General features: G+C 39.0%; 5 protein-coding genes across 5 annotated transcripts in view; all 5 read right to left on the minus strand.

Moving 5' to 3' along the window:
* Positions 1 to 2,527: 2,527 nt before the first annotated feature.
* LOC131416719 (keratin, type I cytoskeletal 25) lies at positions 2,528 to 8,688 on the minus strand. Its single transcript, XM_058559379.1, has 8 exons — positions 8,260 to 8,688; positions 7,872 to 7,954; positions 7,319 to 7,475; positions 4,982 to 5,143; positions 4,771 to 4,896; positions 4,190 to 4,407; positions 3,453 to 3,520; positions 2,528 to 2,637 (listed from the first exon to the last, which is right to left on the minus strand). The coding sequence occupies exons 1-8, from the start codon at positions 8,686 to 8,688 to the stop codon at positions 2,528 to 2,530; spliced, it is 1,353 nt and encodes a 450-aa protein (XP_058415362.1).
* A 7,688-nt stretch (positions 8,689 to 16,376) lies between these two features.
* Positions 16,377 to 21,057, minus strand: LOC131417940 (keratin, type I cytoskeletal 26-like). The gene is made up of 8 exons (XM_058562039.1): positions 20,617 to 21,057; positions 20,080 to 20,162; positions 19,520 to 19,676; positions 19,228 to 19,389; positions 19,019 to 19,144; positions 18,440 to 18,657; positions 17,124 to 17,191; positions 16,377 to 16,528 (listed from the first exon to the last, which is right to left on the minus strand). Exons 1-8 carry the CDS (start codon positions 21,055 to 21,057, stop codon positions 16,377 to 16,379), a joined length of 1,407 nt encoding a protein of 468 aa, XP_058418022.1.
* Positions 21,058 to 30,508: 9,451 nt separating this feature from the next.
* Positions 30,509 to 37,993, minus strand: LOC131417456 (keratin, type I cytoskeletal 27). The gene is made up of 8 exons (XM_058560920.1): positions 35,488 to 37,993; positions 34,885 to 34,967; positions 34,356 to 34,512; positions 33,923 to 34,084; positions 33,717 to 33,842; positions 32,140 to 32,357; positions 31,873 to 31,922; positions 30,509 to 31,490 (listed from the first exon to the last, which is right to left on the minus strand). The coding sequence occupies exons 1-8, from the start codon at positions 35,929 to 35,931 to the stop codon at positions 31,348 to 31,350; spliced, it is 1,383 nt and encodes a 460-aa protein (XP_058416903.1). The 5' UTR covers positions 35,932 to 37,993; the 3' UTR covers positions 30,509 to 31,347.
* An 11,602-nt stretch (positions 37,994 to 49,595) lies between these two features.
* On the minus strand, positions 49,596 to 58,317 carry LOC131416720 (keratin, type I cytoskeletal 28). Its single transcript, XM_058559380.1, has 8 exons — positions 57,868 to 58,317; positions 57,170 to 57,252; positions 56,453 to 56,609; positions 54,257 to 54,418; positions 54,052 to 54,177; positions 50,746 to 50,963; positions 50,067 to 50,122; positions 49,596 to 49,785 (listed from the first exon to the last, which is right to left on the minus strand). The coding sequence occupies exons 1-8, from the start codon at positions 58,315 to 58,317 to the stop codon at positions 49,643 to 49,645; spliced, it is 1,395 nt and encodes a 464-aa protein (XP_058415363.1). The 3' UTR covers positions 49,596 to 49,642.
* Positions 58,318 to 66,855: 8,538 nt separating this feature from the next.
* Positions 66,856 to 70,905, minus strand: part of KRT10 (keratin 10) — a 4,372-nt gene continuing 322 nt past the window's right edge. The window contains exons 1-8 of the mRNA XM_058562040.1: positions 70,631 to 70,905; positions 69,745 to 69,827; positions 69,219 to 69,375; positions 68,965 to 69,126; positions 68,749 to 68,874; positions 68,201 to 68,418; positions 67,562 to 67,830; positions 66,856 to 67,225 (exon numbers count right to left, since the gene is read on the minus strand). The exon at positions 70,631 to 70,905 is cut by the window's right edge and continues 322 nt beyond it. Coding sequence (XP_058418023.1) covers positions 67,119 to 67,225; positions 67,562 to 67,830; positions 68,201 to 68,418; positions 68,749 to 68,874; positions 68,965 to 69,126; positions 69,219 to 69,375; positions 69,745 to 69,827; positions 70,631 to 70,905 — 1,397 coding nt within the window. The 3' untranslated portion in view covers positions 66,856 to 67,118. The remainder of the gene's footprint in view (positions 67,226 to 67,561; positions 67,831 to 68,200; positions 68,419 to 68,748; positions 68,875 to 68,964; positions 69,127 to 69,218; positions 69,376 to 69,744; positions 69,828 to 70,630) is intronic.

Raw genomic sequence — 70,905 nt, forward strand, 5'->3', positions numbered from 1 at the left:
GGAACAGCAAACACGACATAAAACATATAAATAAGATAATTTCCTATAGTGATGAGTGACCTGAAGGAAATAAGGTGGGGTGATGTATTAGTGACTTTTGCTAGAGCGGTCAGAAACAGCTCTTTTGATGGGAATGATAAAAAGGAACTAGCCATAGGAAGACCTGAGAGGAGAGCATTTCAGGCAGAGGGAACAGCTAGCACAAGGCTCTGAGGAAGGAATGAACTTGTGGTATTCAAGGAATAAAATGAAGGGAAAAGGTTAGGACCGAGGGTGAGGGTGAGAGTATAAGATGTGAGTTGAGAGATAGGAAGGGCCAGGTCATATAGGGCCCTGTAGGCCATAGGAAGACATTTAATTTTATTCCAGAGTGAAATAGGAAGCCATTGAAGGAGGGGCAGTGACATATATATGTTTTAAGAGATCAAACATTGTGTGTTTCTTTTTTTTTTTGTGAGGAGATCAGCCCTGTGCTAACATCTGCCAATCCTCCTCTTTTTTTTGCTGAGGAAGACTGGCCCTAGGCTAACAACCATGCCCATCTTCCTCCATTTTATATGGGATACCACCACAGCATGGCTTGCCAAGCAGTGCGTCGGTGCATGCCTGGGATCCGAACTGGCGAACCCCGGGCTGCCCCAGCGAAGCGTGCGCACTTAACCTCTTGCGCCACCACTGTGTGTTTCTTTTAAGAGTCATTTTTACTGAGGTGCAATCAGTGACGTGCTGGTAAATATTTAATAACCAGCTCTCGGGGGAGGAGGGAGTGCTGGTTTGCAGTGTTTGCCAATGTCTGTGTTGTAAATACCTTCTCCACGGCTGATTTCAAGCTACCAACGTGACGTCACTAAATGAGGAGTTGGGAAAAGATGTACAGAATAAATTCTCGTGAAGTGGTAGAAGCAGTTCCTGCACACCACTAGGTGTAATTTATATATATATATATAAAAATTCACCCTTTTTAGGTGTACAGGCCTATGAATTTTTTTTTTTTTTTTTGGTGAGGAAGATCAGCCCTGAGCTAACATCTGATGCCAATCCTCCTCTTTTTTGCTGAGGAAGACTGGCCCTGGGCTAACATCTGTGCCCATATTCCTCTACTTTATACGGGATGCCGCTGCAGCACAGGTCGATAAGCGGTGCGTTGGTGCGCTCCTGGAATCCGAACCTGTGAACCCTGGAGCCGCCAAGCAGAGCCGCGGGCACTTAACTGCTGTGCCACTGGGCTGGCCCAGGCCTATGAATTTTGACAAGTGGATACAGTCGTGTAAAGGTTTATGTTTGAAAGCATCACTCTGATGAGGTAAGATTTGACGATAGGTGGGAAGAGTGATGTAGATTCCGTCAGCATTTAGACAATTGCAAGGTATTTTTCCCAAGTGGAATTTTCTCTAAGATTATAATGTTTTTGTTTCACATAACCTGATGGAGGCATAATTAGGCATTTTGACTCTAGTGGCTTCTGGCTAAGATTCATTAGAAGAAGACAATAAAAGTAATTCAAGGGTAATTCTCATGCCCTTAAAGGACCCTAACATCTTTTCTCCATGTTTTCAGATGGAGCCTGATCAAATTTTCATGGATGGATTACGATATGAATAACCGCTCCATAGAGGATTGAGAGTCAACTAAGTATCTAGGGGTAATATTTGATCTGAGGAAATTATTATTTATTTCTCTTTATTAGATATAAATCCATTGATCAAGATTGAGTTATAAACATCAAGTGTACTTTGTAATACGAGTGAATGACTCCGTTACTAGAACTTGAATTCTAAATCAGAGCTGTTGCTTTAACCTCCCTTACATTTGGAATATTATTTAAATATACATTCAAAGAGGAAACGAAATTTGAAAATTGGTCATTATAAATATTGAGTACTAAAAAATAAAAGTTAGCATTTACTGAGTACTTACTCCATAAGTGCACTTTACAATAATTTGTTTAACTTTTACAATAACCACTTGAGAGAACTACTGTTACTATTTTACAAGTGAATCTGAAATATATACATTTTAGCTATCAAGTCATTATGTTATTATGTCGAAGTATGGCAAATTGGGGATTTAGGTGGAAGTATTTTTATTCCTTCCAAATTTGTCTCATTTTGAATTATTGGGAAAGCCTCAGGAAAATCTAGGGGGAAATATGTTAATTATTTTTTAAAAAGTTTTCATATAAATCAAATTTGTTAGGTGTTCATACATCTGTACCACAGACATGAACATTTTAAAGATAAGACACCACCACCAGTGATAACTTGCTCAAGGAAGAAAGTTTATTGAATACAAAGAATTGACCACATTTTCTGTAGGGTAATCAAATGAGTCATCATATTTGTATGTGACATTCTTTCAGATGAATGGGGAGATACTGCTATTGATTGCCCAGATAGAGACTATATTTCAGTAACAGAAAGACAACAGGACAGACACTTCTCTTAGACTTGCTCATTTTTCCCAACAGATATATAACACCTTCTCTTCTTGGAGAGTATTTGGCATATGTTCTCTCTTCTGTCTCAAATTAATTGCTTTGAGATTTCTCTTCCAAGGAGTGGAGCCTGGTGGTAAGTATTTTGCTGCGCTGGTCTACCTCCTCAAGAACTTTCTTAAGTACTATAGGTTTGGTTGGATCTAAAAATTAAAATTTAAAAGGAGATTTTAGAGAGTTGAAAAAAGATGAATGAAATCACAGTAGCTGAAATGTGGAAGCAACCCAAATGTCCATCAACAAATGAATAGATAAACAAAATATGGTATATACATACAATGGAATATTAGCCTTAAAAAGGAAGGGAATTCTGACATATGCTGCAACATGGATGAATCTTGAGGATATTATGCTAAGTGACATAAGTCAATCACAAAAAGACAAATATTGTATGATTCTACTTGTATGAGGTACCCAGAGTAGTCAAATTTATATAGAGAGAAAGTAGAATGGTGGTTGCCAGGGGCTAGAAGGAGGAGGAAATGAGGAGCTATTGTTTAATAGGTACAGAGTTTCAATTTTGCAAGATGAAAAGAGTTCTAGAGATGGATCATGTTGATGGTTGCAAAACAATGGAACGTACTTAATGCCACTGAACTGTACACTTAAAATGCTTAAGATAGTAAATTTTATGTTCTGTGTATTTTACCACAACAAAAAAGTTGAGAAAAATGAAAAAAAATTATATCAATTAAAAGAATAATGAGATTTTTATATAGGATGGACTATGCAGTAAGCACAAATACTTAAACATTTTTGGTGAGTTTTGATTTCTTGGTCTGCTAAAAACATGGTGACTTAATTAGCACACACATCACTAAAGTTAGACATCTAACACACATTAATATCCACTACAAATCTTTATTATATCTATTCTTACTAAGCCCTGGGAATATAAAAACAATTAAGCTGTGCATTGAAAATGAAGTAGTATAGCATCAAACAGAATTTCAATTACCTTTGACTTGATTTCCCACGTTTCCAGATCCATAATCTTTAGACTTGTAACCTCCAGACTTGCAAGCCCTGTGAACACATATTGTTGAAAATATCACAGAAGAGAGTGAGTTAGAGAGAACCCCTCCCATTCTAGATTACTCTGACATTTTCTTTAGCTGTTGGGTGAGAACAGCTTCAGTGGGTTACACCGTTGAAACCACTCTGCTTTAGCATCGAGGTGATATTTTTACTTTCCATAACATAAATACAAGGCTTGTTGCATTTTGGTTTTGTAAGATGTTGCTAATTTGTATCTTGGCAGTGCTGCATTATGTTTTTTTTTTTGTGAGGAAGATCAGCCCTGAGCTAACATCCATGCTAATCCTCCTCTTTTTGCTGAGGAAGACCGGCTCTGAGCTAACATCTATTGCCACTCCTCCTCCTTTTTTTCCCCCAAAGCCCCAGTAGATAGTTGTATGTCATAGTTGCACATCCTTCTAGTTGCTGTATGTGGGATGCGGCCTCAGCGTGGCCTGACAAGCGGTGTGTCGGTGCACGCCCGGGCCGTGAACCTGGGCTGCCAGTAGCGGAGCGTGGGCACTTAACCGCTAAGCCACGGGCCGGCCCTGCATTATGTTTATATTTAGCATTCACGATAATAAACGTGATCATTTCAATTTATGTTCACTTCCCAGGGATCTAAGTGTCAAGCAGGTTTCAGTATATTACATCTTCCCTGTAGATTATTTTACTTACGCATCATCTCCACCGATGAGGAGACAGTAGGTCTCAATTTCTTTTTCCAGGTGGACCTTGATGTCCAGGAGCTGCTCGTACTCCAGTTTCTGGCCCTCGGTCTCGGTTCTGACCTGGTGCAGCTGCTCCTCCAGGGCCCCGATCTGAGCCTGGATCTGGGCGAGCTGTGCACAGTAGTTGCCCTCCGTCTCCGTCAGGGAGCACTCCAGGGAGTGTTTCTGTCAGGAAACGGTCAAGAACCTGAGCCGGATATACAGACATGCAGGAATTTGCTTTGATATAGGACTTTCTCCTCTTGTTAACTTCGCCTGTACTGTAATCGTTTTAGATTTCACATTGACACATAGTTAAGAAGACTCTATGACACTCAAAAATGAGCAAATCTTTCTTTTTGGTAGAACAAGCCTAAAGACATTGATGTTACTGTTTTAGCTGCTCTCTATAAAGCCCTAGTCTTTCCTTAAGTTTTAATTACATAAAAAATATGGATATATTCTCAACATGGATAAGGGCTTTAAAACCAGCTGGCACATACTGAAAATGATGACCTAGGAGATGGTAAGAAAGTGTCCTTCTCATACCGTGGCTAAGAGAGACTGAAGTTCAATTTCCAGTGTTTGGAGATGGCGCTTCATTTCAGTCAGCTCACTGCGCGCTGAGGTCGTGGCTCCCACATCCTCGGAGATCTGCTGTTGCAGCGAAGCGCTCTGAAAAGGCATAAGTGAGGGAGCAATTCTTAGTTTTGTGAACATCACTAAAATGCAGAGGGATTGTTTTCTGGACAAGACTCACCTTCTCGTTGAACCAGGCCTCCGCGTCCCTGCGGTTCTGCTCTGCGAGGGCTTCGTACTCGGCCCGCATGTTGTTCAGCAGAACCGTGAGGTCCACTCCGGGTGCCGCGTTCATCTCCACGTTTACGTTGCCTCCCGCCGCGCACTGCAGAACTTGCATTTCCTAGAGGCAGGAAAGTGTTCAGTTTAGCTATGCCAGAAGCTCACGGGAAGTCCAGAAGCTTCGCATTGGAAGGGTTCTTAGAGTTCATCTGGTTCCACCTCCCAGCTGTGCAGTGATCGCCCTCTACATTTTCTATTTCCTGTCCAGCTGACATAACTTTCAACGACGGTGAACTCACTACCTCATTTCTTTCTTTCTGGAAGAGTTTTAATTGCTTCAGAGCCCTTCCTTATGGTGAACCAAACTCCTACTCTTATAACTCGAATTCATCAATTTTAGGTCTGCTGCACAGAAAAAAATCTTAATTCCTTTTCCAAATGAAAGTCCTTAAGATATTTAAAATGAGTTATCCATCATCTCTTAGTCTATTTATTTACGGCTGAAACGTCTCCACTTTGGCGGACTGGTCTTCGTTTCACTTAGAGATCAGCTTTGATGTGTTCTCAACTCAGCTGTATCCTGAACACAGCATGAACATGGGGGAGGGGCTGAGTCTGAATAATTCTGAATAATTGGAATAATTATAAACAAATAAATATTTATAACTATGAACATATTTATTTATTTATTTGTAATTAATTAATTAATAAAGAACATCATCCGCTAAAGAATCCTAGTTGTTCATTAAGCTATTAAGCTTACGCAGGGACATTATAATGTCATGATGGACTTTGGTGTCAGGCAAATCTCTATGTGAATTCTAGTTCTGCCCTGTAGTAGCTAGGTGAACTTGGGATAGTTACTTAACTTAAGTCTCAATTTTCTTGTCTGAAAATTGAGGATAAAAAAAAATCCTTCTCTGGGTTGTTGAAAGATGTGAAAGAGCTATTAATAATAAGACCAACAACACTACCTGGCATATAAATGCTAAATAAATGCTAGTTATTATGTTTACTATCATCATCATAGAAGTTGGAATCAGTTTTGCAGCCCAAGTGTACATCTTATTCCATCTGAGGTGTGTGCTGTTGGGACCCAGTGAGTCAGGTCTAAGACTGTGGACGGCAGACCTCACTGCTAAGACTGTGTACACTGAAATAACACAGATCAGCTTATGTCTCTGCTGCAGAAAGCCTCCTCCCCACCCACATCCCAGGCCCTGGATTGGCCCCAGTGACAGTACTGAGGCTTTCTTTCCTTCCTGCACCAAGCCCCTCAGGCAATTCCTGTATCCTTTCCTCCCTGGTGGTCCCTATACCTTCTCTATCTCCAGATCGAGTTTTCACATCTGAGGATTTAGTGGAAACTTCCCCAGTTCAAGCAGAAAAAGAAAAAGATAAAAAAGATGCATGTGGGTTTGCCTTTAAGTGAGTCATTAAAAAAATCAATTGCGCTAAATTCATGAAAAATTTGTTGAGTGACTAACGTGGGCTGTAACTACACTTGAACATGTATATTTATATAAATGTTGTTCTTCAACAGTTATATTTACAAGACAGCCTCACGACTAATCAAGTAACATTCTTAACTGGATCTCCTGCTTTAAGCATTTGGCTTGACTATAGAAGACTTTTGGCTGTTTAAAAAATACCAAATTCATTTTCAAAGAATAAAAGTTTTCTCAGAAAACAGTGGTCATGAAAGCAATCCCAAAGATGTGTTTGGAGTAGTGGCTGTGTGATACGATTTCAAATCCAGTTTTCAATGGTGACCACTTTGGAAGTATATTTATTTGGAGGTGTAAATTTTGATATAACAGTTTAGTTTCACTCTCATTATTTTTATAGCCATACCTATTAAGAATATGTATTAAGTATATATAGTTAACATATGTATGGAGTAAATGTTTAAGTGTTTCAAATCTGCCACTGTTATATAGAAATTTAAACCTAGTTTTCTTAGGATGTCCTTAAAGTATATTTATTTTATCTAATTAGGTGTAATCTCCTAAGCGGGCCATTTTAACTTAGCTATAATTACCTAGCCAAATACTGCTTCTGTCACGCTGATTGATCTGGAAAACGTGATTCTTTTTTTTTCTCATGGGAAACTTGATGAGAGAGCAAGGGTGAATCTGTACAAATACTTCATCACTTCTAAAGACAACTCAGGCCTCATGCCTGCCACGCAATGGGTCTTAAACCCATTTCTTATTTAAGAAGTCAAGTACATTATCTCCTGTCAGGTAGATAGTTTTGGCAGAGGGATAGCAAAATGCAGACAGTCAGCTCTTACCTCTTTATGGTTCTTTTTGAGGTAAGTCATTTCCTCACTCAGGGTTTCATACTGAATCTCCAGGTCTGTTCTGCACAGGGTTATTTCATCCAGAACTCTGCGTAACCCGTTGACATCTGTCTCTACACTCTGGTGAAGAGCCAGCTCATTTTCATACCTTAAAGAGTGTTAATGATTTTCCAATTTGTCACATGGTTGGAGAAATACTCACCAATCAATGATCAAATGCTAGAATTCCGGAATTTTGAAGTGGCAGATTTGGCCACGAGAGACATTTTCAAAGTTTATTGTATAACAATTATTTTCTTTATTTTAAGGTATTTCTTTGACAGAAAAAGAACGAGGGTATAGCACGCTATATTTTATAGCAGTTCATACTTTATATTTCATAGCCAAAGTATAATAAAGTAATAACATTGTTTATTTTAAATCCAAGTATTTCACAGTTTTGGAATAAGAGTTGGTAATATTTAATGGAGAGATCAAAAAATAAATTCAATTTAATGCTTTGCATTAATCTCCATGAATTCTTTTACTCTGTGAGTCTACTTACTTGAGTCTGAAATCATCAGCTGTCAGCCTGGCATTATCGATCTGTAGAACAGCATTAGCATTGCTGGTGGTGGAAGCGATGATCTAGAAATGGGGATTTCGACTTTTTAAAGGCAATTTATCAGAAACCAATAAAAAACAAAAAGTCTTTTTTTTAGATTAGGAAATGGAAATAATCAAAATTAGTATAGTTACTACTGTTCAGTGACATATTTATCATGAGGTTAACCAACTGAATCTACTTAGCGCTTATTTCCAATGCTAAATTTAAATTTCTTTTAAGACATTCCAAGTAGGGATGATACATGTTTTCAGAATTCAGTGAAGAAAGAAAAAAAATATTTAGAAATAAAAGTACATAAAAACAATTGCAAACTATAATTTCTTGCCTGATTTTTAAGATCATCGATTATCGGGAAGTATCTACTGTAGTCGTGATCGAGTCCCCGGCAAGAACCAGGCCCAAATTTCTCATACCAGCCCTTAATCTTCTGCTCCAGGTCGGCGTTGGCCTCCTCCAGAGCTCGTACATTCTCCAGGTAGGAGGCCAGGCGGTCGTTGAGGTTCTGCATGGTCACCTTCTCGTTGCCAGAAAGGAGGCCCCCCTCGTTCCCCGTAAAGCCAGCGCAGAGATTGCTTCCCGCTGCATTTCCTCCCGATGAGCTGCTCCCGAAGGCACACCAGAAACCACTTCCGATTCCAGGTATGCTGCAAGCATTTCCAGCCCCAAAGCTGGCTCCCCCACCAGCGAGCCTGAGGGATCCTGTGGTGGGCCGGGGACAGGCCCTCCTGGATGCACTGGAAAGTCGGAGAGACATGGTATCTGGGCAAGCGTGTCGCGGAGCTGTATTTGTGAAGTCAGAATGGAGCGCCTTCTCCTCTCGACTGTCTTGTTTGCCTTTTTATAGACAATTCCCAAGTGTGTTCTGGATGAAATTCTGCCTACATAGAGTAAAACATGGCTTGCCGGCCTCAGCAAGTTAGCATAATTGGATGATTTTTCCTAATTAGTAACTAACTTCATGGGGCTCCATTCTGTAGGAGGACAGTTGCCCTCAGGTTGGTGGTTATCTGAGCAATGGGTCTGGGTGGAGCGATTTCAGGTTCCTAACTACATTTTTAAATTGCAAGTGAGTCATTCTTCACTTCCCTCCTTAGAAGATAAAACTCATCAGTCCACCACACAATAAAAATCTGGCGTCATGGTTTTGGGCTAATATGCCAAGGCAGATTTTGATGTTTCTGAGATTTTTTCTACTTTTATTTTCACAATTCTTTCCACATAAATAGAGAACAGAACTGGAATCATCATTTCCCCAACCTGGTCCTTCAGTCACCAGTTTTTTTCCTCCTCTTGCCACTGTTTCCCATGGGAAGTTGACTTCCATTTTGGCTGACATGCATCATATTTTGTTGACACTTACTTATGTCTAGGGATAGTCTTCTCTTATCCATTTTGGTAATCAGGAACACACCCCTGATTGCTGTTATGTGTTGTGGGCGTTTGGAGGGACATTAACATATTTCCTGACCCTGCAAAATTTGAAGCAAATCTGGAAGGAAATATTTCATCTGTTTTTACTTCATTGTGGTTTAACTTAGGTGAAAGTCATCAGTAAACTACTGGGCGTGGATTCCCATATTTTTATTGAAAACCCTAAATATTATGGAAATTTTTGAAAAATCTGGAAATTGTCTTTTGGACACAATTTCCATGAATATTTATTATGTAAGGCTGTGGTGAACATGCAGATTCATTCAGTCATTTATTTAACAAATATTTATTAAACACTAACTGTGTGCCAGTCACTGTTCTGGGTACTTGGGGTAAGCAGAATCATGCCTTATTTGTCCTTTTGTGACTGGCTTATTTCACTTAGCATAATGTCTTCAAGGTTTATCCATGTGGTAGCATGTATCAGAATTTCCTTTCTTTTTAAGGCTGAATAATGTTCCGTTGTGTGTATATACCACATTTTGTTTATCCATTCGTCAGGTGATGGACACTTGGGTTGTGTCTTCCTTTTGGCTATTGGGAATAATGCTGCTATGAACATGGGTGTACAAGTATCTGTTTGAGTCCCTGCTTTCATTTCTCGTGGGAAGACGTCCAAAAGTGGAATTACTAGATCATATGGTAATTCTATTTTTAATTTTTTGAGGAAATGCCGTACTGTTTTCCATAGTGGCTGCACTATTTTCCATTCTCACAATAGTGCACAAGGTTCCAATTTTTCCACATCTTCACCAATATTTGTTATTTTCTTTTTTTGATAGCAGCCAAATGCTATCAAATGCATATGAGGTGGTATCTCATTGTAGTTTTTATTTGCCTTTCTCTAATGATTAGTGACATTGGTGATCTTTTCGTGTGCTTGTTAGCTGTTGGTATATCTTCTCTGGAGAAATGTCTAGTCAAGTCTTTTGCCCATTTTTTAAATCATATTGTTTGTGTTTTTGTTGTTGAGTTATAGGAGTTTGTTATATATTCTGAATATTAACCCATTATCATCTTAATTTTAAAGAGATGAAATTTATCACTCTTCTGATTTTTGGATTGTGATTATTTTATCTTATTTAAGAAATAATTAACTCTCCAAAATCATAAAAATATTTTCCTATATTGTTTTCTCAACATTTAGTCATTTTGCCTTTCATGTTTAAGGCTTTGGTAGTTCGGAATGATTTTTGAGTATTCTGTCAACAGAATCAAACTTCATTTTTTTCCAATAAGGATAACAATAATTTCAGCCCTATTTACTGAGTGGCACCGTCCTTTCCTTGCAGTGCCATATTGTCATAAAGAAAGTGTCCAATGCCTCTTCTGTCCTCAGTAAAATCTTCATATAGGTGAGGGTTCAGTTGGTACTCTTTTTCTCTCTGTTTCAGAACCTTATCATTTTAGTTACTGTTGCTCCATAATATAACCTGATATTTGGTAAGACAAGTATTCCACTTTGTTCTTATGTGCCATCAAGTCAAATATTCTTTCTCCATTGTTCTTTAGTATTAATTTTAAAATCAGCTTTTCACAAATACAATCAGATCCCAGGATTTGCCTTAAATCTATAAAGCTATTTGAGGAAAATTGACATGTCTATGATGTTGTGTATATCTATCCAAAATATGGAATCCTCTTTCCATTTATTTAGGTTTTCCTTAATGTCCTTCAGTAAAAAGTTACAGATTTTTCCATAATGTAGTTTCACATCTTTTAAAATAACTATTTCCACCTATTTTTCTAATATTGTTTTAAAGGTATCTTTTAGAAATCACTCTATCTAGATAAATTTTAATATGTAAAGAAATGCAATTGATATTTGTGTAGTGATTTTGATCAATCTTGCTGCATTGTATTGTTCTTTTTTCCCTCAGTTTTTATTTGTTCTTTCCAGCTTTATTGAGGTATAATTGACAAATAAAAATGTAACATATTTAAAGTATATAATGTGATAATTTGATATTTGTATACATTGTGAAACAATTCTCACAATGAAGTTAATTAACACATCCATCACCTCACATAGTTACCTTTTGTGTATATGTGAGAATGCATAAGATCTACTCTCAGCAAATTTCTAGTATGCAATACAGTATAATTAACTTTAGTCACCATGCTACACATTAGATCTTCAGAACTTATTCATTTTATAACTGAAATTTGTACCCTTTTACTAACTTATCCCCATTTCCCCACCCCCCAGTCCCTGGCAACCACCATTCTACTTTCTGCATGAAACCATTCTTGATGTAAACAAATCTAGCAATATCTAAGAGTATAGAGTAAAATGTTAAAGTTCCTCCTCACCTTCCCCTCTCTTCTGTCCTCCCTAATCTCTCAGGTAACTACAGTTTACCTTTCCAGATGTTTGCACCCTTCCAAATGGTTTTCTACTCATTTGCATACATAGGTAGCATGTAAACACGCATATGCCATATGTGAATCCTCTGTGTTATATGTGTTGTCCTGTAACTTGCTTTGTTCACCTTACATAATATGGCTTAGAGCATGAATAGGAGCCTAATGTGGCAGAAACTGTTGGCTGACCCCCAATTTTTAACTGAGCAATGGTTGCCTACAATAAAGACTATTTTCTCCAGCATTCTTTGCAGCTAACTGTGGCCATGTGATTAAGCTAGTCAGTGTGATGTTAGCAGAAGTATATGTGGCATGTTCTAGACACTTTATCTAAGAGGAAGCTGACACAGTCTTTGTCCCATCTTCTCCCTTTCCTCTACCCTGCTGAAATGGGTGTGATGACAGGATATGATGACTGGAGCTTCATCTTGGACCATGAGCCAGGGCTACATCCTGAGTATGGCAGAGTAGAAAGCTGAAAAAGACCTAGGTCCCTGATGATGCTCTGGCGCAAAGCTACCATCTTAGCTCTGAATAGCCTACCTCTGTATTTTTATGTGTGAAAGAAATAAACTTCTATCTGTGTAAAGTCCTGTTATTTTGTTACTATTACTCAGGGCCAAACTTAATATTAAGTAATTCGTTTAACCACTATCTTGTTAAGAGACCTTCAGATTGTTTCCAACTTTTTGCTGTTATTAATAATGCTGAACATGTGCATATTTTTCTTTGGGATAGATTCCTTAAAATTTTTTGTCAATTTTTTTTTAGTCAGGGTTATTGAGGTTTAATATACTTATAGTAAAATTCATCCTTTTTCAGTACACAATTCTATGGATTTTAACAAACATAGTGATGTAACCCCCACCACCATCAAGATACAGAACAGTTGTTACCCCCCAAAATTTCCTTGTACCCCTTTGTAGTCAACCTCTCCCCACAGTCCCAGCTCCAGGCAAACACTGACCAGTTATCTATGTCTATAGTTTTGCCTATTCCAGGATGTCATATAAGTGGAATCATACAGTATGTACCCCTCGAGTCTAACTTGTTTCACTTAGCACACCGCTGTTGAGATGCATTCACGTATGAGTGAGCACAGTGGGCAGTGGGAATATTCCTAGAAGCCTCCCATGGAAATGATGAGAGACTCATAAATATATCCCGCTATGCTCAATTCAGCTTCCTCTTGATTTAGGGTGACCCTATGTCCATATGCCTACAACAGATCACTTCATGTCTGCTAATATGTCTGCTTAATAGCGTCCTTTTCTCCCTCTCAGTTGTTGCATTTGGATAATAAAGTATATGGTCATCCTATCTTAGAAGGGCCATCAAAATGCTCGTGGATATTTCATGCCACCAGACATGAAGGAAACTGATGATGGAGGGGAAACGGGAGTGGAAAGAGATAGCAGACTTAAACGATTGTGGTGAAGTTATCTTAGCTTTGCAAATTTTACAAAAACGGCTATACAAACATAATGCCAGGGCCTTTCCTGCGCTAAGGAGGAGCCCTGAAGCTTATGCGCCATTAGTGTCATAGTAAATTCACCTGTTAGTCACCCTGCCTTCAGCTTTGTCCTTCAGCCTGGCCCTCCATCACACTTGCTTATTCTAAGTCCTGAATCTCCCCTGCATTCTATGGGGTCAATTATTTCCCTGAGCATGCATTTTTTTTGTTGAGGCTTCTTCCACCATTCTGAACCAGATAGGCTTTCTCTACTTACTTACTTCCTTCCAAAAATTGTCAGATTTCTTTTATCCACCTATGTCCCTTCTCTTATTCTTTTTATCTTTGTGGTTTTATACCTTTCTCATTCCTTAAATTATGTTTTAGTGAGGTGTGGGGAGGGAGAAGAACCCGCATGTTCAGTACAACGACGTTTTTAGAAAGAAGGTGGATGTTCTCTGTCTTCGCCGTGATTGGACGTAGCCTCAAATTGGTCACTTTCAAGAATGTGACTCTTGCATCAGTCCCAGGGGCTCAGGGCACATGTAAAATATCTGGATCAGAGACGAAATATGGCCTGCCAGATGTCCTCAGGCAGTTCTAATGTAGCACAATACTGTTTGTGTCCTTCCTGCACAGACATTTTGCTGTCTTTGTCAGGAGGGAGATCCTGCCTGTTCCTCAGTCCGTGTTTCACCATGAACTCCAATGATGATTCCTATTGGTCCTAACTTTACAGGGTAGTACTTTCTCAGCCTATTCTGTAAAATATTGGTTTCCAAGGGCCTGAAAGTGAATTGTCTAGGACGTTCTGTCTAGCCATGGTGTCTGAATGATGGATACTGGACAAGGTTTGGTAGTTAACAATTTAAGATGCCCAATAATAGTTTTTGGGATTTGTCCACTGTTGGTGACAGGCATTCACTTGTTAATTTTTTGCTAATACTGACTTCTTAGAAATGAAGATGAGTACTTAAGCTTTCCAACCCTCATTTCAAGAAGCATAGTTGTTAGCTAAAAACGTGTATTTTGGAATCATAGTTTATGCTTGCATCAAATATAAATCTGTCTTATGTAGATGATGTAGATAGGTAAGTCTATTTATCTGTTTAAGTAGGAAGAGTGGATACAGAAAAATGGAAGTTAGTCAGATTGTTCTTAGAAAGAGTAAGAACTCTATTGAGAACAAGGAATAACTAGTACTGGTGGTCACAAGAGAAACATTGTGGTGTAAGATGGTAGATTAGCCGAGTGTCTTAAGAGATGAGGTTGTGGCTCTAGTCCTCCAGTTCCTGGGAGACAGAGCCTCTGGATGACTCTACTAGTAAGAATGAGGTGGTAACAAAGCATAGTGAGGTAAACTGTAGCTTCAGAGAGAGGGGCATGTGGTGACCAGGACTTAATCAATATGGCAACAGAGAAGGTTGGTGCTGGAGAGAAGCTGGAGATGGGTAATAAACAGAGAGGAAAAGACTATGTTTTCACACCAACTAGAAGCCAGACTTCTTATTGTGTCGTTGCTGATAATGCACACAAGGATCTGCCTGATTATGGTGCCTCTTGGGTGGCAATGGAATCTTAGTGTGAAAACAGAATGTGCTTGGGTGAAATTCTTATGCTGATTTTTTTCTGGTCAATGGGACTCCAGTCACCATGATGGAGAGGGAGATCTAGATTTGAATCTAGACCCCGTCACATATCAGCTGTGTAACTCTGGAGAAATTACTTAATCTCTTTGAATGTCTGTATCATATGTAAAGTAAAGATAATAAAAACACCTACTTTTATAAGCCTTTATGAAGATTAAATTTGTTAATTCATGTAAAGTGAGATAAAACACACTCAGTAAATGTAAGATATTGTCATTATGGTCCTGCAGTTGAAAGTACTTCTAATCTAACTAAAGCCAACTCCACACCATTGAAATTATGGCCTCAGGTACTACATTCAAGTCTTTAATCCATTTTGAGTTAATTTTTGTGTATGGTGTGAGATAATGGTCTAGTTTCATTCTTCTGCATGTGGCTGTCCAGTTTTCCCAACACCATTTATTGAAGAGACTTTTCTTTCTCCGTTGTATTCTATCATCATGGAGCCATTCATAGCAAGAAGACTCTGGGAAAGGTAACCTTCAGCTGTACCCACATCTCAAGAAACTGTCTCTGGGCTGAGGTCAACTACTTTATGTGGGAGGAGGAAACAATGGCAATCGAGACCATCTTTGAGACTTGGAGATGAAACCTCAGGGTCCCCTGCTCCTCGAGGTGGTGCAGTTCAGTGTTTATGGGCCACTTTGAATTCCACCTTGCCTATATACCAGTCGGTGAAAAACTTTTAGTGATGCCCTGTCATGCAAGTAGGAAATCTAGGTAACTGCAGAGCTCCCTGCCTCACTCCACCCCAAATGAAAGAAACCTCTTTAGCCTAGAACTTTGCTGCTGTCCAGCCCTGGCTGCACTTTCCAAAATAGTTTGGTAAGGATGTCAGGCAGCATCTTGTATGGAGGAGGATATGAGCAAGATTGAGAACCACCCCAGGCTTGAGTAGCGCAGTTCTAAATTTACTTAGTAACATCCATGGTAGGGGCAGAGTGATGCATGTACTGCAAAGTGGAAAAACAGCTCTCCAGATTCAGATTCAACAGACTAACATTAGTTGATCACGCATACAGGCTAGCCATTATAAGGGTGAACAAATCCTAATGATCAACAGGTATAATCTTCTTTTACATCCACAGAAGCCCAAAACCTAAGAGATCTAGTCACTTACATTGTTAATCAGGGACAGAATTGAGACCAGAGATTAGGGCTAGTAATCTTTCTGCTTGATCCTGTCATGAATTGAAGTAAATTGACTGCGAAGTGAAGTATTTTATTTAATTAGCATATCCTTAGTACTGTCATGTTGAGATCAACTGCGGAAATTCAAAAGCACCAGATTTATCACAAATAACTTGTAATAGAAAATTTCTTAATGAAATGGCAAAAAACCCCTAAAGTAAAAAACTAGGGACAGATCAAGATTTTTCCGACTCCTGAGAAGGATTACATGCAAAGACCAGGAGAAAAAGAAGAGAAGGAGAACAAATTCTAGCCATTTTCTTTTTAAGAACAGAAATAAATGATTTCCTTGGGTTTTCTGGCCAACAGGATTTTGCAAAGGGCGGCTTTTAACAAAAAATAACTTTCTTCTCCTTATGAGGCTTTGGAAGGTACTCGTTGCTCTACTGTAATGTTGCTTATTTTAGAGGATTTTTCTTCCACCGAGTGGACTCTCAGTGAAAGGACATTGCTGAGTTGATCCAGTTTCTCAACCACTGTTTTGACAACAATTTCTTCTTTGGAGTCTAAAATAAAATAAATGAAAGTGTAGTACACATTCTTAACAGGTTGAAAGGTATTTAAAAAATGGTGTTTGCAAGTTTGCCGTAAATTGAGATATAATACCGTGTTCGAAGTCTATGCTTAGCAAGGCCAGGGACTATCTTATATTTACCACTGTTTTCAGAACACTGGGTGTTTGAAAGCGTAAATGAAACATGGATTAAAACAACATAAGGGATCAGGCAAGTACAGGCTGGGAGCGAGTAATCTTGTCTTCTTTTAAACACCAACTTGCCCTACTTTTGTGGTTTAAAATAAAGTAGCTTTTTTATCAAAGCATTGGAACTGGGAAAATAAGTGAGTTCTAAGTAAATAAGTAGGTTCCAGGGAAGACAGATGTTGCAGGATTGATTCTTCATTTCAATAATTTCATAGTTTGACCACATCTAATTTACAAGAATATAAAATACAAATATTAAGAACTGTCATAATGACCGATTATCCCTTCATTCACTAGAACTAAACTTAGAAACAATTTTATTTAGTTTACAAATAAGTGACTTATTTAATACAATTGCTGGAGTTGAAAAGAGTTACACCAAGTAAAACCTGCTATACCTTTGATGTGACTTTTGGAATTTACAGGCCCGCGTCCTTTCGATTTGTTGCATGTAGATTTGCTTTTTCTGTGAAGAGAAGAGTAAATTATTGAATTTTTTTCTTTCATTAGGGAGCTCATAAATAACTGTGAATTGAGAATAAAAGTTTTGGAGTTCTAGTTTCAATAAGATTCAAATTCCTCTTATGTTTCAGAGACATTAGTAAGCTTTTCATGACTTCAGTATAGTGAAAGAAGAGGTTAAATGGATATTTATGATAAAAAATTCCCTTGTGACCCGATATCTCTTTCATTTAGCAATTTGGGGACTCCAAGTTCTCATTCTGACTTTTCAGTCAATCTCCTGGCCAACGAACATGTTTGGAGAGCCTACCATGCAGAAGGTGCTAGGCTAGGTCCTGTAGAAAATATAGAGTGAAGATACAAGCAGTTTACAGTGTTGAAAATAAAATAAAGTATATGCAAGTAAAAACTTATCTACAACATGGCATAAAGGTGTTGTAAGAGAAGTGAAAAATGAATGGTGTAATAAGCAGTTTGTTCGAAGGAGGGAGCAATCACTGTTGAGTTCTCATGAGAATAAACTGTAGAGGGCTGACGCTGGCCTTGGAGGATGAGTAAGATGTTACTGACTCATGGTGGGACCATGGGCAGCATTTAGTAATAGCCACTGATCGCCAAGTACCTTTTGTGTGCAAGCCACTGTCATGAGCATTTTGCCTACATAGCGAGGCTCAATGGTTAAAAGTGTTCAGAGTGTGGTTTTGCTGTTATGGCAATTTTACCAGTAAGGAAACTGGAGTTGATAGAGGTTAAGCAATGTGCGCAAGTTCATGCAGTGGTGTGATTCGCACCCAGGGCTGTTGCTTTTGGCTAACAAGCTATGGTGATTTCTCCAACTAAATCTTCCTGTATCTTCATTGCTCATCTTTCAAATGAAAATGTAATAACCCACTTAATACAGGGTGCATGTGTGGTAACTAGTGAAGTAACAGTAAAATCGAGTGTATTGTTATTAGAAACGTGCCTCAACACTAAATCAGAGAACAATTTTCCCCCTGGATTGGAGTCCTGGAATTGTTCAACATTGGATATTTAAATGTTCTACCTATTACTCTAGATACAGATACTTTGCATACTTACAAATTTGATTTTGCTGCCTGTTTTCATTTCACTTGGGTGCAATAATAAATTCCTGAGGCCATATAGGTACAATCTTTAGAACAGGAAATTCTAGGATACAATATTGATATTCATGTGTTTTGAGAAGACCTAGTTGATGTGAGATTATTTTTTTTCCCAAGTTAACATTTACCTTTCTTCTCCACCTATTAATTTGCAATAAGTTTCAATTTCTTTTTCTAAAAATATTTTGATATCTAGAAGCTGTTCGTACTCCAGCTTCTGGCCTTCTGTCTCTGTTCGAATCTGTTGTAGTTGTTCCTCCCTTGTCCCAATCTGATCCTGGATTTGCTGGAGCTGAAGGCAGTAATTGCCCTCCGTCTCGGCCAAGGAGCATTCATAGGAATGTTTCTGAAAGAACAAAGCAAGGCTTGCATGTGTCAAAGATAAATGATACGTTCATATTTTAAACATGCTCCAGGTGGAAAGAAATATTTGCAGGAGGTCTAAATCTTTTCAGTTGAAAACCAGCATTAGCAAGGCTTAAAGAAACCATTTTCTCTCCATTGAAAAAAACTTTTTCTTTAAGTTCCGGTATTGGTGAGTCAGAAGTGATGTTTATGGACAAAATTCTTGATACATATTTAATATATTTATATATATTTAATATGGCTTATTTTTTAGTTATATATGCTTAGTTATGTATATTTAGCCATATATATGTATTTACTTATACACACATACATTCAAATCAATGGTGACTCCTACGAACCATGGCCATGAGGGACTGAAGTTCTATTTCCAAGGTTTGCAGACTGCGTTTCAGTTCCATCAGCTCATTTCTGTCTGCTGTGGCTGCTCCTGCATCATCAGAAATCTGCTGTTGCAGCGAAGCTCTCTGAAGCATAATTGTCAGAAGGTTAGCCACCAGCTCGTGGATCTACCGAACAAGCCCCTGGTGTGTGATTTCCACAGACGTACCTTCTGGTTAAACCAGGCCTCAGCGTCTTTATGGTTCTGCTGAGCCAAATCCTCGTACTCAGCCCTCATGTTGTTCAACAGAACGGTTAGATCCACTCCTGGGGCTGCGTTCATCTCCACGTTCACATTCCCCCCACCTGCACACTGCAGGATTTTCTTTTCCTGGAAAAGGGATCAGTCTTAACACTCAAGGTAGAAATTTGATGGATAGTCACCCTCTGGTATGAAATGAACAGTGGACTTGAGGAAGGGCGTCAGATCCTACACGAAGCCACTCTGTAGCGTTCCTTACCTCCTCGTGACTTTTTTTGAGGTAGGTCAGTTCATCACTGAGTGTCTCACACTGTATCTCCAGGTCGGTTGTACAAAGGGTCAGCTCATCCATGACTCTGTGAAGACCGTTGATGTTGGCCTCAATGCTCTGGTGCAGGGCAAGCTCATTTTCATATCTGAAAGGTGATTAAGATGCTTGAGAATTGTGATCAGAGGCAGGTGCAAAGCATAACTTTTTCATACATTTCATATCTGAAAGACATGACGTTCTGTACACACTTCTGAAGCTTCTTGTGACAGCAAAGTGATGAAACACTTTGGAATACCTGCTGGTTTATGAATAGTATTTTGGAGGAGTTGTTTCTTCAGAATTGATTTTTGTCATCCAAGGTGCTTAACAGTTGAATGAAAGCATTGTTTAAAATTTATGATAGCTCTTTTTATAAGGGCATATTTAACTTAATTTCCTCAGTAATCAAGTCTGACAATAAAAACATGTTGGTTTTTAAAGCAAAAGATATGTTGTTGACTCCAACTGTAGTAGTTTTACCTTAAATATAATTAATTATTTTCACCTACTTCAGCCTGAAGTCATCAGCGGTCAGTCTGGCATTGTCATTTTGTAGAAGAACGCTGGCGTTACAGGCGGTCACAGAAATAATCTAAAGAGAGTAGATTGTGCAAAATGTTAAGTACCGAAAGTCAAGGGAGCCTCCAGATTTAAGTTTGAGTCTTATCTTCTTAACCTGTCAAACATCTATTTTAGTATCATTTTTTTCCTACAGTAAATGAATCTGGATTTTCTTCAGATATAAATGTCCAGAGCTTAAGAGCTGAGGTAAAAGCTGTTGCTATCGTGGATACTTTCACTACTCTTGATCAAAAAGTAGAGCTAAATATAAGGTTAACAAAGTGATTACATCTATTTTGAAACTAGTTCTCTTTCATTAATTAATTCTACAAATTTTTATTGCCAGGCACTGTCTTAAGCACTGGAAAATGGAGTGAGCCAATTCCATACCACGTAAATTTATTAAGCACGTTTTATATCTTGTCTTTTTTAGGTTATGCACACCCAAAGTCTGTAGTAAAAGTATACAAATCCATATTTCTTACCTGCCTTTTAAGATCTTCAATGACTGACAAGTATCTACCATAGTCATGATTGAGTTCCCAGCAAGAACCGGGCCCATATTCCTCATACCAGCCATTGATTTTCTGCTCCAGTTCTGTGTTTACTTCCTCCAGAGCTTGCACGTGGTCGAGGTAGGATGCCAGGCGGTCATTGAGGTTCTGCATGGTCACCTTTTCATTCCCAGAGAGGAGGCCCTGTTCATTTCCAAGAAACCCAGTGCTGACACCGCTTCCCAACCCTCCACCACTATTACAGAAACCTCCTCCAGAAGAAACACTCCCAAGAGTACAAGAAAAGCTGCTTCCTGCTCCTGACCCACCGCACATATTCCCAGCCCTGAAGTCTGTTCCTCCACCAGGCAGTCGACCAGAGCCAGCTTGTGAGCAGACCCGCCTGGATCCACTAGAGAGTCGGAAAGACATGGCGACAGCAGAGCTGAGCGACCCTTTCTCAGAGAAGAGCAAAGCCAAAGTACACCACCCATAGAAGTTAGCTTCATTGGCCTTTTATAGGATTCAGTAGGTCATTGCACTCTTAACTATGCCAATCAGCCATAAAATATTACTTGCACCCTAATTGTTGTTTTCATTATTGGGTGATTTTTAATAGTGTCCAGACTGTAGGTGGAAAGCTGTCCCAAGGATATCTTTGTATATGAAAAATGTTCCAGGTGGATTAATACTAAATCATACTTTCAAAGGTCAAAATTAAATCTGAGTAAATGTACATCTTTTTAACCTTTGGAATAGATTCTGGTTTTTCCCCCCTATATGACAAACGGTTAATGATTCAAATGAGAAATGTCTACTGCTTTTGTCCTGCATGTACTTATGGAGTATCTCTTTATTCATGCTTTATTGAGTATTTTCTTTCTTACTAAAATCATGTACTCTCAATATATAGTGATCCTTTGGTGGTGGGAGTTCTTCAATGGATTTTTTAAATTGAAAACTGAAATAATAGAATTTCTATAATACTTTCCCTGTCAGTTTAACTCAAATTAATGAATATATTGCATTGACAGAAAATTATTTGTATTGAGATTTCTTGATTTAGTCCAGGAGCAGAACGTCCATTTAAAGAACTTCTGAGTATCCAAATTGGTCATATCCCTACCTCAAAAATATTGTTTACTGCCTTTTAGTTTAAATTTATGTATTTAAGATATTATGAATTATTTTGAGAAGTGAGCTTCATATTGGTGAGTGGAGAGTAAAATATATGAAGGAGAGGGATGTTTTCATCACTACCTAGAAAACTAATAATTATCGTACTCTAGATAGAAGATTAGTTGTCATAGGTGAGCAGACTCTTCATTCTCTTGCCTTGATGCTCACAGGAAATTTTCCCATCTGGTTGTGCTTCATTTCCCTGCTGGGCAAATGAAAATAATAATGTTGAACTGTCTCAAATGAATGTTGAGAAGTTCCAATAATTAATGACTATAAAACAGTCTGAAGGGCACAAACATTTTGTAAATGTTAATTATTTAAATTATTATAATAAAATGAACATGCCAGACAGAGTCAGGTCTCTACCACTCATAATGGTACAAATTGATCGGTTAACTAATTATAGTTTTGAAACAGTAATTTTTTCTGAATGAGAATTTTCCAATGTTGTGAATTTTGAATACTTAGAAAAACATCCAACATTATTACCCCTAAATATATGGAATATTTAATGGACCAGAATGCATGGATTTTTTTGACCAAAAATATTTTAAGATAATTAATCTAAACCTGTCATTCAGACCACGTTAGCGCATGTTTGGAACAATGTGTGATAAGTTAAGAGATGCAACTCATATTCAGAGATTTGTTACCGATTTTGTTGTGACCTGGTCAAAATTTTAATCTTTTGCCCATGTTTCCCATGAATAAAACAAGAAAAATAGAGTATATATTGTCAGTGTAGTAGTTTATAAGTCTTGAGTTTCTTGGGTAACAGGTATTATGAGACTGCAAAGTATTATTAACATATCTCTAGATATTTTATAAATACTAATTAACTTATAATCTTTTGTGAAATAAGTTAAGCATATATTATTAGAACCATTTTGGAGATGAGCTGGCTCTGAAGTTAAGTGGCAACACAGATCACAAAGCATTTCTGTATCAAAGCAGGACTGGAATGCGTGATGCTTAACTCTTCGAAATGTTGCCTATTTACTCAGAAGGGCACATCTCTTGAATTTTCTTAATCATAGATTTCCTCTAAACTAATGCTACAAACGTTTAAGTATGCTTTAGTCCTTTCTGGAAGTGGGCAATAGACTTAGCAAATTCTTTAGGCCATTTCTACCTATATATTTCTTCCCCAAGAGTGGTTATTTTATTCATGGTAAGAAACTTGGATTCAGCCACGTATCATTATCATTTCTTGAGAATCTATTAGGTATTAGAACATTCATTACATAATGTGTATATTGTAGGTACTCAAAAATAATTGAATTGAATTAAACTTTAAGATTATGCAGTGCTAATGTCTGCTTATCTCAGGATACAGTTTTTCATTACATTATTTTATTCTAATGATCGTATACTAATTTTTCTCCTGATAAATTTAGTATTTCGTTGCAAACGTGCTTCAATATCTTTTGCTGTTGCTTGAAATTCACCTACATTTCTGCTAGCCAAGTTTAGAAAAGTATTTTTCTTGAACATGAGTGAGGTTTGTTTTGTCACTAGAGTCTTAGTTTTTTCTAAGAATCAGATTCTGGTGTGCTAATTCGTCCCACAAAATGGCTTGTTTGAGGAGACTCTGATGACTGCTTAATCTCAGCCTGATTGGAGTTAGAATGCACTTAGTTTTTTAAATCTCTTCTCTTGTTAGAAGGAAGGTGGAATCATGAGGGTCCTACTGGCATGGTATTATGTTGTTAAGCACACAGACTGCCTGGATTAGCATTCCAGCAACTCCAATTGTTAGCTGTGTGACCCTGGACAAATTACTCAACCACTCTCTGCCTCAGTTTCCTTTATCAGTAAAAAAAGAGTGATAATACTTACCTCATAAAGTTGTTGGGAGGATTAAATGATGCTTAGAATAGAGCTTAGCACATAGTAAGTGCTGGGTATCACTATTGTTGATTCTTTCCTGGAAGTTATGTTAAAAAGTCCTAAATATATTTTTGGTTTTGTTGCTTGTTGCTTTTGGTGTCAAATCTAAGAAATCATTGCCAAGACCAATGTCAAGAAGCTTTCCGCTATGTTTTCTTTGAGGAGTTTTACAGTTTCAGGTGTTATGTTTAAGTCTTTAATCCATTTTGAGTTGATTTTGTGTATAGTGTATAATAGAGGTCCAATTTCATTCTTTTTACATGTGGATATCCAGTTTTCCCAACACTATTTGTTGAAGAGATTCTCCTTTCCCCATTGTGTATCCTTGGTGCCCTTGTTGAAGATCAGTTGACCGTATATACGTGGGTTTATTTCTGAGCTCTCTATGCTGTGCCATTGCTCGATGTCTGTCTTTATGCCAGTACCATACCATTGTTTGCCAATTTTTTTATTGTGGTAAAATACACAGAACATAAAATTGCCATCTTATCCATTTTTTTTTTTTTTTTGTGAGGAGATCAGCCCTGAGCTAACATCCGCCAATCCTCCTGTTTTTTTTGCTGAGGAAGACGGCCCTGGGCTAACATCGGTGCCCATCTTCCTCCACTTTATATGGGACGCCACCACAGCATGGCTTACCAAGCAGTGCGTCGGTGCGCGCCCGGGATCCGAACCAGCGAACCCCGGGCCGCTGCAACGGAGCGCGCGCACTTAACCGCTTGCGCCACCGGGCCGGCCCCGTCATCTTATCCATTTTTAAGAGTGCAATTCAGTAGTATTAAATATATTTGTAATGTGCAACCCCCCATCTATCTCCATAACTGTTTTCATCTTGTAAAATTGAAACTCTATACCCATTAAATAATAATTCCCCATTTCCTCCACCCCCAGCCCCCGGCAACTGTCATTCTACTTTCTCTTTCTATGAATTTGACTACTCTAGGTACCTCATATAAGTGGAATCATACAGTATTTGTCTTTTTGTGACTGGCTTATTTTACTTAACACAATGAGCTCAAGGTTCATCCGTGTTGCAGCATATGTCAGAATTTCCTTCCTTTTAAAGGCTGAATAATATTCCATTATTTGTATATACCACATTTTGCTTATGCATTCATCCATTGATGGTCACTTGGATTGTTTCCACATTTTAGTTATTGTGAGTAATGCTGCTGTGAACATGGGTGTATGAATATCTCTTCAAGACCTTGCTTTCAATTCTTCTGGGTATTTACCCACAAGTGGAATTGCCAGATCATATGGTAATTCTATTTTTAATATTTTGAGGAACTGCCATTCTGTTTTCCACAGCAGCTATGCCATTTTACATTCCCACGGACAGTGCACAAGGGTTCTAATTCCTCCACTTCTCTGCCAACACTTGTTATTTTCTATTTTTTTTTCATAGTACCCATCCTAATGGGTGTGAGGTGGTATGTGATTGCAGTTTTGATTTACATCTCCCTAATGATTAGTGATGTTGAATATCTTTTCATGTGCTTATTGACCATTTATATATCTTCTATACTGTTTTAATTACTGTAGCTTTATAGTATATTTGAAATCAGGAATTGTGATTTGTTCTTTCCCAATATTGCTTTGGCTATTCAGGGTCTTTTGTGGTTCCACATGAATTTTAGGATTGTTTTTCTAATTCTGTAAAAAATGCCATTGGGATTTTGATAGAGATTGCATTGAATCTGTAGATCACTTCAGCAGTATGGATATTTTAACAATATTAATTCTTTCAATTCATGAAGATGGAATGTCTTTCCATTTATTTGGGTCTGCTTTAATTTCTTTCATCAACATTTTATAGTTTTCAGTGTACAAGTCTTTCATCTCCTTGGTTAAGTTTATTCCTAAGTGTTTTATTCTCTGCGATGCTGTTGTAAATAGGATTGTTTTCTTAGTTTCCTTTTTTGGATAACTCATTGTAAGTGTATAGAAATGCAACTGATTTTTTTTAATGTTGATTTTGTATCCTGTAACTTTGCTGAATTCATTTATTAGTTCTAATACTTCTTTTGTGAAGTCTTTAGGGTTTTCTACATAAAAGATTAAGTCATCTGTAAACAGAGACAATTTTACTTCTTCCTTTCTGATTTGGGTACATTTTATTTCTTTTTCTTGCCTAATTGCTCTTGCTACAACTTCCAGTACTGTATTGGATAAAAGTGGCAAGACGAATACAACAATACATTAAAAAGATCATACACCATGATCAAGTGAGATTTATACCAGGGATGCAGGGATGGTTCAACATCCACAAATCAATCAACATGATACATCACATCAATAAAAAAAAGAATAAAAACCACATGATCATCTCAATAGATGCAGAGAAGGCATTTGACAAGATACAACATCCATTTATGATAAAAACTCTCAACAAAATGGGAATAGAAGGAAAGTACCTCAACATAATAAAGGCTATTTATGACAAACCCACAGCCAACATCATACTCAACAGGGAAAGACTGAAAGCCATTCCTCTGAGAACAGGAACGAGGCAGGGCTGCCGACTCTCACCACTCCTGTTCAATATAGTACTGGAGGTTTTGGCCAGAGCAATTAGGCAAGAAAAAGGAATAAAATGAATCCAAATAGGTAACAAAGAAGTGAAACTCTCACTATTTGCAGATGACATGATTGTATATATAGAAAACCCTAAAGAATCTGTTGGAAAACTATTAGAAACAATCAACAACTACAGCAAAGTTGCAGGGTACAAAATCAATCTACAAAAATCAGTTGCATTTCTGTATGCTAATAATGAACTAACAGAAAGAGAGCTCAAAAAGATAATACCATTTACAATTGCATCAAAAAGAATAAAATACCTAGGAATAAATCTTACCAAGGAGGTGAAGGACCTATACAATGAGAACTACAAGACATTATTGAAAGAAATCGATGATGACATAAAGAAATGGAAAGATATCCCATGCACGTGGATTGAAAGAATAAACATAGTTAAAATGTCTATATTACCTAAAGCAATCTACAGATTCAATGCAATCCCAATCAGAATCCCAATGACATTCTTCAAGGAAATAGAAAAAAGAATACTAAAATTCATATGGGGCAACAAAAGCCCCCGAATAGCTAAAGCAATCCTAAGAAAAAAGAACAAAGCAGGAGGCATCACAATCCCTGACTTCAAAACATATTACAAAGCGATAGTAATCAAAACAGCATGGTACTGGTACAAAAACAGACACACAGATCAATGGAACAGAATTGAAAGCCCAGAAATAAAACCACACATATACGGACAGCTAATTTTTGACAAAGGTGCTAAGAACATGCAATGGAGAAAGGAAAGTCTCTTCAATAAATGGTGTTGGGAAAACTGGACAGCCACATGCAAAAGAATGAAAGTGGACCATCTGCTATTGCCATTCACAAAAATTAACACAAAATGGATCAAAGACCTGAAGGTGAGACCTGAAACTATAAAACTCATAGAAGAAGATATAGGCAACACACTATTTGACATTGGTTTTAAAGGAATCTTTTTGGATGACATGCCTACCCAGACTAGGGAAACTAAAGAAAAAATAAACAAGTGGGACTTTATCAGATTAAAGAGCTTTTATAAGACAAATGAAACCAGAATCAAGATGAACAGACAACCAACCAGCTGGGAGAGAATATTTGCAAAACATACATCTGACAAGGGGTTGATCTCCATAATATATAAAGAACTCACACAATTGAACAACAAAAAAACAAACAACCCAATCAAAAAATGGGCAGAGGAAATGAACAGACACTTCTCCAAGGAAGATATACAGATGGCCAATAGGCACATGAAAAGATGTTCACATCACTAATCATCAGGGAAATGCAAATCAAAACAAGATACCACCTCACACCCGTTAGAATGGCTATAATCACCAAGACAAAAAGCAACAAGTGTTGGAGAGGATGTGGAGAAACAGGAACCCTCATACACAGCTGGTGGGAACGCAAACTGGTGCAACCTCTATGGAAAACAGTATGGAGATTCCTCAAAGAATTAAAAATAGAGATGCCTTATGACCCAGCCATCCCACTACTGGGAATCTATCCAACGCACCTGAAATCAACAATCCAAAGAGGCTTATGCACCCCTATGTTCATTGCAGCATTATTCACCATAGCCAAGAAGTGGAAGCAACCTAAGTGTCCCTCGTCTGACAATTGGATTAAGAAAATGTGGTATATATATACAATGGAATACTACTCAGCCATAAAAAAAGACAAAATCGTCCCATTTGCAACAACATGGATGGGCCTGGAGCGTATTATGTTAAGTGAAATAAGCCAGAAAGAGAAAGACAAACACTGTATGATCTCACTCATATGTGGAATATAAACCAACACATGGACAGAGAAAACTGTACTGTGGTTACCAGGGGCAGTGGGGGTAGGGGGTGGGCACAAGGGGTGAAGGGAGACATATATATGGCGATGGACAAACAAAAATGCACAACCCAAAATTTCACAATGTTAAAAACCATTAAAACATCAATTAAAAAATAAAAAGTGGCAAGAGTGGACTTCCTTGTCTTGCTCCTGATACAGAAGAAAAGCTTTCAGTTTTTCACCGTTGAGTATGATATTAGTTGTGGGATTGTCACATATGGCCTTTATTGTGTTGAGGTATATTCCTTCTATACCTAATTTGTTGAATGTTTTTTATCATTAAAAGGTGTTGAGCTTTGTCAAGTGCTTTTTCTATAGCTATTGAGGTTATCATATGAGTTTTATCCTTCCTTCTGTTAATGTGGTACATCACATTTTTTTTTCCAGAGGAAGATTCACCCTAAGCTAACAGCTGTTACCAATCTTCCTCCTTGTATTTTTTCTTCCTTTTTCTCCCTCAAAGCCCCAGTACATAGTTGTGTATGACTGTATATTCTTTCTTTTTTTTGTGTGTGAGGAAGATCAGCCCTGAGCTAACATCCATGCTAATCCTCCTCTTTTTGCTCAGGAAGACTGGCTCTGAGCTAACGTCTATTGCCAATCCTCCTCCTTTTTTTCCCCAAAGCCTCAGTAGATAGTTGTATGTCATAGTTGCACATCCTTCTAGTTGCTGTATGTGGGACACGGCCTCAGCATGGCTGGACAAGCGGTGCGTGGGTGCACGCCCGGGATCCAAACCCGGGCTGCCAGTAGCGGAGCGCAGGCACTTAACTGCTAAGCCACGGGGCCGGCCCCTGTAAATTCTTCTAGTTCTTCTATGTGAGCAGCCACCACAGCACGGCTACCAACAGATGAGCGGTGTGCTTCTGCACCTGGGAATCGAACCTGGGCCGCTGAAGTGGAGCATGCTGAACTTTAACTGCTAGACCATCAGGGCTACCTCTCCACATTTATTGATTTGTGTATGTTGAACCATTCTTGCATCCTAGGGATAAATCCCGCTTGATCATGGTGTATGATCCTTTTAATGTGCTGTCGAATTTGGTTTGCTAGAATTTTGTTGAAGATTTTTGCATCTATGTTCATCAGAGTTATTGACCTATAATTTTCTTTTCTTATAGTGTCTTTGCCTTGCATTGGTATTACAGTAATGCTGGCCTTGTAAAATGAGTTTGGAAGTGTTCCCTCCTCTTCAATTTTTTTGGAAGAGTTTGAGAAGAATTGGTGTTAATTTTTCTTTAAGTGGTAGAATTCACCAGTGAAACCACCTGGTCTTGGGCTTTTCTTTGTTGAGAGCTTTTGATTACTGATTCAATATTCTTACTCATTATTGGTCTGTTCAGATTTTCTGTTTCTTCATAATTTAGTCTTGCTGGGTTGTATGTCTCTAGGAAACATATCCATTTCTTCTAGATTATCCAATTTGTTGACATATAAATGTTTAGTATTCTCATATGATTCTTTGTATTTCTAGCACCGGTTGTAATGTCTCCTCTTTCATTTATAATTTTGTTTATTTGAGTCTTCTTTTTTTCTTGGTTAGTCTGACTAAAGATTTGTCAATTTTATCTGTTTAAAAAACCAACTCTTAGTTTTGTTGGTGTTTTCTATTGTTTTTCTGGTCTCTATTTCAGTTGTTTCTGCTCTAGTCTTTATTATTTCCTTCCCTCTACTAACTTTGGGCTTAGTTTGTTCTTTTTCTAGTTCTTTGATATGTAAAGTTAGATTGTTTATTTGCAATCTTTCCTCTTTCTTATTGTAGGTAGGTTATCACTACAAAGTTCCCTCAGTACTGATTTTGCTGCATCCCGTAAGTTTGGTATATTGTGTTCATTTTCATTTGTCTCAAGATATATATGTGGTTTTTTTTTGGTGAGGAAGATTGGCCCTGAGCTAACATCTGTTGCCAATCTTCCTCTTTTTGCTGAGGAAGACTGGCTCTGAGCTAACATCTGTGCCCATATTCCCCTATTTTTTATGTGGGATGCCACCACAGCATGGCTTGACAAGTGGTGCATCGGTCCGTGCCCAGGATTTGAAACTGCCAACTCCAGGCCGCTAAAGCGGACCATGCAAACTTAACCACTATGCCACCAGGCCGGCCCCTGTCTCAAGGTTGTTTTTTTTTTTAAAATTTTTTGTTTATTGCAGTAACATTGGTTTATAACATTGTAAAAATTTCAGGTGTACATCATTATACTTCTATTTCTGCATAGATTACATCATGTTCACCACCCAAATACTAATTACAACCCATCACCACACACATGTGCCGAATTATCCCTTTCACCCTCCTCCCTCCCCCCTTCCCCTCTGGTAACCATCAATCCAATCTCTGTCTCTATGTGTTTGTTTATTGTTGTTATTATCTACTAGTTAATGAAGGAAATCATACGGTATTTGACTTTCTCCCTCTGACTTATTTCACTTTGCATTATACCCTCAATGTCCATCCATGTTGTCACAAATGCCTGGATTTCATCGTTTTTGATTTCCCTTTTGATTTCTTCTGTGACCCATTGGTTTTTCAGGAGTGTGTTAATTTCTACATATTTTTGAATTTTCCTCCAGTTTCGTACTGTTGTGGTCAGAAAAGATACCCAATATGATTTCAATAGTCCTAAGTTTCTTACGACTTGTTTTGTGGCTAACATTGCAGAATTCCCCACTTGCCCTATCTAGTTGCCACATCTCTCTCTTTTCCCTTCTGCCTTCGAATATCACCATTTATAAATTTTTCTTTATTTTTAGGATGTTTCTGCTTCTTTAATTTCTTATTTCCACTTCTATGAGCATATTGCACTCAGGGATTAGATTTTGTTAACTGTTTTGTTCTCCTTACCAGCATGCAGTGTGTGCTTAATAAGTATTTATAGAAAGAAGGAAGGAAGATTTAAACTTTTACAGAGATGTGAAAAAGACTCCAACTAGTTTTCCTGTTAGACTTACTCCTGACTTGTGAAGACCATTGAATTAAACACAGTAAACTAAAAATAAAATTCAGCTCCCACTAGGGGGTATGTTTAAAATGCAAAGATGGACCAGAACCAGTGAAGATGACTTGCGACAGGAAGAACTTTTATTGAAACGCCACCACAGAGAAAGCCAAAGAAACACTACTATTCTGAAAATAGTTTGTCTTAATTCATAGGAAGAAAAGCAGAAAGATAAGAGGGCCCCTATTTAGGAACCTAGTTTCAATTTGGTATTTTAATTTAGGGGCCATTCTTTTGGTGTTCAGGAGGGCACCCTCTGTTCACTCTTCATGTTGTTGACTTTGGTAGATTTCTCTTCCATTGTGTGAACTCTGGACGAGAGAACTTTGCCACGAGAATCTATTTCTTCAACAATCGTTTTAACCACAGTGGTTTTAGATGAATCTAAAATGACACATATGAATTATTAGAATTTATCAGCTTTATAAAGGGTAAATAAATAACTCATGGGGCCGGCCCTGTGGCTTAGCGGTTAAGTGCGCGTGCTCTGCTACTGGCGGCCCGGGGTTCGGATTCGGGCGCGCACCGCTTCTCCGGCCATGCTGAGGCCATGTCCCACATACAGCAACTAGAAGGATGTGCAACTATGACATACAACTACTGGGGCTTTGGGGAGAAAAAGGGAACAAAAGGAAGAGGATTGGCAATAGATGTTAGCTCAGCGCTGGTCTTCCTCACAAAAATAAATATAAATAAATAAATAAATAACTCATCATTTTAAACATATACAAATAAACATTGGATGCTCAACACAGCTTTTGTTTACCTTTTATCTGATTTCCTGGTCCTCCATAGCCTTTTGATTTGACACAAGAGCTGTAAAAATATAGAGAGCTTGTATTAATTATTTCACTCTGTGTTTTGCTGAGGAAACTGAAAAACAATGATTTAAGATGGAAGATCACTAGATTCTTAAATAAAACTAGAAGGGGTTTATGTCCATATGGTGTAGATCATAGATACTCTGTAGTTGATTTCAAAAACATTTAATAACCTTAAAATAAATTGTTTTCTCAATGGAAGCAGCACTTACCCATCCTCTCCATCTATCAGGCGGCAGTAGGTCTCAATTTCTTTTTCCAGGTGGACCTTGATGTCCAGGAGATGCTCGTACTCCAGTTTCTGGCCCTCGGTCTCAGTTCTGACCTGGTGCAGCTGCTCCTCCAGGGCCCCGATCTGAGCCTGGATCTGGGCGAGCTGCGCACAGTAGTTGCCCTCGGTCTCTGTCAGGGAGCACTCCAGGGAGTGTTTCTGTGGATCAGTAAGAAACAGTTTAGTAGAAAATGTCACAGTGTTGTTTTAGAATAAGGTAAAGCACTTAAGAGATATTAAGACAGTTATCCTTACATAATGCAAACAACCATATTTACTCGAAAGATTCCACTTGTTCAATATTAATTGTTGCCTTTATTAGATGTCATATGATTTTTCTATTTGAGAATAACACAGTTGGTGGTAAGTGGTATTCAAATGCCCAGTAGTGTTAGCAAAGATGAAGTTGTTTCCTCTTGGGCACAGTCTAAAGATCCCTCCCCTCCACCAATGTAGCCTGTGCTTGTAGAGTCTGGCACAAATTTTCACTTTCCCCAGGAATAAAAGTCCCCCTACACTTGCTACTTCATTTCTAATCATGTGACAGCCTTGTCTGATGAGGATTATAGCTATTCGATTAAAAAATAATCTGTAGTGAGCTGCATAAACTTTCCAGAAGTAGAATGAACCAAAGAAAGGAATGACCTTTTTAGGCTTTAAATAGTTTGATTCATTGGCTTGTGAATCCAAATGGGTCTATATAGGGTTTATCCCACAGAGAGATGCTTGCTGTAATTTTACATGGAATGAAGATGAGAGTGTCTTACCCTCTCATCTGCAAGAATTTTTATATAAAATCTTAATTTTATATTCATAGCCTCTTTTGTTGATAAACTCTGGAGGTTTTACTAGCCGTAGTGGAAAAAGTATAGACTTGGGAGTTAGAAAATTTGGATTGAAGTTCTGGCTCCTTCGTATTCAATTGAGGGACTCGGGGAAAATTGCTTAACTTCTTTGTATCACATGAATTATAAAGTCGGCCCTGCCCAAGCCCCAAGGTTATTGTGGACTCATGTGGATAAAAGTGCTGGGTAAACTCCTAATGAAAAAGGTTATTATTATCATCATACATGTTTAGCTTTATTGGCAACCTTCATGCCTCTACTTTGCTTCTTGTTAATGCCACTTCAAAAGGAACTTGTAAATGCTCTTAATTAAGTGGCCAAAAGGAATGCTAGATGAAGAAAGCCAGTGTGTGCAAACATTATTTTTGCACTCCATGGACAGTGGTTTTTGATCTTTTGACTTGAGAGAGAAGATTCGAGGTAAAAACTATTTTCTTTTTTGAAAACCTCAAAATAATTGTATTTGCTAATTTCTAATGTTTCCGAATTATTAGCATCTAGGTATAATTTTCAGGCAAAGAGGATTCTACTGTGCAAAATGCAGATGGGTCTTATTCCAAGCAGAGTAATTAATGGATAAAAATGAAAATAAGTATTATCATGCGGAAGAAAATTCTCTTTAAATTTTTTCTCAATTTCTAAAGCAAACCTTTTTTTTGTAATTTTTACTTACGGTTGCTAAGAGGGACTGAAGTTCAATCTCCAGGGTTTGAAGAGTACGTTTCATCTCAGTAAATTCATTCCGAGCTGAGGTGGTGGCGCCAGCATCGTCAGACATCTGCTGCTGCAGCGAGGCGCTCTGAAATGTTAGGAGCCGTGTAAGGGCGATGCTCGCATCAGCACCCCGTGCCACGTGAGCGCGCCCTAACGTGGTGTCACCTTCTCGTTGAACCAGGCCTCCGCGTCCCGGCGGTTCTGCTCCGCGAGGGCTTCGTACTCCGCCCGCATGTTGTTCAGCAGAACCGTGAGGTCCACCCCGGGCGCCGCGTTCATCTCCACGTTCACGTTACCTCCCGCCGCGCCCTGCAGAGCCTTCATCTCCTGAAGGAAATTTGTTTAACCATCTTAGGATCTGCAGATGTTTAAAGGAGCTAGACAGACATGATCCATACGGTCAGCAACTTTTTTTTTTTAGGGTTTGTTTCTTTTGAGGGGGGTGGATAGGCACATTTCAAACAATCTAAACCCTATGGAGAAATTGACAAGTTACTTCCTGAATACTGATTTAAAATAGTATATTTGTCAGCTGAAATTCATTTTCAAATTTTGGGAGGAAGGCAGATTGTGAAATCAGGGGAGACAAAGCATCTACCTCCTCGTGATTTTTCTTGAGGTGAGCCAGCTCCTCGCTCAGAGTTTCCCACTGGATCTTTAGGTCGGTTCTGCACAGGGTCAGCTCGTCTAGGACTCGGCGCAAACTGCTGACGTCGGCGTCTACGCTCTGGTGAAGGGCTTGCTCATTTTCAAACCTTAGAACAATATTTGCAAGTTGCATTACATTAGTCACATCACTTTTTAGGTCATCATAAAACGCAAACTAAGCTTTGAGGTCAAACTGTTAAAATATACTGAGAACTTCAGTTAGATCACCTGTAGTGCAATAAATAAATTTCTTTGAAGCAAGAGAAGGGGAACACTTAAAACTCTCTTTCATATGATCTTCACATTCATTTGTGTCAGTCCCCACATTTCCCAAGTAAAATATATAATTCAGCTAGTCATTCTAACATGGATTTGGTTTAAAACAAATAAAAATAAAGAATTGAGCTGACCTCAAATAGCCAAAATAAAAGAGGGAAATGCTTAGGTAACTTTTTTGGTTTCTCTTCAGCTCTACTTACTTCAGTCTGAAGTCATCAGCTGTTAATCTTGCATTATCATTTTGCAGGATGACATTGGCATTACTTGTAGTTGCAGAAATTATCTGAAACATGGAGAGTTAGTTAAGAGTGAGAAAATACTTTTAAAAATTACACATTTCATTATTTCACATTTCCTTGAAATAAAGTCACCTGTGAAATTAGAGTGATATTTCTGGCATTCTGTCTCCAATAATAAGATGATTCTTTTGAAAATGGGAAATTTAAGTATGACCTCTTTTACTCTCTACCCCACCCATAAAAAACTCTTTCTATATAAAAGCTTATAAATATATAGCTGGAGACATTGGGTAGTTTTTGATATTTTAATATTACTGAAAGCATAACCATGTATACCTCATACCAGATGATGGGTGAGCCATGTTCAAAGATTAGAATTTTAATAAAAATTATTTTTAATATTAATAATGAACTACTGAAAATTAGAAGCTGAGAGCAAAGCCCTGCTGTGTGTGACAGCTTATGTGTGTGTGTGTGTGTGTGTGTGTGTGTGTGTGTGTGTGTGTGTATGTGGCGGTTAAATACTCTTACGGGTGTTAACCCTCATGACGTTGTGTTTCTTACCTGGTTCCTAAGATCGTCAATTATTGGAAAGTATCTGCCGTAATCATGATCAAGACCACGACAAGAGCCAGGCCCAAACTTCTCATACCAGCCCTTGATTTTCTGCTCCAAGTCAGCATTGGCCTCTTCCAGTGCTCGCACATTCTCCAGGTAGGAAGCCAGGCGATCATTGAGGTTCTGCATAGTCACCTTCTCATTGCCGGATAGGAGGCCGTGTTCACTCCCAGTGAAGGCAGCACAGGAAGCGCGCGCCTCGCCCAGCCCCCCGACATAGCCTCCTGCAGGTGAGCTGCCCCCAAAGGCGCAAGAGAAGCCACTTCCAATGCCTGGCACACTGCATGCATTTCCAGCCCCAAAGCCTGCTCCCCAACTAGAGAGCCGCACAGAGCCCGCTCCCCCGCAAGAGCCAAGGTGTCTGGATGCAGAAGAAAAGAGCACAGACATGGTGTCCAGACTGATGCGCTTGTTCCTGGGGTGAAGCTCTGGTGGCGAATGTCCTACTCAAACAGTTCAGTTTGTCTTTATATACACATTATCAGGGTGTTTCTTGATGAACTTTGCTACCCATAGCAAAATGATGTTTTCCAGCTCATCATGAATTATTCGTAATTGGGTGATTTTTTTTTTAATGAATGTCTTTACTGTACTGTGTCCACTTCTGTAGGTGGATAGTTGCCTTGGGGTTATTTGTTATCTCCAAAATGAGACAGGGAGGAGTATTATGAAGATTATTATAGTGATGCGTTTCAAATCTAGTGTGAGTAATCCTTCCTGTCTTCCACGCTTCAGTACTCTAAAATTCCTATAAGGATAAAAAGTGTGATAGACAAATTTCTCTTTCCCTTGCTCAGACCAACAACACTGCATTTTCTCCAGCAAGTGAGGCATTGTAGTCATGGTTTTCTATGGATAATATGATCTTTCTTTCACATATGTTGAAAATAATTTCAAGACCATGCACTCATGGTACCAGAGGAAGGAGGCTAGGTCCTAAAGGAAAATTAAGGAATTGAATGGACTCTTCTTTGGAGACAGAAAGTCTTCCCTTGATCATTATCCCTCCTGAGTTACCCTTTCATCTTTACTGGTTTTCCGCCTAAGCTCTGTTGCTAACCAGGTTAAGTAAAGATATTGGTTAACCTCTCAGGGCCTCAGTTTCCTCATCTGTAAAATGAAGGGACTAGACTGTGGCCTGTATATTCTATTTTTTATTTCTAGATTTCTTTTATTTTTACATTTCTTCCTTTCATTATTTCTAGAAAAGTTTTCTGCATTCACTTCCTACTCCTTAATTTTGGTCCCACCCCTTTACTGAAATTAATCTCACAAAGATTGCTAATTACCCCACATCTCCAATCTAATCATCATTTCTAATATTTATTCTCTTACACCCTTTTGGACACATTTGATACTGACCACCTCAGTCTTACTGAGTTTTGGACAATTGCTTTCTAAGAATACTTCCACATCTCTGTTTGCTCCTCTACCTTCTTCCATCCTGTGCTCTAAATTTTATCATTTCTAATAGTTTTGTGCTTGGCACTTTTGCTTTCTACACACTCTCCCTTTATGATCTCATCCCATATGGGTTTGGCTCTATGTGAAAGGCTTCTAAATATACATCTTTAGCACTTTTCTCTTCCTCTTTCTATACCCGCACCTTACTATGCCCACCAGACATTGCTACTTGTATGTTCTGTCTCTACTTCCAACTCAACGAACGCGCAATCACTTTGGCATCAAAATTTGATCTTTTGCATCTTTCTTCATTAGTTCATTAGTTATTGGTGGAATTACCATGGGTCATGATCAAGATCACTAAGAAATCTTTAATTGCTGTCATTTTCTACCAGCCTGCATCCAATAAGTCAGTAGGTCCTGTTGAATCTATTTCTGCAGTGTCTCTTGAAGTATTTTTCTCTCTTTTCTTTTTCTTGTCACTATCATTTCTTTCAGCTCAATTATTAGAACCTTATTTGGGTCCTAGTTTCAAGTCTTTCTCCTTTCCATCATTGTCAGTAGGCAGGTGGGTGCCGAAGCGCCATTCCTGACGTACAACACCATTCGTGTAATTGAAGGAACTGGGCTCTTGAATCAGATACGTCAACACTCCTATCCCAGTTCTGCCATTTTCTAGCTGTGGGACCAATGGAAATTTCATTCTGAAGTTTGATGAGCCTTGATTTTTCATTTCTAATATGGAGACATTACTTACGTTGTGAGGCTATTAAATGGTAGTCAAAGATGCAAAATAACTGTGCTTGTCAATAATATGTAGTCAGTAAGTATTTCTTTCCTTTTTCCACTCTTCTCCAGTTTACAAGCCATCAACTACAGACTAGATGAAGTTCCTTTGCCTGGCATTTAAGACTCTTCTTGATGTAGGTTCTACCTACCTGACTTGACTATTCTTTTATTTTACTGCTCTCTCCACCCCCACGTTGTTGTCTTTGTTCATGTTGTTCTCTCCATTAGAGGTTATTTGAGATCTTGCATTTGCCAAGAACAATGGACATCAACTTTCTATTATATAGATTGAAAATGAAGTTTCTAAAAATATAAATTTTCATGAGCTAATAAGAGAATTTGCATAAAGCAAGCCAGAAAAATCTGTTGATCAATCAAGAAATCACATTAATAAAGCATTGTGATTTATTGTATTACATAAAATTATGACATCAAAAATGTTACTTTTTTTTTGCAATTTGTAAGTTTGTTATTATGTAGCTGTCACTATTATCTCTATTATGTGTTATAAGTAATGAAATAATTTTAAAGAAAAAATATTTATGTTTTAATACCTCTAACTGAATATTTTTCCTGACTTTTGAACAAGGGGCTCCACATTTTGTTTTTTGCACTAGGCTCTGCAAATTATGTAGCCAACTCTGGTTGTTGTGTCTTTCTCAAGGAAAACTGAAAAATCCTAGAGAAAAGACCTCCAGATACAGATATTTGAGTGTTTCCCACAAAAGGAAGCTCACCACACAACCACCCTGGAATGAAATACACACATGCACACACAGAGCCTCCAAATATTTAAGGCCTTACTCTTGAATAGAATTTCAAAGATCTCCATACACTGAAAAGACTACAACATGAAAGACAAAGACTCAAAGAAAGAAGCAAAAATAGTGCTCATGGGAAACAGAGACAATAAAGGAAGCTGAAGAAAACTCTAAAAAACAAACTACCTACCTTAGGGGCTGGTCTGGTGGCATAGCAGTTAAGTTTGTGTACTCTGCTTCTGGGGCCCGGGTTCCCAGGTTCAGATCCCAGGCGCGACCTACACGACTCGTCAGCCATGTTGCGGTGGCATCCCACATACAAAATGGAGGAAGATTGGCACAGATGTCAGCTCAGAGCATGTCTTCCTCAAAAAACAAAACAAAACAAAAACAACAACAACAAAAAAGAAACTACCTACCTTAGAAGTAACAAAAATACTGCCTATTCGAAACATGAATAGAATATCATTAAAATTGAATAGCAGAGCACAAGAAAGGGCTCTTAGAATTAAAAATCAGGATCTCGAGTCAAGATGGCGGCGTAAGCAGACTCTGAACTCACCTCCTCCGGTGGACACAGCCAATTTACAACTACTCGTGGAAAAAGTACCCCTGAGACAGAACTGAAAACTGGATAAGAGGAACTCCTGCAACAACGGACAATCCTAACTGAGGTGGAAGAGGCAGAGACTTCCTTCCAGAGAGGAAAAACGCCGCCTTCACAAGCCGCCAGCTTCACGGCCGCCGGGAGCAGCGCACAGGTACGCAGCCTCCCTGGAGGCGTGGGGCCTTGAGCTGGGGAGCGCCCCCGCTGTGGGCATTTTGTGGACCCAGCACAATCGAGACCAACGGCATAATATCTGACTGTGCCTGCCACTAAAACATTGGGGAGTACCCCCAGAAAACCCGGTTCACAGAGAAACTAAAACCGGCTCTTAAAGGGCCCGCGCACAAACTCACCCGTTCCAGAAAGCATCCTAAAATCACCAGAAAGAAAGGTGTACAGTTCTTTGGTGACAAGAGACTCACCTAATAGGCCCTGAGTGCATCTTGGTGAGGGGTGAGACCTCTCCAGGGACTGGGACATTGGCGGCGGCCATTGTTGTGGCCTGGTGTGGGCGTGCTGACACAGACGCCATTGGAGTTCTCCCTGAGGCCTGCTAGCCCAGGGTCTGCCCCACCCACTAGAGCACCGATTTAATCCAGCTCAGCCAGGGCAGGCAGCCCACCCTAGAGACTGGCCCCACCCAACAACAAGCCCTCAGGCAACTTGTGGGCCTGCATAGATTGGTGACTGGATTCTCTGCAGCCTGGCAACTGAGCCGACTTGAGTGGGGCAGGGTTTGCACAAGGAGCTGGTGGAGAGTGTGGGGCAGTGGCGGAGTGTGTGGGGCTCCCGCCGTGGAGAGACTGGGTCTACTTGGGGAGGTCAGGGCGCACACACGGGGCAGGACTGTGTTGACTGTGTGTGTGGACCTGTGGGCGGCAGGGCTTGTCAGCTGCAGAAGACTTGTGCTTCTCAAAGACCCACATAGGGGGTTTGCCACACCTTCCAAAGCCTGAAACAATTGGGTGCTCCTGTGCCTGAGGCCAGCCCCACCCAGCTGCAATCCTCAGAGAGCTGACAAGAGACCTAATAGGCTAGAGGCTTACAGCAATTGTAAGGCCCTGAGCCTAACAACCTGCCACGCTGGGGACCTACTCACTTAAAAGAAATACTGCAACACAAATGTGGTATTAGAACTTGCAGCCAACTGTGCTGGGGCTCCCCACACCTGATAAAGAGACTGAAGGGCCCACAACAACTACAAGCAGCTGAGCATTACAACAGCTGGCCAGGAGCATAACTCGGCCTCCCTGGGTGCCTACAGGGAGAGCAAACAGGCCACAACAGAAGGACACACGTAGCCCACATAGGGGTCACCCCTGGAACATTGAGAACTGAAGGAAGCACACTGGAAGCCTCCTAAGGCATCACTTACATAAGATCGCCTATCCAAGAGCAGGAGACGTAGCTGACCTGCCTAATACGTCGACACAAGCACAGGGAAAGAGGCAAAATGAGGAGGCAAAGGAATACATTCCAAGTAAGGGAACAGGACAAAACCCCAGAAAAGGAGCTAAGTGAAACAGAAATGAGCAACCTACCCAACAGAGAGTTCAAACTAAGAGTGTTAAGGATGCTCACTGATCTGGGGAGAAGAATAGATGAACTCAGTGAGAATGTCAACAAAGAAATGGAAGATATAAAAAAGAACCAATCAGAAATGAAGAATATAATACTGGAAATGAAAAATTCATTAGAGGGACTCAAAAGCAGAGTAGAGGACACAGAAGAACGGATCTGTGAGCTGGATGAAAGACTAGAAGAAATTACCCAAGGTGAACAGGTAAAAGAGAAAAGAATTACAAAGAGTGAGGACAGTCTAAGAGACCTCTGGGACAACATCAAGCACACTAACATCTGTGTTATAGGTGTCCCGGAAGGAGTAGAGCGAGACAAGGGGGCAGAGAATCTATTTCAAGAAATAATAGATGAAAACTTCCCTAACCTAAGGAAGGAAACAGACATCCAGGTAGAGGAAGCACAGAGATCCCCAAAAAAGATAAACCCAAAGAGGCCCACACCAAGACACATCATAATCAAAATGTCCAGAATTAAAGATAAAGAGAGAATCCTAAAAGCCGCAAGAGAATGTCAAGTTACATACAAAGGAAACTCCATAAGGCTATCAGCTGACTTCTCAGCAGAAACCTTACAGGCTAGAAGAGAATGGCACGATATATTTAAAGTGCTAAAAGGAAAAAACTTACAGCCAAGAATACTCTACCCAGCAAGGTTATCATTCAAAATGGAAGGAGAGATCAAAATTTTCCCAGACAAGCAAAATTTAAAGGAGTTTGTCACCAAGAAACTAGTGCTACAAGAAATGTTAAAGGGACTGACTTAAGGGGAAAAGAGAAGACCACAAATAGGAAAAATTATCTATTTCCATGATAAGAACGTAATGGATACAAATGCACAAAAAAGAGGTTAGATATGATATCAAAAACATAAAATGAGGGAGGAGGGGAGTTAAAGAGTAGAGCTTTCAGACAGAGGTCAAACTAAAGTGACCATCAATTCTGTATAGAAGAAGAAAGGAACAGAGAAGGACTACTAAAACACTGAGAAAAAAAAAAAGTTAAAAAATGGCAGTAAGTACATACTTATCAATAGCTACTTTAAACGTCAATGGACTAAAAGCTCCAATTAAAAGTCATAGGGTGGCTGACTGGATAAAAAAACAAGACCCATATCTATGCTGCATACAAGAGACACACTTCAGACCTAAAGACACTCGCAAACTGAAAGTGAAGGGATGGAAAAAGATACTCCACACAAATAGCAATGAAAAGAAAGCTGGGGTAGCAGTACTCATATCAGACAAAATAGACTTTAAAACAAAAGCTGTAAAAAGAGACAAAGAAGGGCATTACATAATGATCAAGGGAACAATCCAACAAGAGGATGTAACACTTGTAAATATCTACGCACCCAATGTAGGTGCACCTAAATATATAAAGCAATTATTAAAAATCAACTTCCAAAATCAAACTTCAATAGATAGGTTGGAAAATAAGCTTTAAAAAAATCTCCCCAATAGTAGAACAAAGGACAAAAAGATGAATAAAAGAAAAGATTAGAAAATTAGAGACTTGGTCTAAGAAGAACCACCGTAAGTGGGTTTTCCAGAAGAGAGAAGGGAGAAATGACCAAGAAATTATTTTATAAACACATTCTATAGTACTACTCAGAACCAGAAGACTGCACTTCTAAATTGAAAGAGACTACCAAGAACCATGAGTAATAAATGAAAAAGAACCACAGCAAGGCTTGTGTACAGGATATTTCAGAGGACCATGGAGAAAAAGAGAAGATTTAAAGTGTCAGGAGAAAAGACAACACACATCCAAGGATGAGGAAATCAGAACGGCTCTGGACTTCTCAACAGCCCTGGAAGCCATGATTACAGTGAAGAATGCTTTCAAAATTCTAACTGAAAGTGATTCCAAACTAAAATTCTTTACTTTGACAACTAATTATGAGTGAGAGTGGAATAAAAATATTTTCAGACATGAAAGTTCTGAAAACACTTACCTCCCTTGCACACTTTGTCAGGAAGCCACTAGAGGGAAAAATGAACAAGAAAAGGGAAAGCTTAGGATCCAGGAAATGGGACTGTAATACAAGAGTGCATTGAATGAATGTCCCTGAATGATAGCTGGGTAGTAGGACCAAAAAACAAATAGTCCATATTCAGTAGGAGGTTGAAGGATTCTGAGGGAGGTCTTCAGGGGATAGATGAAAATGACTGATGATTTTGGTCATGTAAGAAAGAGGTGTGAGAGATTAAGATACATGGGAAACCAAGTTAGTAAAAAATCAGAAAAATATTGCTTGCATGAAGAACAAAAAATTGTACAAGAAAACATAATTAGAGTATACCATTTGACACAATAATGAACAATATTTACTTAGTCATAATGATAAAAATACCAAACATTGATTTACCCAAATATTGTGGTATAGCTATATTAGGAGGAGAAAGATGGTAAAAACCAAACTCTCAACTTCCTTTTTTTATTTTTATTTTTTGTGAGGAAGATCAGCTCTGAGCTAACATCTGCCAATCCTCCTCTTTTTGCTGAGGAAGACAGGCCCTGGGCTAACATCCATGCCCACCTTCCTCCACTTTATATGGGACACTGCCACAGCATGGCTTGCCAAGCTGTGCGTTGGTGCGCGTGGGAATCCGAACCGGTGAACCCTGGGCTGCCGCAGCGGAGCACGCGCACTTAACCGCTTGCACCATGGGGCCGGCCCCTCTCAACTTCCTTTTAAAAGGGTAATATGTAATGTCTAAAATTGATAAATCAAGACATATTGACTAAAGCATATTATTTAAATATAGAGAAAAAGATTACAAGAAATGACTAAAATAGTTTTAAGTGGTAGCCTGTGGAAAGCAGGGCTTGAGGTGGAAGAAGGTAGGGAACAAGAAGTTGTTGCTGTTTTTTTTTAGTACAATTTGACTTTTAAAACAAAGTGCATTCATTACTTGATAAAAAGTAAAAATTAATTAAAAAATAACCAAGAAAAGAAATCCCAAATATACAACAGAAATTTCCTTGTAAAATTTACAAATAAAGTTGATACAGACTCCAATTTAATAAAAAGACACTATGATATTTCCATGTCTAGCAGTTAAATAAGATTAGATACTATGAAATCCCTTCCACCACAAAATACTGTAACACTGGATAAATTACCATAAGTGTCCTTTTAAATTCATTACTAAGCTCAAAAAATAAATAAATAAAGGAAGTCATAAAAAAAGAAACTAAAAATATAGAGCTGAAACATGAGTGGTGAGCAAACACAGAAGTTTGAGCTGTCCTGGAAATATGCTCAAACCAAAAACAGATTTTCTTGTTAAGAGCCCCACTGACAAATAAGATTTGAACCTGAACAAGTGTCATAGCTGAATAATTTCAGCCAGAAATAACAGAACAAAATAAAGTAAACTCATGAAGAAACAAACCACATATGACTAAAGAGTCAACACTAACTGCAGTCTACAGAATAGGATATGAAAGACCAATGATAATGAAATGACAAGAAAGTTTGTACCAACAAGTGTGGATTTAGCATTTAGAGAAGTGAAAGAGGGAACTGGAAGTGTTAAAAATGCACAAGTGACTATCAAAAATGATCAGGTAAATTTAAAAAAGAAATGGAAGATGTAACTAAAATTTAAAATTTAACTGAGGATTAAGCAACAGATAAGACACTACTGAGAAGATAATAAATAAACTGTAGGAAACATGAAAGATTGTTTTTCTAAATGGGGGGATGGGGGAGAGATTGAAGTTCTAACACACTTTTCACTGGAGTTCCCCTAGAGACAATACTAAGAGAATGGGGTAGAGGGTGAGAATTTTCTAGAATAGATTAGAAACATCAGTCTTCCAATTTAAGAGGCAAAGTAAATGTAAAAACCTACTTCTAGTGATGCTGAAGAACACCAAAGACAAGAAGAGGACCTTACAGCTGCCAGAGAGAAAATAGAGATTTACAAAGGAACCATAATTAGACTGTCAGCAACTTCCCACTAGCAAGAATGGAAATCAGAAGACACTGGAATACTCTCTACAAAATACTAAGAAAAAATAACTATCACATTAAAATTGAGTACTAAGCAAAACTATCTTACAAGAATAAGGTATTAATTTTGGGAAATCACAGCAATGGTGGCAGAATTTTTGAATCCTCACATAACAATCACACAGAACAATTATACCGCAAAACCAAAGACCCACGTACAACTAATACAACAAATCTAGATGAGAAAGTATGACCACGAAGCCCAAAATATAAGCTGGTAGAACAAACTACCATTAGCCCTAAGACCTGCATGTTGTAAACATTTCTGTGGGAAGAAGAGGGAAATCCAGAGGCTTCTGAAGGGTCTGATTACAGGAGAATCCCAAAAGAGCCAACTGAAAATAACAGCAGGTAAATTTGAGAAAAACAGGTGAAACTGGGAGAGTTTTGCCCTTCCAGTAGTAGGTGAGTGAAGAGAGTCTTCCCTGAAGTCAGAAGGTGAATGGAGCAGTCTAGACCCGTGAATTCTCAGAACTGCTGGCCGTGGTTCCCTCCCACAGTGAGGACAAACTACTGGAGAAGAATCAAAACTGATCTGGATAGGGTCAGAGAGACGAAGGAAAGAGAAGGTCCAGACACAAGTGCGGGAGAGGAAAAGAGGCAGGAAATTTCAGAAATCAAGTCAACATATTTTTGAACCTTCGTTGAAAACGAGAAAAGGGAGCTCTGTAAAGTTAGAAAAGCTATGTGGAGCTGTACTCATTCTGGAAGTTAAGGAACACGAATTTCCTATAAAAATGAGGAAAAAAAAAAGGTTGAGGTAAAATCCCCCCAAATGTTAACAAACAAAAATAAGAAAATGAGGATCTGGGGGCTGGCCCAGTGGCGTAGCGGTTAAATGCGATGACTCTGCTTTGGTGGCCCAGGGTTGGCAGGTTTGGATCTTGGGCGCTCACCGAGGCACTGCTTGTCAAGCCATGCTGTGGCAGCGTCCCATATAAAGTGGAGGAAAATGGGCATGGCTGTTAGCCCAGGGCCAATCTTCCTCAGCAAAAAGAGGAAGATTGGCATCGGATGTTAGCGCAGGGCTGATCTTCCTCACAAAAAAAAAAAAAAAAGAAAATGAGGATCTGAATTACACCCCTCTAGAAAATGAAAGTGTATCAGAAAGACATGCCCGCAAAACAGATTAAGATATAACCTACCATTTCAAAGTCATCTAAAATGCATTAAAACCGATAGAAGGAAAAAAAGGAAGATAAACCAGAATCTGGAAAACTTAGAAATGGGGTGACAGAACTTAGGAAAGGATTAGAAATAAAAGAAAAAAATCATTACACTGAGTAAGATACAATCACAGGAAATGAGAGTTTAGGAGAAATCAGTCCCCAGAGAGGAGACATATTCTGGAAATACACAATCTTAAATAATCTTAAATAAATACCTTAAATAATCTTAAGTAAAATATTAACAAATACAATTCAATAGTATATTAAATAGTATGTAATATTTCAAGGGAGTTATTTATAAAAAATAGGGGTAGTTCAACATTATCTAGAGCAGATAAAAATGTCATATGACAAAAATCATATGAGCATCTCTGAAGCACTAAAAGAAAACACAGGCAATTTTACTTAACATGTTGGAATGACAAAGACTTTTCTCAGCAGTTGTAAAACTCAAAATCTACGAATGGAAATTTTTATAAATGTGACGATGAATGATAAATTTCTGTATGACAAAAAAATCAAAAGAAAAATAGCAATATCAAAACATTGGCAACACCCAATAAGTGGTAATTTACTTTCCTTGCAATGAGCTCCCCCAAATCTTGGGTGTTTGTCAGAAGAAGGAACTGCAGTTTGTGATTTCTGCTTTAACAACCATCCAGGCCCGGTATCTGAATTCCTTCTCCTTCAGACGGAGACCAATTCCTTGGAAGTACCTTTGGTGTAGAAACCTACCACCGCAAAAAGCAACATGAATCTTCAAGAATTGGAGAAGGAGATGTAATCAATTAGCAGAACTCCTAAAGAAGTCAGGAGCCCTAGAATTCTACCGAGCAAAGGAAAATAACAGACCTAAAGGCCATGGTCAATTCTCACACTCCCAGGAAGGAAGGACAGATTTTAGACTGTAAGGCCTGAGGATGGGATGTTTCCTTCCATCCTATGAACTCAACAGAATATAGAGGAAATGCACCCAGAATTTAATTTTACATCCATTCCTTTGCTAAATAGATACACAGATACAGGGAATTCTGGTTTATTTCTTTGGCAAGAAATGATGAATTAGAATTGTTTCCCTTTTTAGTCTTTTTACATCAATAGTACCCTTATCACGAAGTGCAATATGTACTCCCTGTACTCCAGTGAGCCTTGCCATGGAAAGCAGATCACCCGGAAGATGGTGTTTTTAGAGATCAATGTGTTATGAGCACACTTGATAAGCAGAGCTGGTTTCATGGGCATGAAACTCCTGCAGTCACACAAAGTCTCACATTCAGAAGGGCCCCATACTTGTTTTAATGCTCTTCTGTTGCCATCTTGATATTCTTTTTTTTTTTTTTTGGTGAAGAAGATTGGCCTTGAGCTAACATCTGTTGCCAATCTTCCTTTTTTTTTGCTGGAGGAAGATTGTCCCTGAGCTAACATCTATGCCCATCTTCCTCTATTGTATCTTGGACACTGCCACAGCACGGCTTGATGAGTAGTGTGTAGGTCCACACCCAGAATCTGATTCTGTGAACGCTGGGCCGAAGTGGAGCCCTGTAAACTTAAACCACTATGCCGCCAAACTGGCCCTGCCATCTTGATATTCTTAATAATTTTATCTTTGAACTTGTGCCTTGTAAGTGAAGTCTGATGGGACAATGGGGCATGCGAGTGAGCAGAGGAATATTTGAAATATGCTTGTCTGCAGTTGTTCCTTATTGCTTCAGTCACATGGAGCATATGCAGTGCCCACGTGCACATCATTCTGGTGGACCCACAATGTGTAGGAGTTCAGTGAGACTCAAAGTGAGTACAAAGTAAGTATATTACATCTATGACTGAGTAAGCAGGGTCTCTGACAACCCCAAGAGGCCAGGTTTTCCATTCAAACAGAACTTGCTTCGAATGCAGAAAGAAGGCAATGGTGTTCTGCGAAACATGAACGATCAAGGAACCCTATCATATACTTGTGTTACCTTCCTGTTATTAGTCAACTACCTAGGCTAAAAACAATGATGTAGAAAGATAGGGCAACCCACAGTTCCTTTAAGAAAAGGAAGTCTTTTCTTACTCATCAGTAAACCAATGGTGGAGAGTGTTGGTAGAATGTGAGCATACAAAGAAGTGAAATACAAAAATAGAATGTGAGCATACAAAGAAGGGAAATAAAAACATCTGAGTTGAGTTTGTTTCCACTGTTTTGATAAGAACAAAACACATATGCATGTATGAACTACAATATGTGAATTGTGTAATTTCAGTGATTCTGTATACAAGTTAAATATTCTTATATTTGGATTTAAAACTGGCATTGTGCAATATAAAAATGAATAGTAAAATTTACACCAGTACCCTAAAATTTTAATTCTTATTTATTTAGAATGACATTAAATGGCAAATAAAAAAAACATGAGAAGTCGAGTATGACTGCAGAAGAAAGGAAAAATTTTATATTTTAGTGCTTTTAATGACATTTTTTTCCTGATTTTTGAACAAGGGACACCACATTGTCATTTTACACTGGGCTCCGCAAATTATGTAGCTAGCCCTCTACATTGTACATTTGGGAAGTTACTTCCCCATGAATTTCTAGTATTTGCTTCATTTGATGACTTTTGGCTCAAGCTTTTATAAATATCCCATCCTTTGCCACTTCTTTGAACTCCCACATGACTGTTGGGTTGTTGGGTAGAATTCTTGCCCTCACTGTAGCTTCTCATTAGGATCAGGCCACATATTAGAGAAATACGAGAGCTGCTCTCCTTTTCAGGAATTTAATATTTGTTGGGAATCCCTACCAGGACACAGAAACATAGAAAGACACAACAATCATAATGTTCATCAGCCTCTTGAGATTTAGCTCTAGAACAGCTGTTGGCAGGTTGAATCTGGTCTGCCACCTTCTTTTGTACAGCCCATGGGCTAAGAATGGTTTTCACATTTTTAAATGGTTGAAAAAAAATAAAAAGAAGAATAATGTTTCATGACATCAAAATTATTTGCAATTTGAATTTCCGTGTCCATAAATAAAGGTTTATTGGAACACAGTCATGCTCAGTTTGTTTATCTGTTGTCTATGGCTGCTTTCTGCTATAATGGCTGGGTTGAGTAGTTGAAATAGAGCCCTTATAGCCTGCAAAACCTGAAATATTTACTCTCTGGGGCTTGACAGAAAAAGTTTGCCGATCTCTGCTCTAGAAAAAGAGTCATTAGCATGAGACTCATTGCTGTGGATCTTCCCAGAGATAATCCTGATTATATGGGAAATGGTATCCTGGGAAGTACCCAGATCTCCAGAAGAGTTTGAGACAGGCTCATAGGTAAAATACCAGGAATGCGCCATCTAGTGGTGGGACTTGTCAATCACAGGGGAATTTCTGAAATTATCCAGATTATTTTCGCTCATGCAAAAATGGTGAGATTTAAAGATTATGTCTAGTGAATGTTTAATACTGAAATGCCATGTGGTATTGACTACTATTTAAAGCTAGAGTGAAAGGCAATTAAAATATACTCCATAAATGTCTCCCTATGAATTAGACATAGACAAAAAATTTTAAATAATTATTTATTAGTCATAAGTGAATGGAAATGAATGTATATCAACTTTTTTATTTATTTGGGGGAAAAAACACCCAACATCCTGTAAAAGTTAACAAAGCAGGTATTTTTTCTAAGTAACTCATCTTTAAGGGTAGAAAGGGTTTTTATTATCTCCTTGATAACTAGAATAATGCAGGTGTGCAGGATCCTTTCCCAAATTATTCTTTTCTCAATAATCACAGCTAGAAAGAAACCCTTTGTTCTGTCTTGCCATTGGTAATTTTAGATCTCTTTTCTTCAATGGACTGAACCCTCGATGAAAGAACTTTACCACGTTGATCTATCTCTTCAACCACCATCTTTACCAGTGTGGTTTTGGATAAATCTAGAAATAAAACATATGTGAATACACATATTCAATCTAAAAGATTACATGACAAAGAATTCCACTGCTGGTTATAATACAACATATTATGTACATTTTTCCTGAGGGAGTAAGTATAGATGTATAATAATAGTTTGTGGTAGTTTTATCCATTCAAAATAATACTTTAAGTTCAGAGCACTTTAGTTAAAATTACTTAAACATAGACCGTTGTCGTAGTGTATGATTGCCATTAATGTAAAAGTATTTGCTACAACAGAAATAGAACTAGATTTCATTACCTTTAGGTGAATTCCCTGAGCTTCCCAATCCAAAGCCCTTTGATTTGGAGCATGAGCTGTAAAAAAAAAAAAAACCAGTTTATTCTTTAGTATTTCTGTTTATCACTTAAGAAATATTCATTGAATCAACAGATGAACACGAACTCAAGTGAACGTTGTATGCCAAAAACAGATCTTAGTTTTTTGTAAAGGAACATATTAAAATTTTTGTGTGCAGGAGCTGAAAGTAATCAAGTGTTATCTAAAGAGAGGATATAAAACAACCTTGTTTCCATTTGATTTTATTTAAACCCCCAAATTTAAAACTTACAGAGAATATATATATATATATTTTTTTTATGTATAGACCCTGGGGGTTTGTACAGAGAATGTTTATCTCAGGGCAGCAGTGATATTAGGAATGAACTGGGGGTGGGGTGGGGAGAATCTTGAAACCCACAGTGATTAACATGGACAACAAATGGGGCATCTGCAGGGACAGCCGGGGTCATCCAAGGCAGATGAGGAAGAGGTTGTGATGTACAAAATATGGAAGAGATGACCACAGAGGCAAGAGGTGGACATGCTTTTCTGCAGTGGGGATGAAGAAGAAAAGGCTTGGAGGCATGGAAGGTGAACGGGCAGTATATGGTTATGGTTTAAAATAGGTAAAACTAGACTTTCAAACGGTGTTACTTACTTTCCATCTTCATCTATCAGGCGGCAGTAGGTCTCAATTTCTTTTTCCAGGTGGACCTTGAAGTCCAGGAGCTGCTCGTACTCCAGTTTCTGGCCCTCGGTCTCGGTTCTGACCTGGTGCAGCTGCTCCTCCAGGGCCCTGATCTGAGCCTGGATCTGGGCGAGCTGCGCACAGTAGTTGCCCTCGGTCTCCGTCAGGGAGCACTCCAGGGAGTGTTTCTGAGGACGTAAAAGATGCCAGAGCAAGGGATGAAACCACTTTGAGGACGATGTAGACCAGTGTTTCTCAGCAAACAGCAGTACTGCTCTCTGGGGAAGTTTTGGAAATTTGTGGGGCTCATCACAATAAAACAGGAGGTGGAGAGGAGGGGGAAGTGACTGGTATTTACTGGGTAGGGGCCAGGCATCCTGGATGACCTGACGTGGGATAAATGACCCTTTTCCCACGAGACTTTTGACTGTTCCAATGGACAGTCACGATATTTAGGTAATATTTCATACTATGACCAACCTATATATTAAAACACTTTTTTGGGGGGTAGCACAATAAGAAATCAATATTGGAAATTGTCTTTTTGAAATTACATATTTATTTTTGGGTTGCCTGTTGTTTTTCAATCTTATTCTGCTATGGTCCCCAGAGATCTACCCCACCACTGTTCCAAGGCCTTTTGTGCTGCTGTTTCTTTTTTCTAGTCTGTCCTTGATTTTCTATCGTCAGTCAAAGGCCTTTCATGAAGCTCTTAAGATTGAATGGATGCCTTCACATGGGTGGGATTTCAAGACAAGAGATATATTTCATAACACAGTAAAGGTCATTATTTCAACACTACTCATGAATATTACACCTCCTCATTTCTACTTCCATAGTCTGTAATTTGCCTTGTCACATGATGTCTACTTCAATTAAAGTAATTTTCTTCTTTCCCTTATCATATATAAATACATCTAGGTGGTTATTACTTCTCCTGATATTAGTTATTATCTGGGTGTCCACTCTTTCATTTTCCTTTTCTTCTTGTGTGGAGCAACTCCTGATCTTACATTATTAAAAATAAAACTTATTTATCATAGGAAGATGTAAGCCTCTGTCTTTTTCATTACATGTTCGAGGGTAGTTGGGCCTGAGTATTTATATATTAAATATATTTTATTTTAAAAATACTTACATTTTTCCTTTTTATTGCGGTTATGGCATTATACTAGTTTTTAAAAAAAATTTTTGTGTTGCTAAATATATCATTTATTGACTTCATTCTAGGATAGTAAAGAGGGAGTTATAAAATATTGATCATAACATGCAGACCTCGGGTGTAAAGGGGCTAAGAACCACTGACTTAGTAAATAGGCTGACCAGAGCATTGCATGGCTGGCACTGGGCTCTCCAGGGGCAGAGGAGTGGAGGGTGATCAGGACGCTAATGGAGAGGGTGAGGCAACGAGTGACAAGATGTCAGTGAGGTGTGTGCTCGGCTGTTCAAATCTTCAATTTCCCTGATGATGTGTCCTCATGTGGCATTCCTTTTTAAGGTTGCTAATACTCTCCTAAATCAGAGGGGACAGCATCTCTGTCTCACAGCCTCCCGCTGTAAAGTTTGGCTTGTGGATGAGGAAGGAGGACAGGATGAACTGGAAGTTTGTATACTACAGGGAGCACGGGAAATGTTTATATATTTAGATCACTCCCAACTTACACGTGATTTGTGTACTAAACTATAGAAGATCATGCTTAGTGTTCATCTTACGACAAAAGAATCCATCGTTATTCTATTCAGTTATGTTGTGTGTTAAAATGGGCTTCTTTTGTGGATTATCTCATGAGCCCAAACTATAGTACTACTGGCCGCACAGAATCTAATTTCTTTCTTTTTTTCTCTCTCTCTCTCTTTCTCTTTCTTTCGTTGTGAGGAAGATCAGCCCTGAGCTAACATCCATGCTAATCCTCCTCTTTTTGCTGAGGAAGACCGGCTCTGAGCTAACATCTATTGCCAATCCTCCTCCTTTTTTTTTTTTTGTCCCCAAAGCCCCAGCAGATAGTTGTATGTCATAGCTGCACATCCTTCCAGTTGCAGTATGTGGGACGTGGCCTCAGCATGGCCAGAGAACCGGTGCGTCGGTGCGCGCCCGGGATCCGAACCCCGGCTGCCAGTAGCAGAACCCGCGCACTTAACCGCTAAGCCACGGGGCCGGCCCCTATAACACCATTGCTTCTATGGGAAAATGCTTAAAATTCTGTTCTGGGAACTCAGGAATTTATTTCCTTCAACATAGCTCAGAAATGAGAGGGAGGATTCATGCTCAGGGGTACAGCAGCAGGAACAGGTCCTCAGGGTTCTGGTTGCAGGAAAGAAGGGAATGGGGAAGAAAGGAGGGTTCCAGGAGCCCAAAGTGGCAGGGAGGGTCTTGGGTACCAGCCAGCAGTGAGGAGGTGACGAGAGTGAGGAGAAGAAGGGCATGCTGGGTAAGTTGGGCTAGTCAGTGGTAAAAACAAGTCTCCAATCTGAATACTACATGGTAAGAAAGCACCGTGCCTTTCTAAGGTCGCTAAATCAAAATAATTTTCCTACTGTTTTGAATCATCTGTTCCTTCTGCACTCGTTTGTATAACAGCGGCTCTTTTCTTTGTCTTACAACATGGTGACCTCAGGGAGTATGAGACCTCTGATGAGGACAGGGAACCCTTGGCCCACGTAGGTGCCATAATTCTCAAAATCAAGCCTTTTGGGTGTTGGCGGCTCACACCCCAGAAGGGAAGCTGGTTTTAGTCCTGGGTTGTCTCCATGGTAACCTCTGAAGTAACTGGGGTAGGTGCCAAGGTGCCTGAATGCCGGGCTCTGTGGGGTGTGTCTGGATGGGACCTCTGCCTTGCACACCGTGGGGATGAAGAGGCCGACGGTGCTCATATGGAATCAGATATGTACCCTCTTTTCTTCTGCCTGATGAAACACACAATATGGCTTTAATAGGCCTTCATCAACACGAGGAGGTGCTGGTGACACCAGTTCTGCCCTGCATGGCCGCATGACAGGAGGCCTGCCACTTAATTTTCAAGTGGAGCAATACTGCTGCTGCTTGCCCTGTAGGGCTGAGATGAACTACCCCAAGGAAGAAACTGAGCACTGAGCACCTCAGTGCCCTCAGGGAGAAAGCAATGCTCTGCCTCTCTTTCTGAGTGTCTCAGTGTCTGTCTTTCCTGCTCTCCTCTCCTCTGAGTATTTGTAGGTAAAGCCCTAATAGGGAAGAAGGGAAAGGTTTCAGTTGGACTTTTTGGAATTACAAAATCCAGGCTGACCCACGCTGTCACCTACCATTGCCAGGAGGGACTGCAGCTCGATCTCCAGGGTCTGCAGGGTGCGCTTCATTTCCGTCCGCTCGTTCCTGGCCGAGGTGGCTGCGCCCGCGTCGTCGCAGATCTGCTGCTGCAGAGTGGCGCTCTGGAAGGCCGGGCGCAAAGGGGTTAAACGGGCCTTTGCTCGCCGGTCCGGTAGGGGCCAGGCTGTTGGCTGCCCTCACCTTCTCGTTGAACCAGGCCTCCGCGTCCCTGCGGTTCTGCTCCGCGAGGGCTTCATACTCCGCCCGCATGTTGTTCAGCAGAACCGTGAGGCCCACCCCGGGCGCCGCGTTCATCTCCACGTTCACGTTACCTCCCGCCGCGCCCTGCAGAGCCTTCATCTCCTGGAGGGAAACGTGAGCGTGACGTTAGGGGCAGTTTACCATCACCCGCAGTCTGAGACAAGCGTTTAAAGGCCTTACTTTACGTCTCAAAGTTTGTGGTTTAAATTCCAGTGTATAATTTAAGGCACACGATTTTAAAATTGACTTATCCAATCCATAGTCATGCCAATCATCAATTTAATTAGTTATTTGTTAATTAAAACAACCACAACCAACACCACAAAAAAACAGTCACAGCATCTCAAGAGAAGTGTTTTATTCTTTTAAATGAGAAGGGGATATAGAGACCAGAGAGTTATGAAGCACGTAATTCTTGACTAAATGTCAGAGTTCTCATTGATGGGAATAGAGCAGTGGAAAAAGCAAATAAAAATTCCTGTCCCCAAGGAACTCTCATCTTAGGGACGACAGCTATCATTTATGGAGCGCTTGTCATATGCCAGACACTGTTCTAAGCAGTTTACATGCATCAACTCATTCGAGTCTTTCAATGTCTCTCTGGTAGGTACTATTATTAGACTTATTTTACAGACTAGGAAACTGAGGCACAGACAGATAAAGTAACTCACCCAAGATACTTAGTATACTTGAAAGGGCTCGGATACGAACACTCCAGGATTTGAACATAGTAGGTGTTCCAGCTCCAGAGCGTTTGCTCTTAGCAACTGCACTCTATGGCCTCTCTGTTCTAGGATATGCCCCAGATCAAATCATTAAGCAGTTGGACCTAATCAGAAAACGGATTTCTGGACAAATCAGCCTATCAATGTCCTGAACTTAGTTCTCTAGGTAGCTGACTTTTTTCTTTTTTTAGCTGCTTTTGATGGATTGCAGAAGGTGTTTCTGCTTTTCTAAGCCGTCTTATTATGACCTTAGATCAGCGGCTTGCCGGTATCCACCAAGAGCAAAAGATTTACTTCGCCCAAGGAACCCACTGATGACTTTAAATTATTTCCATATTTGGGAGTTTTGTGTAAGATTCTATGTGAAGAAAAATTCTTGTTGGTATAAAAGTTTGAAAATGGAATTGCTTGCAGTTATCTCAGGGACATTGATCACTCTCAGGGGATGTTGAGATGTGCGTGGCTGTTTGTTTCTACCCTCAGTGCATTCAGAGGTACCTTCTTTTTGGTTAGTTTGTCTTCATGGGGACAACAAATCCTGCTGTGATCCTGACCCTACCCTGGCTGGGCTGCTGTGGTTGCAATTTCTTCTCTTCTGGGACTCTTTCTTTTCCTGATGTCACAGTCTCTACAATGCGTGGGTCTACTTTTCACTCTCCTGCTTATACTCTCTGGTGGCCTGACTCTTCCCGCCCTCTGCTCTATCACTCTCTTCCCTCTCCTCGTTTCTCTTTTATTTTAACTTTTCCTTTCCAATTTTCCTTCTCTTTCCCTCTCTCATAATTTTCTCATTTGGGGCTCAGGGCAAGTAAGATTTGGTGTTTTAGCCATTTCTAACCAATGATGAGGCACTTCCTGTCATAGGGTGTTTTCTGAAAATTTGTCATCCATTGTTTTGGAGACTTTTGCAATTACTTTTGGGGTAATAATTTTTTAAGGGGTTGAAGTTACCTGCTATTAAATGTCAAATAATGTTTATTATTGTGCAGAGTTCAACATTAAAGTAAACCCAGGCTCATTAAGTAGAGGAAACATTGACATATTTTCTGAGTCAGAGAGGTCTTTTGTGAGAAAGTTAACCTGAAGATAGGCCTATATGAATGAAAGAAATAATCTAGTGGAAAAAGAGATAGTTTTATTAATGCAAAAGTAGTGTATTATTTTCAGAAGGAGAGAATATTATATCAGCCTAAAAAATGGAAGGATACAGATCAAATTGTTAATATTTATTACCTTGGGGGATGAGATTAGAAGGGCAGAGTGGGAGAAATGAAAATCTTTTTTTAATATGTCCTGGTATTGTTTGAATTACTATAATGAGCACGAATTACTATTGTAATTTAATGCCCTCCCCCAAAAGTATTTAAAATGTACAAATTTGTGATTTGCCTGGAATTAAAGCTTCTCCTACCTCTTCATGGCTCTTCTTGAGATACGTCATCTCTTCACTCAGAGATTCATACTGCAGCTCCTGGTCGGTCCTGCAGAGTGTCAGTTCATCCAGGACTCGCCGCAGCCCATTGATGTCAGCCTCTGTGTTTTGGTGAAGGGCGAGCTCATTTTCATACCTTGAGGGGCAGTAAATGAATTTCAGCACAAGTTAGACTACCTCAAGAGGTAGAAAAAGAAAACCTGATTGCTTTTAACTGAAAGTTAGAAATTGAATTAGGACTCTAAATATTATAAAAATATACAAAGAAAGTCCTCCTTCACGCCTTTCACCCAATTCCGTGCAGGATAATTGGCAATTATTTAATCACGCAAATTCCAATAGCATATCCCAATCAATAAAAATGTACCATTTTAGAATTTTATCTTTGTTAATATTTTTACTGAGTTGACAAATATTTATGAGCATTGTACTTTGTGCTTGGCACTATTCTAGGCAGGCATAGAAACACAATGGTATTTTGTCCCAAGAATGTAATAAATATGTATATATTGTGAGTATAGCTGATTGCAATATTATAACATGCTTTGTATGCTATGCTATTGCAGTATTATAACATGCCTTACTTCCTTTAATCTTTTAGGTTATAGTTTGTTTTACTTGGGATAAAGCTGAAATTTTATTTAACAAATTAAATAGGCAACTTTTTCTAGAACGTGATTTTTCTCTATTACTTACTTTAGCCGGAAATCATCAGCAGCCGGTCTGGCATTATCAATCTGCAGAATGACATTAACATTAGCAGTAGTGGAAGAGATAATCTAGAAGAAATCCAAAGGGAAGACACACCAAATAAGTATGCTCTTATAATTTATTATTTCAGGAATGAAAAAACATTTCACAATTAAGCTTTTGTATAAAAATCGTACTTCCTTAAGTAACAACCAAAATGTTTAAAATTTAAAATTTATGGACCTACACACTGCTCATCAAGCCATGCTGTGGCAGTGTCCCACATACAAAATAGAGGAAGATTGGCACAAATGTTAGCTCAGGGCCAATTTTCCTGACACACACACACACACACACACACACACATAAATAAAAATAAAATAAAATTTAAAAATTACAGATATGATTTTATTTTTTCTTGTATATTCATATAACTTTTAGAATATAGTACTTTCTTATCAATGAATATATTTAAAAATAAACAATAATGGAACTAGTAACATTTAAGCTACATTGAAATCCATGAATCAAAGTACCTATTTTTGACTAACAGGAAGAATTATTTATCAAAATAAATAATAACTAAATACAATATAAATTACAGATAACAGTTATGAAGCATTTCCCACTATAGTTCTATGTCTTTTGCCAGGTAATTCTTAGTTTTAAATACTTTGAATAGTTCCAAATTTGTGATTTCTCACCTTAGTCTTAAGATCTTCGATTGTTAGATGATATCTGCTATAGTCACGATCAAGTCCACGGCAAGATCCAGGTCCATATTTTTCATACCAACCCTTGATTTTTCTCTCTAGTTCAGCATTTGCCTCCTCCAGAGCTCCCACGTTATCCAGGTAGGATGCCAAGCAGTCATTAAGATTCTGCATGGCCAACTTCTCATTCCCAGAGAGGAGGCCCCTTTCGCTTCCAGCAAAGCCAGCACAAGCAGCACTTCCAAGAGTGCCACCAGCATGATTCCCACTGGGAACACTGGCCAAGCGCCCTCCCAAGGCACAGGAAAAGCCACTTCCAGCCGCAGAGCTGCCACATGCATTGCTGCCCGCAAAGCCTGTGCCTCCATTGGATGGTCTGTCAGATCCAGATCCAGACCGTAAGCGAATATGCCTGGACCCACTAGAAAATCGGAGAGACATGGTAGTATGAGAAACGTTCACCTTGTCTGTGGATAGCTGTAACTTCAAAGGAGAACAGAATATTGTGCCCTGATGGTTTCTTTGGGCTTTTATACACAATTGTTGGGGTGTTTCTATTTGAGTTATGCATGCCAAAAGAAAAATGGCATCATTCAGATTAGCATGAAATTATGTATAATTGGGTGATTTTTTTTGAAATTAATGTCTAACATCCCTGGCTGTTGCTTCAAAATATTTATTATCTTAAATATAATAGGGTTCATTCTATATTAAGTTCATTACTTTAACTTTTAATTTTGAGTGAGTAATCCTTTACTTTCATCTAGACCCTAGGAATATACCATCATTATCTGCCACAGGGTATTATAAAGTTTTAAAAGTTAAGTAAGATTGTGATAGGGTACCATCAGCTACAGTAGGGTCTTAATTACCAGAGAGGTGTATAAAGAACCATTAACCAGAGAAATACTTATTTTATCCCACCAGAGCAAAAAAAAAAAAATGTGTTATTTTTAAAAAAATATGATCCTGGTAACTTCTGTGGTCTTACCACTATTATAACATCTATTTATTACCTTGAACAATAACGTAAATATTGACTGATTCCTTTCTTTAACATGTATAGCCACCATGCCTAGTGTTCAATGCTAAATGCAAAAATGAAGACATGATGGTAAATAAATGCAGAGATGAAAAAGATATGATTATAACCTTTAAGAAATGTATGGCCAGGACCAGACAGGGGTGTATAATGTTTAGCCTTCTGCTATTCTAAAGAATTTGGAGTGAATCCTAAGTAAAAAGCAGAGGGCAACATGATCAGGTTGAGATGAACAAAGAAGGCCAATTGCAAGGTTAGGACAATGATCCAGGTGGGAAGGATGAGGGCAGTGGGAGGTGAAGAAGTTGAGAGGATATGGTCATTGATTGAATTTGGAGAATAAGGAGGAAAGAAGAGTTGGGGATGACTCTTAGGTCATTGATTTCGGATGCTGGGAATCCTATAATATTAACTGAGATAGGGAATACAGGAGCAGGAAGATACTGAGTTTACTTTTAGACCAGCTGGGTTTGAGGGGTTGGTGGCATACCTCAGAAACAGATGATTGATAGGAAGTGTGAATGTTTAGAATAAGTACATGGAACTGGGAAAAATACCTGACTAGCAGTGTGTGAAGGGATTGTCAGGAAGAACCGAGGGCCCAGTTCTCATTTGTAACGACATTCAAATGCATACAGTCATGCACCACATAACAACGTTTCAGTCAGTGATGGATAGCATATATGATGGTGGTCTCATAAGATTAGTACCATATAGCCTAGGTATGCAGTAGGCTATCCCATCTGGGTTTGTGTAAGTATACCCTATAAAGTTTGCACAATGACGAAATTGCCTAACAACGCATTTCTCAGAAGTATCCCTGTTGTTAAGTGAGGCATGACTGTATTTGGAAGTTATTCTGGTGTAGGATTAGAGAAGATGATGATCAGGCTGATGGGCGTTTTGGAATTTGAAGGCAGGTTCAGAAGAAGGAAAAAGTAGCAAAGAAATTTCTGGTGCTCTTGAGAAAATGGTTGAGGTGATTGACTATATGGTCATAAATAAAGAAATAAGTAAGACCAGAGGGACACATACACTGAAGAAAAAGACAAAGGTTGGGTCATCGGGCATCTTTATGAGGTCACGGAGCAGGAAGAGTGTGAGCAGGGTATTGATAGAGGTGAAGGAAGATGGGTTAATGTTGGACAGTGGAAGACAGAGTTTAGAATTTTAAAATAGGCACAACCCCAGATCTTGACAAAGTTTAGTGAATAGCCATGGGGATTGGACCCAACAGTCACTGGAATAAGAAATCAGAAGTGGACTGACCTGAAAGTCATTGGAGTAGGAGGTGAGGAACTATTAAACTGTGGTGTTAAATGGGCCATCTACACAGACGTGAAGTCTCCCATGATGGCAAGATATGGGAGGGAAGTGGACTGTGAGCCTGGTGTCAAAGTCCTTAGATGATGGGAGGATGTGGTGAGGCATTAGCCTCAAAAGAAGAGTTTTCACTTAAGAATTAATTGATGTGAAGCTGGATGTGGCATTGAGATTTAGAGAATACAGATTCTGCCTTGAAGTCCAGTGGGAGTGGAGATGAGAGAATGGAAAGAGAGGTGGAAGGCGAGATGGAGGAGAGGAGAGAGGTAGGAATGGAGATGAGGTGGGGAGTATGGGGGGTGAAGAGAGAGGAGGGAGAGGAGGTGAGAGAGGGGAGGGATACAGAAGGGGATGAAGAGGTGGAGAGAAAGGTGGGAATGGAGATAGGGGATGAATGATCAGTTTCTGATAGAAAAGTTGCTAGGCCAATTCAGGAGAAAGGCACATTAAGTGGTTAATGACGTGAAAAATATCTTTCCAATTGAACCCTTCTGCAGAGAGGGTTCCAGTAGTTGTCAAAATGTGGATAAAAGGAGTTTACACCTCATAAGGCTGTTGAGACACTAAAGGAGACCATGCTTAGCACAGTGCCTCGCAAATGAAAAACTCAATGAATGGCAGCCATTATTATTATTGTTGTTATTGTGTTACAAACTGGATGTGTGTGTGGAGGGATCTGGGGAGGTCAAGCTGAGAGAGAAGAAGACGTGAGCAAGGAGATGTGCCCTAAGAAGCCTCCTCTAGAGGCAGAGGCAAGGAGAGTGGAGGTAACGAAGGCGGAGAGGACAGGAAAAGGGGGATAGGAGAGACTTGGTTGGACTTGCCTGGTTTTAGATTCTGCGGTGAAGACAGGCACAAAGTTGTTTTGCCACCAGGAGTGTCATGGTGTCTCCTGGAACTGTGTTGACACAAGCAATCCAAGGTACTGTGGCCTGCATCGGCATGGCCTTTAAATGCATTTTCTGGGCAAAGTTATGGGATCTCTTTAGAGCTGCAAAGGGCCTTAGACATCACCTAATTCAGCTCCTTTATTTGGCAAATGAGGGAACTGAGACTCAGAAATGTTAGAGTTTGCTCAGAGTCACCAGGCACATGCCAGGTGAAGACTTGGCGTATGTCCAAGATGGCCTTGAGATTTTGGCATCACGAGCGTATTTTAGATATATAATTACTCCAAATGATCCATGCTAATACGAATACCTCCTTTATATATTACCATCAGTGGTCTTAACATGTTGTCTGAGTTGTAAAATTATTCTTTTAATTAAGTTATTGAATTATTAAAATTGAAATGGTAAATAATTATAATGTTAAAACATATAAAGAACTGTAAATCTCTTCAGGGCCTGATTATTAACTGTAAATAATAATAATTAGATAAGCAATGGGTGTAACATGTCTCCATCCCGCATATGTAAAGAAAATATTTCCAAAAGAACATTTTGTGACAAAAAAAGGAAAGAAGCTGTTTTTTAAAAAATCGTTAAGTTTAAATAAGTGGTTTCTGCTTTTCAGTCAGGTGACCCCAGGGGATCCCACGTTGTTAACCATGCTTGCCCCTGCCTTTCTACTTCCACTAGGTGGCAGCGCTCGCCTTCAAATGGAGGTTGCTTGGGCCTGACCCTCCACTTCAGCCTGAGTCCCACACGCCCTCAGCTGGAAATTATTAAACCTGGTGAACAGCAACCTCAACATTTGTCTTTTCAAAGTTCCATAGCACAGTGAACATAAAGATAAAATTTCCTTACATTTATATGGTACTTTACAGCTTCCTAAGGGCTTTCTTGTCTAGTGTCTCTTTTGAGCCTTACCGTGAGCCTGGGAATTAGAAAGAGAGGTTTCCTTCCTCTGATTTAAAGATGAGGAATCTGAGGACAAGGACTGGTCAAGGATACACAGCATGAAACCGGGAGAACCAGGCCAGAATGGGCCTTGTGATCCAGTGTGATGATCCTTTCAGTGTATATAATCTTCTTTAGCTCAGGTAGAAAAGTAAAGCTCAAACAATGCAAAAATCCCTCTTTAATTCAAAGTGTAAACATATTTCTTACAAAATCCTTTTCAGAATTTCTAGTTAATAGCAAAATGAAACTTTTGACTGCAGATATGCTGCCTGTCAGATGTCGTTCATTCATTGTTTTGTTCATTCAAGAAATATTTAATGAGCACCTATGATGCACCAGGCACTGTACTAGTGGCAGGGGAAACAGAGGGGAGAAAAATAGATGCCTTCAACGCTCTTATTGTCAGTAATGCTGCTGTGAGCATGGTACATACAAGTATCTCTTCAAGACCCTGATTTGAATTTGTTTGGCTGTATCCTGGAAGTGGAATTGCTGGATAATATGGGAATTCTATTTTTAATTTTTTTGAGGAACTGTCATACTTTTTTCCACAGCAGCTGTACCATTTTACATTCCTACCAACAAAGCACAAGCGTTCCAATTTCTCCACATCCATGGCAACACTTGCTATTTTCTATTTGTTTGATAGTAGTTTTCCTAATGGTGTGAGATGGTATCTCATTATAGCTTTGACTTGCATTTCCCTAATGATTAGTGATGTGGGGCATCTTTTCATGGGTTTCTTGGCAATAGCCCACTTGCATTTATCTTTACAACAACTGTTGTTCAATCTATCAAGATGCATTTTGGTGCCATTTTGTTTTCTACTCTCTTCAAATTTCCTACTTTATAACCTTACAGATGCTCTATAGATCAAAACTTTAAATGAGAGTTCCTCTTCCAAAGGGGTCATTAGCTTGGTCATGGTTCAGCTAGCCTTTGAACCCATTTATTCATGCTTTTCAAGCATTTTTCTGAGATAACTTATTCTGAGTAGGAAAGGTTAATTAAAGCTTAAGCATGTCATTTTTGCTTTGCTAAAATCCTGAAGGTCAAAACTATTTTCAGAACACTATCCATGTCATTCCCTGAGGTACTGTTCAGTATTTATACCAACGCAAAATAATTTCTTGCTTTTCTAACTGGTACTAGGCTGGAAAGATCTCTTACTCAGTGCTGGGATGTTGATGGTATCTATGTTTTTATCTAGAGACACTGAGGAGCAATGTGACAGCTCAAAGAGTCCTTCCTCCTTTGGCATGGCATTCTGTGGGACAATCTGGTTCAAAAAGTACCCTTCAAAAAAATATCTGTCATGGAAAACAGTATGGAGATTTCTCAAAAAATTAAAAATAGAAATACCATGCGACCTAGCTATCCCACTACTGGGTATTTGTCCAAAGAACTTGAAATCAACAATTCAAAGAGACGTATGCAAGCCTATGTTCATTGCAGCATTATTCACAATAGCCAAAACGTGGAAGCAACCCAAGTGCCCATTGACTGATGAATGGATAAAGAAGAATATATATATATATTATGTATATATATATATATTTTCTTTCTTTCTATCTATCTATCTATCTATCTATCTATCTATCTATCTATCTATCTATCTATCATCTCTCTCTCTCTCTCTCTATACACAATGGAATACTACTCAACCATAAAAAAGACAAAATTGTCCCATTTATAACAACATGGATGGACCTTGAGGGCATTATGTTAAGCGAAATAAGCCAGAGAAAGACAAACACCATATGATTTCATGCATATATGGAAGATAAACACATGGACATAGAGAACAGATTAGTAGTTCCCAGAGGGGAAGGGGGTTGGGGGTGGGCATAAGGGATAAAGGGGCACATATATATAGTGACTGACAAATAATAATCTACAACTGAAATTTCACAATGTTATAAACTATTATGACCTCAATAAAATAAAAAAAAATCCTTCATACCTGGCTTCCAGTCTGGATTTCTTTCTTTTGTGATAACTTGTTTCATTATCACCCAAGGACACAGTTTGGATAGTTTGCTTCATAATCAGGGTGACCACAGCTGCAGCCTTTAGGGATAATCAACTATCTCAAAACTTTGGGGCAATCATCTGGTCCTTCCCACTTACTTTCACAAACCTCTTGCTATATTTTACTGGACTTCAGTTCACAGGGCTAGATTAATCATAATCCTTTGCGACACAGTCTCATTATTATCCGTACTGTCTGGAATTTAGTTTTGCAGCCCTAGGACAGCAACCTGACCTTGTTCTCTACCCCTTGGCAGACCACATTAATGACCATCCTCTTTAACGAATTATTGTGATGCTCATGGCTATCTTTGGAGAAACTAGGTTATTTAGCCAATAAGAATATTTCTTTGAAGATGAACAGAATGCTGTTCCTTCAGTACCTACTCTATGGTGGGCATTTTTCTAAGGGCTTTGTAGATATTTAACTCATTTTATCCCCACAATGATCTCATCTGAGGTAGTTATTATACCTATTGTATAGACAAGAAAACTGAGACTCAGAAGAGTTGAAGTAACTTGTCCAAAAGTTACATGATCTGTAAATGCCAGTGCTAGGATAGGAAGTCCATGAATCACTGACTTTCAAATGCATGCTTATAACCACAAATGAGCTCTTTCCCTAACTCCCACTCTCAACATGCAATCTAGATGGGAAATACTGGATGGACTTTATTTAGTTAAACTTACTCAAGCAATTTCCCCTATAGAGCTGAGCGTAACAAAGTTACTTCTCCATTCGCAAGCAAAATATCAAGCCATAATAGACATCCAGGTCAGGTTGCAAAGCCTTAAGGCCTATAGTAGCATAAAGCAAAGTCTTTGGAGAAACAAGCTTTTGCTGTTTAGTATGATTCCACATGAACGCCAAAACTGACTCTGCTAGTCTCATTGGACACTATCTTGCTTAAACAGCAAGACTCTGAAAGAACTTTAGAATCTGTAAGAATGTGTACAGGATTTTTTTGATTAATAGCTACATGATAAATCTATGTAGTAAAAACAGTGACCTGTAGAGTTAAGAATTTTTTCATGATAAATACCCAATGTCCTTGTTAAAATCCAATTGTTTGTTTAGACAGTCTTTATTAAATTGTAGTGTCAGAGTCCAGCCAAGAAAGTAGTTTTTTCCCATTTTATTGAGATGTAATTGACATACAGCACTGTATAAGTTTAAGTTGTACAGCATAATATCTTGACATATAGTGAAAAATGATTACCACAATCAGTTTAGTTAACATCTGTCAGGAAAGTAGTTCTTTATCAGAGAGAATTTAATATAAATAATGGTTTAAGGAGATATTGGAAAAGGTAAGCAGATAGGACCACCATGATTCACCTTTCAGGAATGAAGGTTTGGGTCACTGCACAACCAAATAAAGAACTCTGATCAGCTGAGATCCTGGCTTGGAGGGGGGAGGGGTGGGTAGGAGAAGAGACAAAGCTTAATAACAAACAACTATCTCATAATAACATATTTGTATTTGTCTCAAATTATTGTCATTGAATATGAAAACAGTTATTTCTTCAGAATAAAGAGAATGGCTATCTAAGATTATGAACAATATCCTAGGTCCCAGTGACATGGTTATCTTTATTAGATAATAAATATTTTGAAAGACAGTGCTTTTAAAGAGCCGTCAGTATATACACAATAGGAGCTCAAAGCGTCCTTACCCGCAACATCTCTTTCAGGGCTTTACAATGTGGCATGTTAGGACTTCAACAGTGAACCTCAGAAGACTCGCCCCCAAGAAGGGTGGCTGGTACACATATAAAAAGACATGCGAACCAAAGTGGAGAGTCTCCGAACTATGGTACTATTTGGTGCCAGGTATGTCATGGAGGCTTGACTATAGGGAAGTACATTCACATTTAAATAGGGATTCAGTCATCAATGTGGGGTGCAGAGGGTAGAGTTTACCCAGTAGGAGTCCAAACAAAATGGCCTGGGGACGAGGGCTCAGGTCCTGGGGAAAACAGGAGCTCAAATCAGGAAGGATACTGAGGAAGGCTGCTACTTGGTGAACATGGGTAATCCAGGAACCAAGCAGGGAACCCAGGTAGTCTTAGGAGCATAGAATAACTCTAGCCCTTATTTACTCCATATACTAGCAGAGTACTAAGCAATGTCAGTTGGGTTCTTATTGGCTGAAGCATATGACTGGGTTGATCCTACAAGTTCCAGGTCTTTAGTACCGATCACTGGTCAGGGTTAGTGAGTAGGGACCTAGAGGTGTCCTTTTGGTCAGATTGACATCACCATGTCCTGACAGCGTTTCTCCTGTTCACCTGATAAACACCAAATAATTTTGTTGGGGCGATATGGGCAGAAATAATATAGTAATGGGGAGAAAATAAGGGCAGGTAAATGTAAGAAGTCAAGTAATCAGAAAATGTGAAATTTCCAATTAACTTTATTTTGGGGGTCTTATTTGAGATATTTCAGAATTTCCAGGATCAAAATAATTCAAAGCCAAAAAACTAGGAACTTTCCACATATTGTGCATCTTTAAGAAAGAGTAAGATTGGGATCTCACGGGTTTTTTACTCAGTGAGATTACTGACATTGGTCCAACACACCCACAAGATTAAAACGTTTTACTCAGAGAAATCATAATGATAATAATTCTGTCTTCAGAATTTCTAGATAAACCAATCCTCAAATGCTATAATATACTAATATTTAAGGTTAAAAATATATCTAATTTAAATAAAGACAATTCTGACCAAATTGGATAGTTTGCATCAGTAAGAAAGTTTATTGAAATTCATTAGTAAATCAGAATAGAAAGTTTTTTTTTCCCATTAAAGAACACTTTCTGACAAAGTGAAAAGAAGAAATATAGAAACCACAAAACACCTTTTAGACACCTTATTTTCAAGAAGTGAACCTATTTCCACAGACCATTAAGATTGAAGTGTTTTCCTGGAGATTTTGTTTTTCATGCATCTGTACATAATGGCCTGTGTGAAGGGAGACTCCGTCCTCTTGATGTGGCTTAATAGTAGTGTCTCTTGGTTTCTGATTCAACCATAGATGAAACGACTCTACCGTCAGGTGCCACCTCTTCAATAATTGTCTTGATTACTCTGGTTTTGTTAGTATCTGTATGCGAATCATAAAAGAAAATGAGAATTTAAACCAAGCAATTGGGGGGGGGGGTCCTTACTAATTAACAAGCAAATTCCTAAAAGAAAAACACGCTAAACTGAAGAAAAGAGAATTCAACATTTTTAAGTTGCCTAAAAAAAAAAAAATCCGAGCAATGTTTAAGCTATAGCATTTTCGACCATGCCATTTTTCCTTTACGATTGTGTCAAGAGCAGAGTTTGTTAAAAAAATGCAAGTGGGAACCCTCACTAAGATATTAATTTTTTAAACAGCTTTAGAGCTTAAAAAGCAACAAAATCATCACAGAAAGTTAAAACTAATTCTGATTACCCCAGCTTGTTTCTGCTGACCTTTGCCCCTTAGATGCGGACTCTCCAGTGGACCCGGAAGATGAGGACTTGTGGCCTCCGCTGGAACTGCCGCCGCCGTAGCCGCCGCCGGAACTACCGCCGCCGCCGGAGCTGGCGCCGAGACCTACGCCGAGACCGCCGCCGCCGGAGCTGCCGCCGCCGGAACTGCTGCTGTAGACGACTCCGGAACTGCCGCCATAGCCGCCGCCGGAACTTCCGCCGCCGCGCCCGCCGCCGTAGAAGCCTCCGCTACAGGGAGTAAGTGTCATATTCGGTTAACGCTAACGGTGGAAGACGGGGGGCCGCTTCCTCGATTATTGTTACTTTAGAAAATAAGCAAAACATTGTTTTGAGAAAAAACAGCCCTGCCACTTATGTGTTTTAAAACCCATTCTTTAAAAACAATTTTATATAGTATGCGCAACCTTAAGAATCATCCTTGGGCCAAATTCATGGGAAGTTGAGACTGTGATTGTGTAGGCCTTTTTCCGTACTCTGCCTCCTGTTTTCTTCCCACTTACTCCCATCCTCTGGCACTTCCTTGGGTTTTGGAAAAGACTTGCAGTTTGGAATGTGGAATAAAAGCAATTGGGATAATTTAAAAAGTTTTGTAATTTACCTTCCCTCTCCTTCTAGCAGGCTGCGGTAGGTTTGAATTTCATTCTCCAGTCTGATCTTAATATCCAGGAGTTGTTGGTACTCAGCATTCTGGCACTCGGTTTCAGCTCGAATCTGTTGTAGTTGTTCCTCCAGAGAGGAGATCTGGGCCTGAATCTCTGAGAGCTGCACACAGTAGCGACCTTCTGTTTCTGCCAAGGAGGCTTCCAAGGATTGTTTCTGCAAAGAGGAGAGAATATATTGTGGCTTAACGACCTCATTGTTCAGTTGAGTACAGTGAACTTTTTAAATAATTTAATAAGACATCATATAGAAGAGTAAAGAAAATGAATAAAATTTGTTTTTTCTTTAATGGGAACATTTCAATTTCAACACTTTTAGATCAATACCAATAATGCTTTTCACCCATTAACAAAGAATTCCAATTTTATTTCTACTTTCTTACCCCAACCCTGCACTTTCTCTTGTGTTGTGTTGAACATTCTCATGTGAGCATGAAACTTTGTAGGATAAAGTTGAAGTCATTTCACGAGAGAGTTATTAACATACCAGGGCTAATTGGGACTGTAGTTCAATCTCCAGAGCTTGAATAGTGCGTCTCAATTCGGTAATCTCAGATTTATGGCTGGACATTTGTTCAATGTTACTATTGATTTGTGTAGTCAGTTCCTTGCTCTAAAGTATTAAAAACAGGGGAAAAGATGAGAAAAATCTGAAATGATAACCAAACCTCCATTGGCTTCACTACGAACGAAAATGAATTACCTTTTCATTGAACCAGGCTTCAGCGTCTTTGCGATTTTGTTCAGCAAGTTGTTCATACTGATTTCTCATGTTATTCAGACGTTCAGTCAGATCAATACCTGGGGCAGCATTCATTTCCACATTCACATCACCAGTGGACACATTTTGAAGGTCTCTTATTGCCTGTTTGAGGAACAGAAAAATTTAATAACTACACTGTGATTACAATGAGCCATTTTTTTTTTGGCTAGGGGAAGTATAACTTTTTGCATCACCTCTTCGTGGTTCTTCTTCAGGTAGGCTAGCTCTTCAGTCAGGCTCTCAAGCTGCATCTCCAGGTCAGCCTTGGTCAGGGTCAGCTCGTCCAACACCCTGCGCAGGCCATTGATGTCAGCCTCCACGCTCTGGCGCAGGGCCAGCTCATTCTCATACCTGAAACAAGCATGATACAAATACTGGATATAGCTTATATAATGGAGGTGTACCCAGGCAGAGGCTGTTTAAAAAGCAAATATAGAGTTGATTTCGCATCATGGCAACATTTATCATATACAATTTCACGTAGGGATATTAGTGGTTTAAAGCAAAGAAGCTTAGCAGTTACTTTAAAATGCATTTTCTTTTTTTTAATATTGCCAGAAAGTTAATATTGAAATTGAAAATTTCTCTGACAATTCCAATATTGTTTAACTTTGAATGAATTCATGAAAATATAAATGCTGTTGTGGGCATACAAAGTCATTGTTAAGAACAACTTCTGTGTTTGTTGTGACAGTATTCTATCACATTCACTTAGCTTACTTCAGCCTGAAGTCATCGGCTGCCAGCCTGGCATTGTCAATCTGGAGCACCACATTGGCATTATCATTTGTTAGATGGACAATCTGGAGAGAGAGGCAAAGAAATTAGATACAGGTATGGCTTTTATAGAGGCATACATAGACGAACCGCATTTTTATATTGTTCTCTTACAAAATCTTGGGGGAGTTTTTTATTTTAAACATGAAATATTGCAGGCTTACCCATATACTTGAGTCATTTGTTCTCTTGAAGTTTCTGTACTCTTTTATTTCCATGTCATCCCTATCTGAAAACTAACTGGAATTATATAGATGTGTTCCTGCAAGTGTATCCCCCTCTTTTATACTTTGTGATTTCCATGTATTTCAGCCAACTTTTGACTGACTCATACCTGTATTTGGTTTAACTTGTATATTCTGAATGAATACACTCTGAACTAGGACACAGTAGGTGCTATTCATGAATTCCGTAGCGGCAAGCAGCATCCCATTTCCATACTAGAGAATTCATGTTTCTTGCAATGAGTATTTTTTTTGTTATCAATCTGAATAAATTTTGTTCTGATTCATTTGATAATTCTTTTAGTTACTATATTTGTAAATATCTACTGTATTTTAACTATGGATTCATTATTCACTCATTAAAACCTAAAAAATTCTCAGTATTCTGCCATCCTATAAGACAAATAACACACATGATGGATGAAGATTGCAATGACCATACCCGCACAAATGTTTGTCTTTGATGAGACAGGATTATTTTTGGAAGCAAAAAAGTAAAATAGGCAAACAGTGAACACCTATATTGTGCTTAATTTAAGAGTCATCTGCCTGAATTACATGGATAAGAAATAGGCTTAAAGTTGGATTTTTAAAATGCCCCTTACCTGATTTTTAAGATCTTCAATGATTTGGAAGTATTTGCTGTAGTCACGAGGCCTTTGCTGGCCTGCGTTGCCATGCTTTTCATACCACTCCTTGATTTTGCGTTCCAGCTCATAGTTTGATTCTTCCAGAGCCCTAACTTTGTCCAAGTAGGAAGCCAGGCGGTCATTCAGATTCTGCATGGTTACTTTTTCATTTCCGGAGAGAAGACCGCCATCTCCTCCAAATCCACCACCGAAGCCTCCTCCAAAGCTGCCTCCGCCAAAGCTGCCCCCAC

This window comes from Diceros bicornis, chromosome 18 (genome assembly GCF_020826845.1).
Source record: "Diceros bicornis minor isolate mBicDic1 chromosome 18, mDicBic1.mat.cur, whole genome shotgun sequence".
Lineage (NCBI taxonomy): Eukaryota > Metazoa > Chordata > Mammalia > Perissodactyla > Rhinocerotidae > Diceros > Diceros bicornis.

Excerpts from the sequence above, each read along its gene's own strand:
- LOC131416719 (XM_058559379.1), bottom strand. The coding sequence starts at position 8,688 with ATGTCTCTCCGACTTTCCAGTGCATCCAGGAGGGCCTGTCCCCGGCCC. Across the intron at positions 7,476-7,871 it reads GCTGATGATTTCAGACTCAA|GTATGAAAATGAGCTGGCTC; the intron begins GTAAGTAGACTC and ends ACACTCTTTAAG. Across the intron at positions 3,521-4,189 it reads CTCATCGGTGGAGATGATGC|GGCTTGCAAGTCTGGAGGTT; the intron begins GTAAGTAAAATA and ends ATGTGTTCACAG.
- LOC131417940 (XM_058562039.1), bottom strand. The coding sequence starts at position 21,057 with ATGTCTTTCCGACTCTCTAGTGGATCCAGGCGGGTCTGCTCACAAGCT. Across the intron at positions 17,192-18,439 it reads TTAATAGGTGGAGAAGAAAG|AAAAAGCAAATCTACATGCA; the intron begins GTAAATGTTAAC and ends TTCTCTTCACAG. Across the intron at positions 16,529-17,123 it reads TTCCAAAAGTCACATCAAAG|ACTCCAAAGAAGAAATTGTT; the intron begins GTATAGCAGGTT and ends ATTTTATTTTAG.
- LOC131417456 (XM_058560920.1), bottom strand. The coding sequence starts at position 35,931 with ATGTCTGTGCTCTTTTCTTCTGCATCCAGACACCTTGGCTCTTGCGGG. Across the intron at positions 34,968-35,487 it reads TTGACGATCTTAGGAACCAG|ATAATTTCTGCAACTACAAG; the intron begins GTAAGAAACACA and ends TCCATGTTTCAG. Across the intron at positions 31,923-32,139 it reads CTGATAGATGGAGAGGATGG|CTCTTGTGTCAAATCAAAAG; the intron begins GTAAGTGCTGCT and ends ATATTTTTACAG.
- LOC131416720 (XM_058559380.1), bottom strand. The coding sequence starts at position 58,317 with ATGTCTCTCCGATTTTCTAGTGGGTCCAGGCATATTCGCTTACGGTCT. Across the intron at positions 54,419-56,452 it reads TCAAGAAGAGCCATGAAGAG|GAGATGAAGGCTCTGCAGGG; the intron begins GTAGGAGAAGCT and ends GTTTCCCTCCAG. Across the intron at positions 54,178-54,256 it reads AGGCCTGGTTCAACGAGAAG|AGCGCCACTCTGCAGCAGCA; the intron begins GTGAGGGCAGCC and ends CCGGCCTTCCAG.